The following is a 66,731-nucleotide window of genomic DNA, read 5'->3' as shown; positions in this document are numbered from 1 at the left end:
AAGTATCCTCTCACATAAGCAGTGGTACAACTTGCTGTACGCAGACCACTGACTTCCCCGTTACCTACTTGCACCTGGAACCCATTCCTTCACTATAGACAGTGGTACAACTTGCTATACGCAGACCACTGACTTTCACTACCTCCTCTCTACTCCTGGACATTTCTCCTCACTATAGCAGTGGTACAACTTGCTGTACGCAGACCACTGACTCTCCTCACGTTTACTTGACCATCTGGTTCCTCGTGTTCATACATCTAAGTCATTACCAGTTGCTGCTAGTAATAGACTTTCCTTGAGCATTCTCTCACCATCTGCTGATTCTCCTGTTCCGTTGTCACCCTGCTACCAGCGGACCATAGTACCAGCTATATTACTCTGGTAAGAACATCATCTGGTGATATCCTGGGCAAAGACTCCTAGTGCCCGTGACACCGCCATCCTAGTGGTAAACAGTCGTTCACAGAGCTGACACTCTACACGCTTCTGCTCTGTTTCTGCATAACCTGCTGGCTATACCCTGCAACATACCATCGCTATTCATCGCTATTCGTGAGTAACCTGCTGACTGCTGAATTGTATTCCTGCTGCCATTCTAGTGGTAAACAGTCATCCGCAGAGCTGACACTCTACAGCGCTTCTTCTCTGTTTCTGCATAACCTGCTGGCTATACCCTGCAACTTATCATCACTACTATTCGTGAGTAACCTACTTACTTTTGTGGCTTGTCTTTCTATTATCTCGACTGGTCGCTTCCAGTAAGGGCCGCAACCTGCAAGGAGGTGCAGCTAAGTCCAAACTGCCTTGCGGCTGGTCCCTGGTGAATACCTCCTCCTTGTTAGACTCCGCGCCTTACTGAGAGTTGTATTAGTTTCAGGCTGGTTCCCGTTCCTTACCATTCCTGCTGCAGAATTGTGACGCGGACCCGTGACAATAAGTTATATGAATTGGCTGGATGTAATGTTGAGTTTTGCCACCTGTTATTTAGAGACCAGGTCTGAGGTGCACATGAATGTCCTCAACTGCATTTATCTGATTCAAGAGAGGTATATGAGGTCCCAGGGTGTTATGTGGAGGAAGTATGATGAAGCCTTTCATAAAAAATAGGATCGGTTGCATGTGAAGGCGTTTGGCTGTAAGGATGTTGAGGTGTAGTTGAAGGTTACACAGCCGACAGCTGGTGTGCCAGAGAGTGGGGCTTCCAGGTATAGACAAAGGCAAGAGAGGCCTGGCACATCATTTGCCTCCAGAGCACAGTGCTTTGCCTTTAACAGCAAACATTGTGATAGTGGCTCTGCCTGTTGCTTCAGGCATTCCTGTTTTGGGTGCGGAGGTGGTCACTCACGGAGGGATTTTTCAAGGCATAAGAGTCAGCCAGCCACTGAGTCCTCGCTGAATCTTTTTCTCCTGTGGTTTTAGGGGAGGTATCTAACTTGTTGGGCTGGTATCCATATTAACGTGCACAAGGGATTTTTGAGGGTTTCTGGCTTCATGGAAATGTTTGGTGAGTCTCTACCCATAATTTAAGGTCGGCTGGGAGATGCCAGAGGGGGTTAAGGACAAAGTGGCTGACAAAGTGTGGTTGGGTAGAATGTTTGGTCCATTCCCGTCACATCCTATACCTGGTTTGATCCTGTCCCTGGTGGGGTGGTGCCCAAAAACTAGCTGGGTAATTTCCATTTGATTTAACTTTTGTCTCGCCCTCTTGGATAATCTGTGAATGATGCAATTGATGGGGATGTCTGCAGGGTTGTGTATCAGTCTTTTGAGGAGGCTTTGGACTTGGTTAAGGCATATGGGTCAAGTGCTTTGATGGCCAAGCTGGATGGGAATTAGCCTTTTATTTCCTCCCCTTGCACCCCAATTCCTTTACATATATAGGCTTTAGGTTTGATGAAAGGTTTTATGTGGATAAATGCTTACCCATTGGATGTGCGGCGATGTGTGCATTATTTGGATGATTTTTTGTTGGTCCAGGAGGTTCCAATAGTTGTAGTTGTTTGTGGAGCAGGCCTTGTTTACAATGCCGAGTGTGCCAGTTGCAGTAGAGAAAATTGAAGGTTCGAAGGTCAAGCTGTTTTATTTGGGTGTTGAAGTTGACACGCAGGTTGGTTGTTGCTGGTTGCAAGCGGACAAGGCGGCTAAGTTGTGGGACAGGCTGGATTGGTTTGTTGAGGTTAGCAGAGTCACACTAAAACAAGTTCAGTCTCTCTTGGGGGCTGCTGAATTTTACATGTCTAGTGATCCCGATGGGGATGATATTTTGACGGTAGCTTGAGAGGGCCGTGGTGGGTTTTGTCAATATCGGTCACTTTATTAGGCTGTCCGGAGAGATTAGGGAGGATATGTCGATGTGGCATGGACATTTAGCTGTTTACTGATGCTGCTGAGTCTGCGAGCTTTGTGGCTTACCTTGATGACAAGTGGTGCGGAGCACCCTGGCCCCTTGATTGGCATGAGGAGAGGCTCACAAAGTATCTGCTTCTTTTAGAATTATTCTTGATTATAGTAAGAGTGGATTTATGGGAGGATGGTTTATGAGACAAGAGCATAGTGTACTGGTAAAATATTTTGGGGTGGTACTGGCAGTTAATCAGAGAGCTTCTTCCTTTCCAGCTATTAGACTGCTTAGGCACTTGGTCCTCAAATGCTTATGCTTCAATATTGATTTTAAAAATAGGCATGTTCCAGGGGCTTTTAATACTATGAAGCGTTCTCATGCTTTGACTGGGTTAAATTTAGAGCTGTAATGCCTACTGCTAATGATGTAGGAGTTTCATTCCCCGATTATGTTTGGCAGACTATTAAGCTGGAATAGAATGTCTTGTCGGGAATGCATTGATCATGAAGAAAGATAGGGAGGTGTGCACAGAATGGGATTGTATCAGTAACGCAAGTTACTCAGGTGGTAGAGGATAGGAGGCGGTCTGTTGATGGGAATCTTTTTGTGAAACTTATTTGTTATTTGGCCGTACAAGGTTGTGACATACAAATGGGTCTTTGTTGTCTAAATACCAGTTCAGAGCGTTACTTCAGCGATGCTTGTGTAGTCTGGGCTTAAATTTGGCTGAATACGCCACTCATTCTTTTAGGATTAGTGCTGTCACGGTTGCAGCTGAGGAAGGTTGTTCCTTTAAAACCATTATGGTCATTGTGACAGGATGGACCGCCTATGCCATCCTGTCTGTTGTTGCTGGGAACTGGCTGGGCTTACTTTTCCACTGTCCCCTTTCGTTATTCCAAATACACCCCTCCTGCCACAGTAGGAGGAGCCTGCTGCCACCATTGGGCTCCTTTATGGCGCCCACAACCATGTTCCTTCTTGGTAACTGTCACTGCTAGTGTACTCACGTGCTGGTACACTTGAGCTAGTACCCCTGGCTGCTTACTATGGATCAGGGTGCTGTGGAAGGATCCCCCTGGGATATCACACTGGCCATCTGCTGGGTAGCAGCAGAGCGGTGGTACTGGAGAGCTGAGTCCAACCTCAGAAACAGCCAGAGAACAGATAAGATTTAGGGTCTAATCTGCAGATCACAGGATTACAGCAATATTGAAGAAGTTGTCAAGCAGGGTCTTGAAGCAAAGAGTGATGTTTTATTTCGTTCAGGTGCCCTGACAATGACAGTTCCACTGAATAAAGGTATCAGTGGTTAGGTCAGATGGAATATCAGAATGATACATTTCAGTGTACAAGACAGTGCTTTTTATACTGATTTGGACACAGGCTATTTTTAGAATCAGGATGTAATGTGTTTACACAAACATGGATTTACATGCATTGCAAAGCTAACAATATTTACGCTTATCTGTTATATCTTAAAACCTTGCTGTGATATCCTGCATCTTACAGTGGACAGCAAGTCTAATTACATCTTCCTATGACCCTCATACATCAAATGGTCTAATTAGCATGAGATTAGCATAAGTCCTTTCTTCCAACAGTTGCAGAATACATATTTCCTCCAAAGAAAAGAATTCCCCAGGAAAAGTTGTAAACCCCAAACAAGACATTTCCTTACACCAATATATACAAAAGGCTTTCAAAACAAAGGCTTATTGTATCAGATATATCCATCAGAAATAAGGCATTTCCTCTAGAAAGGTTAAAACAGAAAAAAACGAATATTCTCCCCTTGGTCTCAGAAATTAAAGATTTCCCTTACCAAAATATACACAATATCAAAAATAAGTGCATGTGCAATTATATAAATAAGCGCCCTGCGCTATTTCCTTTAAATAAATTTATACCATGTTACTTATAAGTGATCCAGTCACAGTCATGGCTGAATCTTTCCTACTTTTTTTAAGGACATGACTTTTTTTTTAGGTCAAGCTACTACATCGAGGAATATCATTTTATGGACATGGCTTTTTCTTTTAGGTTCAAGATGCTAGATCGAGGGATTTAATTTTATGAATATGGACATGGACAAGCATGTATTTATGATGGTGATGGTGATTCTGGATGATGGTGAGTATTACAGCGGTGGGTGTTTTTTTATTTATTTCAAATAAAAATATTTTTTAAAAATAGGTGTGTGGTTTATTATATATTTACATTTTGTCTTGCAGCACTACATGTCCCAGCAGGCACTGAGTGCCAGGCAGTGTGTGTTGTTTTTTTTATTAAATGTATTAACTATTTTGTGCCGGTAGGTGCTGTTACTGCCATTTGATTGTCGACATTGTGACGATGCGACCTGTCGACTGTCACAATGTTGCCATTTTAACCATGTCAGCACACTGAAACTGTGGACGGTTAGACTGTCAGACTGTCGCCATTTTGGTGTCACCGGTATGACTGTCAACAGATTAAAAGTCGCCAGAATGGATACAACCCATTGTTATAGTTGGCCATCCATTCAGTAAGGGTATTGGGGTAGTGCCTTAGCTGGGGAAATTTTATAAGTGTAGGTATAGGTTGGTTTCATTCTCTTGCCACAGGAAATTTCCCTGCCTACCCGGTGTCTTATTTTGATGTTCTTGTTGCCTTGTGGTTTAATCGCTTTTACTTCTAGAAGAGTCTTGGTGGCAAAAAAGCATGTCAATCTGCAGCCTTAAATGACATATTTGGGAGGTAGTGGAGTACTCTCCCTTTAAAGAGGGGTTCATTCTTAGTGACACTCCCCTCTCGGGGAGTTATGCGGCAGCGCCTTTCCGGGCAGTTCCCAGCTGCTGAGCCAAGCAGGGGATAGTGGGGCTACTGCTTCCTAAAAGTGTCTGAGTACATCTTGGCTGCCACAATTTCGGTGTTGGAATGGCTGATAGCTGATTGGCCATGCATTTTATTTGCCCCCACTTTAATTTCTTTTCAATAAAATCTTATGACCTTTCTACACCAAACAAGTGTCAAGTGTCTTTATTTATTAGGTAAGATAAGTCTTGATAAGGGAATTTAGGTAAAAATTAATGTATAAATCAACTGCTAGGCGACTTAAATAATTTGCTAGGGAACCGACACACAAGGAAGCAATTCTAGATTTAGATCTCAGAAATGGACGTGTAGTATCAGTTGTGTCTTTAGGAGAGAACTAAGGTGGGATGTAGTGACCATCAGTGTGTTAATATACAGGAAACAGTAAAACAGAACAGCACCAAACCAAAGCTTTTAGATTTTAGAAAGGCTGACTTTAGTTAAATAAGAATTCATTTATGTGAAATTCTGACAGTGTGGAACTTGATAAATGGAGTGCTGAAACAATGGAATAAACTAAAATATGCAGTATTAAATGCAACAAAGTTTTGTGTCATGTACATGGAAATGGCAGTTGTTTTAAGTGCTGAGAAAGCTGCATTTAATAACATACCTGTCAGATAATTCAGAGAAGGTTAAAAAAGCGTTTAAAGCTAGTTTAAAAAAGAGCAGTGTCTGGGTTAAGTTCAAGCTCAAGCCCTGGCAGGATTCTATGATGTGATTTTTGAATCGCCTTATCCCTTTCTCTGGTTCGGAATCAGCAATCACATTCACTATGGTGTACAACCTACTAAGCAGTGTCTTACACGTGTTACATTTAATGCATTTATAATTTTGGATCTATAAGTAAAGGCATTCCCTTTTGTAAACGATACAAATATTTCTAACAGAGATAGTTTCCAGAAGGTGTAAATCAAGTGCATAGTAATTCAGAAGAATGGACTTATGTATGGAATCTTCTATGTAATAATTCAGTGCCATGAATTTCAGTATTTTATAGTAGGGGAGGGGCTATGGTGACAAATCCCCCCCCCCCCCTCCCAACAAGGATCCAGGAGTTTGCCTACTCTTCTGGGAGTCTGGGGGGCTCCCCGAAATTCTGGAGCCTCCCGGAAATTCTGGAAGGGTAGGTAAGTTTAAAATAAGCAATATAGTAAATCAATGTGAAAAGTCAGTATAATATCTGGTTGTATATGAAGAGGTGTAAGGCCTCTTCCTGAAAACTGTGTGCAGTTCTGAAGGCCCTATTCCCGTGAAGACAATAATAAAACTCTTTCTGTAACTAGCAAATTCATATTTTTTGACTTGGAAACATGTTTTGATGCTGTTATTTATTTCTTTAATAATTTTCTTTAAAATTTAAATATCGATTATACATTTATCAAAACAATATAAAAACAGTTGAAGTATAATAGCGCATTTTATTACCACCACCTTCATTTTTACTGTGTTTTTCTACCATTGTTTTGATCTTTGTTCACAATCTGGAATATTTTCAAAAGTACAGTAGACCACATATAATCATAGATTAAATAACCCAAAGCTAGAAAAGACAAACTTACAAGGAGTCCACCACAATTTCTTTAGAGGAAGTACTTGCTGGTGGCATACAAACAGATATATATTTGAAAAGATTTAACTCCATATTTTTGGAGTATTTTACATTATTTTAAAATCAGTTTCATTATGGCGTGGGAGTATTTCTAAACCATTTCTTCTGTACTTCACTTTTTTAGAATTGTAAATGTTTTTGTCCTGCACTGAGCTCCCATTTGTTGAATCATGAGATATTCTGTGTACTTTGAAGGCATATTCAAGAGACATAATCAAATGTTACATTGTAAGGGGTTTTGTGCAGATAGATATATAATCTTTATGATTCAGTGTTTTCATGTATACTAAACAATTAAATGTTTTTTGCTGTTTTGTAAAAAACGAAACCATCATTCACATTCCACAGTAAGGGGGGATTCAATTGGCCACGTTCATTTTAAAAGTAACGCGGCCTGCGCATTATTATGGTTATTACGTTAATAGTGCGCATAATTACCTTTATTATGGTAGTTTTAACGCTGACCTTCTGCTCGCAGCTCAGGGAGCTGCGAGCAGAAAGCCGGGTTAATATTACCGTAATAACGGTAATATCTTTAATGCGGCGATACTTCGATGGGAATTGAATTCCCCCTAAGAGTTTTCCGTGTAATGAAAAACAATTTAAAATTTGTGATATAAAAAAACCTGTGTCACTGTAACTCAGTGTTTTTCAAGCTGTAGCAAGTATCCACTCAAACAAGCTGTCAGGTGTTCAGAGACATTGCTACATTCTCAAGGGCTGGCCCCACAGCAAATTTACCACACTCATAATCCTTCCTACCATACACACAGGGCCTGATTCATTAAGGAATGCAAAGTGAAAGTAAATTGCATTTTTTGTTAAACAGACAGAAATTGCACGCACATACACCCATATTCAAGTACAAGTGAATCTGAAGAAGTGTTTCCAGTTGAATACAGATCTAAGTACGATCTGCCTATACGCCACTTGCCATATGCAGACAGACACAACACTCTGCAGGTTACGCACAATGCAATAGTCTCATCAGAACGCACAGAAAAAACCCCATTAAATACATTCACACCTGTTAATAATATAGTCATTAATAAAAATACATTGCGAAAAATGGTTTGTGTTTTTTTTCATTATTTGTTACATGAAATACATTTATCAGAATTTTATGAATATATGTTCTAGCATGTATACGTGACAGTCATCGCTGTCGGTGAGCACTTACACCTGTCCTGTAGCTGGTGCAAAAGATATGGTTAACAAACACAAACCTGAGAGTTGCCCAGAACTTGAATCGGATGAATGTGCGTGTGCTTGATCTCGGCACGCCTTTACTGTACATTGACTATGTGTATATGCCCCTTTCAGCCCTTCAAATCGGATGCTTTCAGAAGTGTAATTTGCATCTGCAGATGAATTGCATGCACTTGTGTTCACGGGCATATAATCCGTTTAGTCTGGTTTTTGAGCATGCACAGAGCAATTTTATGCAAAATGCAGAATGTTGCGGGACTTATGTTCCTTAATGAATCAGGCCCACAAAGTATAACGTTATGATTGACACTAAATACAGAGAACATTGTTGTTTATTATAACTATATTGTTGTTGGAGTGGTGCAACAATTTAAATATATAAAATACATTGTTATAAATCATTGTAAAAAGTATAAATAAAGGATAGGTCCATCTTTGTGGATTTGCTTATTTTGGGGTTAAAAGTGCAAAATGGTCCCAGAGGGTTTACTTTGCAAATATAACCCTTATACTATATCTAAGTGAAGTAGAGGAGTGTCACTATCATATTTGTTGCAGCCCAGGGCCTGGGTATATGCAGCCTTCTGTCTATGTCTGGCCTCCACCGACACAGCAGCAGAATGAACTGGGTAGTGTGAAATCAATTTAACATTTTGCTGATGCTTTGGTTATATTGACTGCTGGGCATAGAGAGAGAGAGTGTATTTTATGACCCCCTGCATTTTTAAAAGCTGCATGACAATGATATATTAGGTGACTGTACCAACAGTAAGATGTAGGATAGGGGTGATGTATGCAAAATAGAAAAGTTCACAAAGGTGGAATTATCTTTTAAAATAATTTTCAAAATGTGCCGGGTCACTGAGTCGCAAGACTGGGATCTTGGTGCCAGGGCCTAGCAATGCCCCTCCATGTGCAGAATTAGTTCAATGTGGTGTATTTCTCTAGGATCTAGTTGTTTTTTTTTACATGTTAAGATTGCTTTATTTAGTGGTGAAGTAAGTAAGAGTACAGATTTAAATTTTCCACTCATGCTTCATCATAACGACAAAGTAAGCATCACTGTCTATGGAAGCGCTGACCCCACTGTAATAATTCAGGAATTCTTCTGCTGTCACCTGCATAAAAAAGACAATATGTGATTAGAACTCACAAACTTGCTGGAGGCACAAACATGTTGTCCTCTCAGTTGCTTGAAGAAGGTGAGCAACACTTTGAATCATAAGCCACCAAATAAGAAATATCTATCGTATGACTGGAAGGCAAGATTAGAGTATTATAAGTAGTCGTCAGCTTACAAATTTAATATATATGAGTGTGTGTGTGTGTGTGTGTTTTTTGATCATACCTGTCCATCCTTGTTGTTCGGTGAATCAAAGTTGTCCAGGAAATGTTGGAACACTTGTCTCTCATTCCACTCTCCATTCTGGTACTTCTGGTGAAATTTTGGGTTGTAAACACCCTTGAGGTCTTCAATAGTAATCAGTCCATCACCTGTCTTGTCCATTTTATGAAAAGCCTCTAGTATGACTTGTCTGCGAGCATTAGACATTGGAGGCTGTGAAGACAGAATATACACTCATTGATATTACAGTTCTCTTGTTTAGAAAATACCCACATGTAGCAATTAGTGGGTATACCTCCCCTGTACTACCACTTTTACCTTATAATCACCACCAGGGGAGGAACTTTACTCAAATTACTACATGAAGTTTCTGGTGAATACTACTAAACAGGATATTTCCTAAAGTGGATATTATGAGAAATGTCATTTTTTCATCTTTTAAAATAAAAACTACAGAATAAATAGTGTACCAACGTCTCCTATATATCTTGATAGCCTTTTGTTCCAGAAATGTTTACTTAAGCATTCATATTTTTCTGTGTCTACCAGCTCTCTGGTGTCTGCATGTCCTCCTCTATGTCAGGGATATTCAAATAAAATAGGAGGAAGAAAACATGATGGGAGTAACTTTGGGAAGTGGATTGGAAAGATTATCACAAAAATGCCATTCTGTATTAAGATGTGTTTGACTAGGCTCAAAGCATATTTATGTTATCATTCCTCATCTGTGTAGGTTGTTATAAAGTGGACGGGGATAACTGTATCTAATCATTGTAATGTTCACAGCAGAACAGAATATTTCAGGTGATCAGTGTGCTGAGGTACTAACCTGACCACTTGTGTGATTGTTAGGTACGATACAGTTGCGTGTGACTGAGACGATATGATGATGCGCATAAGGGAATGCAAGACACAGACACTAGTTAGCTATTGAAAGCAGCAGGTTATCCCAGCAGAGCAGAATGGTGATATGAGACTCTTTTCAAACTGATGTGAGAAATTTGGTGTATCGAATGCACATCTATATGAAACACGGTAAACAGGGACCAGGGGCTGTCACCTGTGGTGAGGTGAGTCTGCAGAGTTTCCATGTGGCCAGAACATATATATATGTATATACAATCTGTTGATGCCAGTACCTATTATTTGTGAGCTGGAAAGGATTATAGTAAGGTGCTATATCCTTCTGATCAGGTAAGAGCCTGTTGCAAGGAGTCTGTGTAATAAGGATGGAGATTTCTACAAAAGGGTTATGGGTAGGTTAATTGTGGACAAGGGCCTGGGCAATGTGACTGTTACTATGTGTAATGTGTGATGGGGCTGATGGGATGTGCAGTGTATCTAAAGTCCTACCATCTTAATCCAACTTTCAGCTTGAGTACCTATTATGTTTGGGTTTTTTTTGTCCATATATAAATGACTTTGCAATGAGTGGAACTATAAAGTCACTGTAGCAAATCAAACATAGAAATATATAATTTGACGGCAGATAAGAACCGCTTGGCCTATCTAGTCTGCCCATTTTTTTTATTAACCTATGGTACCTTAAACCATATTTGATAATTTATTCTTTATAAGGCTATTCTTATGTCTATCCCAAGCATGTTTAAATTGCTCTACTGTATTAGCCTCTACCACATCTGATGGGAGGCTATTCCACTTATTCACTGCCTTTTCTGTGAAGCAGTTTTTCCTTAAATTTCCTCTGAACCCTTTTCCCTCCAGTTTCAGTGCATGTCCTCATGTTCTAGTACTTCTCTTCCTTTGGAGAATGTTTCCCTCCTGTACCTTGTTCAAACCTTTGATATATTTTAAAGTTTCTATCGTGTCCCCCTTTCCCTTCTCTGCTCCAAACTGTATTTATATCGTTCTGGAGATATGGCCTCCAGAATTGAACACAGTTTTCAAGATGAGGCCATACCAATGACCTATACAGTGTCATTATTACTTCTTTCTTTCTGCTATTGATTCCTCTCCCTATACAACCAAGCACCTGACTTGCCTTACTCATTGCTTTGTTACATTGCTTACCTGCCTTTAAGTCACCTGAAATAGTGACTCCTAGATCCCTTTCCTCTTCAGTAGTTTCCATTATTATGCCATTAATACTATATTTAGCCTTTGGATTTTTGAGACCCAAGTGCATGATTTTGCATTTTTTGGCATTAAACTGTAGTTGCCACTCTCTTGACCATTCCTCTAGTCTACCTAGATCACCAATCATTTGTTTTACCCCTCCTGGTGTGTCTACCCTGTTGCATATCTTTGTTTCATCTGCAAAAAGGCATACTTTCCCTTCAATACCATTTGCAATGTCTCCAATAAAAATATTAAAAATCACTGGTCCAAGTACAGATCCTTGGGGTACTCCACTAGTAACCTGTGAATGTACTCCAATTGCTCCAATTACTATAACGCTCTGTTTTCTATCCTGCAACCAAGATCTTATCCATTCAACCATTTTAGAATCCAATCCCAAGCTTTCAAGTTTATTTAACAGTCTGTGATGTAGGACAGTGTCAAAAGCTTTACTAAAATCTGTTAGGGCTGACAGCAAATATCATAACCTTGTAGAACAGGCAGGAGAGGTCTTCACCTATAGCAGCCGCCTTTCCCATAGAGCTGGACGCAGTTTATAATATTACTGCAGCGCAGGCGAGGGCCTGATAGTAGATAGTATCGGAGTCCAGAAACAGGCCGAGGTCAGAGGGGCAACAGCAGGCAGCAGAGTGAAGTCAAGGCCGGCAGAAAGCAACGTATCCGGAAAACAGGCAGAGGTCAGGGTCACAGGCAATCCAACAAAGTCCAGTAAGCAAGCCAGTGGCCGTACAACAAAGAACTATCCAGAATAACGCAGGAGAATGGAGCATGTGTAAGTCCTCACTGCCTTAAGTAGTGATGTGGACCGATCACCTGCAGAATGCACAGCTGAACCATTCCCCAATCAGCCATAGGCTGCACGAACACACTAGGGCGGCCAGCCGTTGAGCCGCAGCTTGTGACAAAATCTAGATAAGCTACATCTACATTGATTTATCCACTTTCAGTTTTGAGGGCTCTGTTAGGTCCTTCTCCTTTGTAAATGTACTTGTATCTAGCTCATGAGTATACTTGCAACTTCACTGTGGCCCCTTCCATGCTCTTTCTGTAGTGAACACTGAGCAAAAATAATGATTAAGATGATCTGCTATTACCTTGTCTCTCTCAACAAGACCCTCACTCTCTGTATTTAGTCTTATTATTCCTCCTTTTGTTCTCTCCTTTCACTTCTATACCTAAAAAAAAGTTTTGCCCCCTTTACCTACTGACTGGCCCATTTTCTCTTCAGATTGTGCCTTTGCACATCTGATTACCTTCTTAGCCTCCTTCTGTCTAGCAAGATACCCCTCTTTGTCTTCATTATTCTGAGTCTGCTTATATTCCTTAAAGGCCATCTTTTTTTTCTTTCACAATACTTGCTACTTCTTTTGCAAACCACACTGGCTTCCTTGTTCTTGTACTTTTCTTAACCCTTTTGATACAAAGGTCTGTTGCTTTGAGTATTGCACTTTTGAATTTTTTCCCACCTCTCCTGCACTTCTTTCAAGTTTTTCCACTCTACACTCTGCCACACATTTTCCCATCTCTACAAAATCAGCCTTCCTAAAATCTAACACCTTTGCTTTTGTGTGGTATGAGTTGGTCTCAGTCCTTCTCGCTTCTCGGCCTTTTGGCTAAGATCAAGTGAGTACCTGTCTGAGTAAGGCCTCGCCCACCTGAAAAGACCATGGGAAAACTTGGTCTGGCCAGAAGGCCGGTAGCTGGAACGCCTGAGTTCAAAAAGTGCCCCTGGAGTGGTGACCCAGGGGTGCCGGAAATCACTTGAGGTTTTGTCACCCTCACTTGACACGATGGCACAGCGCACAATCTCACTTCCAGCTACCACCACCTTTTCTTGCTCTGGCCTTTTGGCTGGGCAGGAACAATTTTTAACATCTCGGCCGAAAGGCTGGGGCCGTTATACACGGCACTATTTATTTTCTACACCGTTTTGTCACTTTGGCTTATATTTATGTTTTTTGCTCACTTGGATTGGATGGGTTTGCGGCATCCCTTATCGGTCCGATCCCCTGATGATCTAGGGGAGGTGGTGTGGTCCCAGTGGCTCCCATCTCCCTTAACCCCTCTGAGGTCTCCCCTTCCAGGGGGAGGCAGAAGAACTGGTGCCAAGGGGTAAAACCCTTGGCAAAAGGGACCCCCTAGCCTTGCGGCGAAGGGGGTCTGAAGACCCTTGCCCCTTAAGGGTCCTTATGGATCCGGGGGTCGGGGATCAAGGGACCCGCAACCTTGTGCACGTTTTTTATTTGGGTTTTCTCACTTATTTTTTCGAGCACTAGGACACGAAAGCACGCTTAAGGCTTTCAATAAAAAAAAATAAAAAATGAGTTGGTCTCAGTTTTTATACTAAACCATACTGCTTGATGATTTCTGGATCCTAGGTTCTCGCCCACATTTACATCAGATATTCTTTCAGCATTTGTAAGAAATAAGTATAATCAGTGCATAAGAAATAGTCCCAGAGCTACAGCAACCAGTACCCAATTGATACAATAATATATTCACAGGCTAACCAGCCTCTGTTTAAACAGTCTAACTCAATGATTCTTTTAAAATTATAAGTACATTTGAACACATCACAGCGCACTGCCGGGTCCAGAGGGGGGCGATCGGGGCAATCACCCCCCCCCCCCCCCTAGCAGCAATCTTCATCCCATTAAATTGTGGTGGAGAGGTCTGATCATCTGGGAAAAGGGGTAGGACCAACCGGGACTAACTAATCCGAGTAAATGAGGAGCGTGGCTATGCAAAATTGCCTCGCCTAAAAAAAAGTCAAGGTCTTCCCATGTAACAGGGCTAGCCCAACCAATAGTTAATCATGGTATTAAAAGCAAATCAGAGCATTGCTATATTTACAGGGTTAATCAAGCCTATAGCCAATTAGTTAGAATATCTTGGATTGGAATATCAGGGATTGGAAAAGTATAACCAGTCTAAACATAAACATGATCTTAGGGTTGGCGATGGTACATTTCTCTGGGAATTCCTTGCTGCACAGGTGCACAGCCATATCCACTCTGTAAATATCTTAAATGTTTAGCCAGCTCCCAGCTGGTAGAGAAGAGGTCTCATACTATACTTATAATGGGACACATGTTGCACTTTCAACTTGTACTTTCTTGGTTTCCAATTTTATTAAAAAACACACAAATGTGCCACATGTAATATAGGCAGTACTGATATTCCATAACTCCCATTTAATCCATTAATTAGGCTAAACTGAACAGTAGAAAAATTTAAACTATTTTTTAAAACTTTTTATTTTCAGACCGTACCATAGATGCATGACAACATGGAATCCCAGTGAGAGAAAGGTGAGAATATATAACATTGTCCGCAATGTACTTGGTTCAGTGACATAAACAACAGGTAAACATTGCATGGAGCACAGGGTGATCATGTAGTGCCCCGTGGTCATGACTGCTATACTTGTACTAAAGACCTGTAGCAACACTGGTGGGTGCTGTAGTCTACACGGGGAAAGGTGTGGTGTGGTTTTATTTTTATAGATGATAGAGGGGGCAATGTTCATTACTAATCAGGCAATACCAGAAACAGAAGATTGATGAAGGTTAAACCAGAGGATGCAAACATTTTTCTGATTAAAATGGGTGAGTCTAAACTTTTTTTCCTATTCACTGCAAATCTATACTAGGCTGCACTTGGTAAAGCAGGTCCACAGTAGGGGATACTTGATGAAACTTTACAGACATAAGAGGGTACAATATAATAAAGGTTTGAGAATCTCAGATCTAATTAGTGTAGCAAATTTCACTAATACCTATAGTTCTCAGTTCTTACCCTGATAGAGTTGAGGAATTCATCAAAGTTGATGGTCCCGTTTCCATTTGTGTCAAATTGCTGGAAAATTTCTTGCACTTCTTCTGGCTGCAGGAGCACTCCATAGTTCTGGAGCCCTTTGGAGAATTCTTCTAGATCCAAAGAATTACTGTAGTTATCATCCATGATACGAAAAGCCCTGTATTTTGATACAGAGGAAAAGGAATGACTAGGAAAAGGAGCAGTTACTCTTAACTGAGTTTTCCAGTTGCAAAGAATATGATTATCAGATACAATACAGGATATATATCCTGTATATCCCATTGGAGCTTACAGTCTAAATTCCCTAACATACACACACACACACACACAAATAGAGAGAGGGACTAAGGTCAATTTGATAGCAGCCAATTAACCTACTAGTATGTTTTTGGAGTGTGGGAGGAAACTGGAGCACCCGGAGGAAACCCACGCAAACACGGGGAGAACATACAAACTCCACACAGATAAGACCATGGTGGGGTTTTTTCTAGAAAAAATGTACCCAAGTGACCTTATGCAACATGGTGGCTAAGAACAGCAGTGAAAACGCCAGCTCCACAGTAACCATAACCATTGGGAGTGGCCATTCACCCCCAGTGCCCAAGACCCTGGGGATCCTACCCACCTTACCCTGGCTTTGCACAGGGTGGTGGTGTGCACTTCAGCTGCAACTTAAAGGAGGTGTTTCCATGACTTGGATATCCAACAGCATTGTGACCCTATCTTTCCCTAAATTACTTTTTAGGCACCTTTGACACTCTCTTCCCCTAGACGCAGCCCCTACTCCCATGCACCATTGCTAGCCCACTCACTCAGGACAACAATCCAACAAGAACCCCACAGAGCACGATATCATAGTCTGGTGAAGGGAGTGTTTTCCATAAGGCATCCTGTTATTGGCTGAGAGGCTCAAGGGCTCGGATCAGTCAGATGCAGAAAACTACATCTTGGCAACTCTGCCCAAACCAGTTCACTGTTGGCTACTCTCCTGAGTAGTACAGACAATAACTGAGCATTGATAGCAGGGAATAAGTGCCAGAAGGGTGACCCATCGAATTGCTGGTCCACTTCTCCTCAGCCGCAGGCCTTATTGCAGCTGCAAGCCCTCCTACTATGGTAGTTCCGCCACTGATAGTTACTCTATTCCCCTAAATAATATAACTGAGATAAAAAAAAGTAAACAGGCCTAAGAGATAAAGAAAAAAAATGTTATATATATATATATATATATATATATATATATATATATATATATATATAAAAACTAAGTTTAGTACTTTCTAGCAACCAATCAGCGATTATTTTTGATCAATCTACTAGACAATGAAACAAGACATCTGATTGCTTGCTATGTTTTTCCTACTATTTTAGGGAATAACCAAAAGATAAAACTTAAAACAAAGATAAAGTGACTATAAAAAGGCATAATTTAGTATTATCACAGATTGCCTTTGTCAATTTACCTTCCCAGACCTTTAATTCCAGATGCCCCTCTTGCAAGACACTGCAGTCTCAACTTCTCCACAGGGTCCTGGCACTTTGGAATCTGGCGCTGAGCCTTTGTCATCATTTCTCGCTCCAGTTGGGATATTGCAGCCATGAGTTTTCTGGCAAAATCAACAGACATCATTAATGGTTACTGGGTATATAGAACTTATGAGGCTCATTTTGAGATGGGCACAAGTCCCTTTTATTTAGCAGATTATACGCATTTCACCTCTGCGCCTGTGTACCACAAATATGTATGCCTGCGCCTGTATCAAGATTTTTATCTCTGACTTGTTCCACATTACACCTGGAGAGGAGGAACATTGAAGGAAAGGGGAGTGCAAGAGAGGCAGAATACAGTAATGGCGGGTACACACAATAGTGAGTTTATCAGAGTTCAAAGAAGATAAAGATATGTCTGACAGGAGGCAAATCTCTTGTGGCTGCTTGACCCCTGTAACAAAAGTCTGTGCTGCTAATGATAACCATCAAAAATGGCATGTCCCTCCTCTAATTTTAGGCATCACTGCTCATAGCCTGGGCTGACTGCGGCAATAACATGAGGACGAACAGTGTGGTGTCCCCCTGCAAAGGCAGCAACCAGCACCAGGCTATGACAAACTGGACAGGTTATACAATAACAGAGAATCCCACAGGATGGGGTCTCCTTGTCATAATGTGACACAGCCCCAGCCTGTTCATCACGGGGCTGAATTTCCTGGGGGAATAGGGTCCTCCCCCTCTAAAAAAACAGCCTGTTGCTAATAGCAATAGGACTGGATGAAGTTTTGGATGGAATAATCCTTTTAGAAAATATACTTTTTATTGTTTTTTTCAATTCTCCTGAGACAGAATAATATTCAATTTTTTTACCAAACAAGTAAAATTCCCTAATTAAGTAAAAAATGTATGTACAAATGGCGGTATAAGCTTATGGAATAAGGAGTACAATGACTAATGTAACAACAAGTTAAGGCAAAAAATGTATTTTTCTTTGTATTTATATCTCACCTGAACTAAATTTACTGAAGATTAAGTTATAATGTTGTGTGCTACCAGTTTAATTATGTGTGATGCTGAGATTGCATCCCATTATGTTTTATTTGTTTGAACTTAAAAAATAATAACATTTGATTTAAATAATAATGTTTTTTTCTCATTAATGTGTAAAGAGTATGTGCTATAAATCATGTAAATTAGTTAAAAATGTATAAGATAAATGAATTGACTAAACTAAATGAGTTAATTCAATCAGACCTGTTGCCAGAGGTGTATAAAATCAAGCATCTAGCCATGTAGTCTCCATTTGCAAGTATTTGTGATGCAAAATGGGTCATTCTAAGGAGCTCAGTGATTTCAAGCATGGTACTGTGATAGAATGCCACCTTCGCAATAAGACGATTCGTGAAATTTCATCCCTGCTGGATATTAGATGGTCAACTGTAAGTGATATTATTAGAAAGTGGAAGCATTTAGGAACAACAGCAACTCAGCCATACGGCGGAAGACCAAGTAAAATCACAAAGCGGGGTCAAGGCTCATGGTGCGTGAAAGACGACAACGCTCTGCTGATTCCATAGCTGAAGAGCTCCGAACTTTCACTGGCATTAATGTAAGCACAAAAACTGTGAGGCGGGAGCTTAATCGAATAGGTTTCCACGGCAAAGCAGCTGCATGCAAGCCTCACATGACCAAGACAATTGCCAAGCATCAGATGGAGTGGTGTAAAGCACACTGACACTGGACTGTGGAGCAGTGGAAAAGACGAATCACCCTTCTCTGTTTGGCAGTCAGATGGGGGAGTCTAGGTTTGGCGGATGCTGGGATAACGTTACCTGCCTGACTGCTTTATGCAAAATGTGAAATTTGGGGAAAGAGGGATAATGTATGGGGCTGTTTTTCAGGGTTTGTGATAGACCCATTATCTCAAGTGAAGGGCAACCTTAATGCTTGAGTATACCAAGTCAATTTGGACTATACTTCCAACTTTGTGGCATCAGTTTTGGGAAGGCCCTTTTCTATTCCAACATGACCGTGCCCTAGGCCACAAAGCAAGTACTACAAAGACATGGTTTGATGAGTTCGGTGTGGAAGAACTTGACTGGCCCGCACAGAGCCCTGACCTCAACCTCATTGAACACCTTTGAAATGAACTGAAAGGAGATTGCGAACCAGGCCTTCTCATCCAACATCAGTGCCTGACCTCATGAATGCTCTACAGAATGAATGTGCCCAAATTCCCACAGAAACAATCCAACGTCTTGTGGGAAGACTTCCAAGAAGAGTATAAGCTGTGTAAGCTGCAACAGGGGGACCAACTCCATTTTAAAGTATATGTATTTGAAAACAATGGCATTACAGTCCCTGTTGCTGTATTGGTGAAGCGTCCGAATAATTTTGTCCATATAGTGTGTGTGCGTGTGTGTGTGTGTATGTATATATATATATCTATATATATATATATATTGTTACGACTATATTTTGTATGTAGCAGCAGTACCTCAAATCCACCAGAAGTGCTGCTGTTCTGCCGCTGAACTGTACACCATGCCTGAAGGAGTTAATCTCCTTGCCTAATTAGAACTGTACCTGTCTCACAGCTTCAAATACCTGCCTCAGTCTTTGCTCTGTGCAGTTAATCGTTAATCCCTGGCTGCTGCTTGTTTCTCCCTGTTCCAGTTTTTGTTCTACTGCTGTTGATCTCCCGTTGTGACCTCGGCCTGATTACCGGTTTATCGCTATTCACTTGTGACCCTGAACTCTGCCTGGATACTGCTTGAACTCTCGTTGCCCTGATCTTGGCCTGATTACCAGTTTATGCCTATTTGCTTGTGACCTTGAACTCTGCCTGGACACTGGTTTCTGCTTGAACTTTTGTTGCCCAGACCTCTGCCTGGTCACTGGACTCAACTACTCTGTTTGCTTCCCTGGACAGACTCGTGCATCCTGGCAATAGGGTAACTCTATATTTATTCCTGTATTTTAACTATATTTGTCATTTGCTTGGAACCTGTTGCTCTGTGGATTTTCCTGTCATTCATCACACCTGTTCACATTTATGTTTTGGAGTTATATCTGTATATGCCGCTACCTGAAAATCTGCATATTCCATGAACTGAATCCTTGTTCATATATTTTGCCAGAATAAAGACATTTGGTTTTTATACTTCTGTTGCCGCTTCCTGAGTTCACTTGGAATCCTGACATATATACAGGTAGATAGATATACAGATATATATATATATATATATATATATATATATATATAGGAACCAGAGGAGCTTGGGACAAGTGTCACTAGTAGAAAGATGGTAGCAGGTGCTCAAGGTGTAGGTAGCTAGTGATAACATGGATTAGGGTGCTTACTGTGGGTATCACAGCTGGGAGTATATATCGACTGTTTGTGGTGAGCAACATAGACTGGAAGGAAGTACTCAATATATAAACAAGATACAAAGAAATGTAATTTATATTACTAGTCCTACTATTCTGTTTTAGGGAAGGGCAAGTACAGAAGTACCATCTATGTAGACCATGTATTTTTTTTATTCTAATCAAATGTATTTGGCTTTTTGTTTTTTTATTTTTAAAACTGTACCCCTTCTCCAATGCAATGGGGGGCACTTTCACATACTGCTTATCTTAATTATCAACCCATGTTACTGCTGATACTTGAGGTCCCAAAATATTTTTTTCCATATCAGACTTTCCGCTGCTTGTGTTATATGAAAATTGTTATCTAGATGTATGTTTATGAGCTTGGACTCAAACACCCCAGAGGCATTTCTATCTCTCAGGGAAACTGAGCTCACTGTGCTCTGAGTGTAGCAGTCTGTCTTCAAAGAAAATATTTTTTGTTTTCCTCAAATATAGTTCTTACAGTTAAGATCAGAGTTTAAATTATGGTTTTGAAAGAATTAAAATAGCCCTGAATCCACCCGAAACAAAACTCTCTGATTAGTAAAAAAAAACCAACAAATTAACAAATAACAAATTCCTGTAACGAGAAACAGCTTGTGATAGCATAGGAGCAGTTCAACGCCTTCCACGTTATGGTGCTCAATACTAGTTATTGGGGTCCCCCAGTCTGTAGGGATCAAGGTAAGCAAAATCATTTCCCATGTTTGGTGTACGATTCTTCAGCCTAGAAGCTAATTAAAGAGGCTTGTCATAATGTGGGAGTGACTGTGCTGTTCCAACACAGATATGCGCAGCTTCCAGCAGTAATTGGTTAGACTAAACTTCATGAGTGAGGTAACCGAAAGGTTCTCCAAAGCATGGAGTAACCTAGTTTCCTGGTGAATAGCAACATGCAATGGCCGGGGTTAAGCGTATGTTGACCTGTTGCCATGCCCCCTCCCAACTTGTCACTTGGCCTCCCCACCAGGATCTCCCAGAGGTGAAAGTCAAGAAGTTGGCAAATATGACTGAACCATGGAACCAATCAGCAATTCGCTTGTATTTGTCTGGTGCAAGTTAGACTATTAAAACATGTCTGATTTATTGCTGTGGAAAAATTTTGCACTTAATTGCAATGTTAATAAATGAGCCTAAATGTTTTCTTATACTAAAATTTCTGAACAATAGAATGTAGTAGCAACAGCAGATTAGGGAAGGTAAGAATAAGAACTGAGGGATGAAAATAAGCCTGAAGGCAATTTAAAAGCTGAGGCTTTATCTTCAAACTGGATTATTCTTTGGAGTTTAATAGTTAACTATTTGAGTATACCCATCTGGGGGTAAATGTATCAAGCTGAGAGTTTTCCGGCGGGTTTGAAAAAACAATCAGATTCTAGCTATCATTTATTTAGTGTATTCTGCAAAATGCTACCTAGAATCTGACTGGTTGCTATAGGCAACATCCCCACTTTTCAAACCCGCCAGAAAACTCTCAGCTTGATACATTTACCCCCTGGTGTCATAGAGGAGAGGGAGACATGGGCTATAGGTGGGATGGGCAGAAAATTAATCAGTCTCTGCAGTTCTGGACGTTGCTGGATGAGTATATGTCCCCTGCCTGTACTCTGCTGCATTTTTCATTGTATTTACCATCCTGTGGCTTTATCCTTTTGTTCTTTCCCTTTCCTTATTCTATACCTCTCCTGTCTTTTACTGGTTTTTCCTCTCTGTTTAGTTCCACATAACTGTACTTTGTAAACCTCCTTTCAATTCAGCCCTTCCCTCCCTTAGAGTTTTCACACTAGCATTGAACTTTTCCTATTGAGTTCAGCATGTGGGCTGCAGGAGGCGCAGAGCTAAGTGTACCATTATGTCTGTTCTAGTTATGATAGCTATTATATATTTCAAGAGGGTTTTGCTTGCAGCTAATCTTGATAGCACCTATTCTAGTCTTCATCATTTTCCTCTGTGCCTTTTCACTTCCCCCTGCCAGCCATTCAATGGTATGTGGGTCAGTGGTTATAGAATACATGTCATACTTGCCAACTCTCCCGGAATGTCAGAGAGACTCCCACATTTCACGAGAGTCTCACGGACTCCCGGGAGAGTGTTGCAATCTCCCGCATCTGCCCACTTCCTAGTGAGTGGGCAGAATTAGGTTCAAAACTTTTGGATTCGCCCCCTGCTGTAAAATGACGCGTTTGCGTCATTACGTCCCGGGGGCGGGTCAAAATGATATGAATTTTGGAGCCCCATCCCCATCACGCTCACCTCCCCCGGCAGGCTCCCAGAAGCCAGCCTGCTTGCCGGATACCTACCAACTTTCAAAAGTTGGTAGGTATGATACATGTGTTGTAATTATCAGGTTAATTAAGATTTTATGTGATATCAGTCTTTGCACTCATCATGCAGCAAGGATCCTTCCCCCCACCAGCTTTTCTTTAGCCACTTAGGAACATGTAGGTCACAGACATATGCAGTGTACACAGAAGTTTCTGTTGCACATGTGCTGGTTTTTACTATTTGCCACATCTTATTTGTCCATCCAGGCTGACACATAGCTCATGACAATAAGGGGTCATGAGAACCGTCTTATGTAGTTATTTCGAATGTCAATTTAATAAAAAAAAGGGGGGGGGGGTTATTTTGACATGTGCATTTAAAGTTCTGCCTTATAGCTTGCATACATTCAGGCCCGGTGCTCCCATTAGGCAAGGTTAGGCAGTTGCCTAGGGCGCCGGGCTCTGGAGGGCGCAACAGAATAAAAATTACTTTAAAACTGTGCGGCGACCGCTGACCATACCATCCACAGCCGCCGCACAGCTTCCGATAAATCCACGGGGAGGGGGAAGGGGCTATGGATCACCACGCCGCCTCTCTGCTCCATCTCCTCCCCTCCACTCACTGACTGTCAAGCGTGACATCATCATCACGGCCCGACAGTGTCAGTGAGTGGAGGGGAGGAAACGGAGCAGAGAGGAGCAGCTTTATGGCGGCAAGTAAAGGTAAGGAAAGACGTGGGGAGGGGGGGGGGGTGCGGATTGTGAAAGTGTGCCTGGGGGGGGGGGGGGGCGCGGATGTGAAAGTGTGCCTGGGGGGGGGCGCGGATGTGAAAGTGTGCCTAGGGCGCCAAGGACCTTAGCACCGGCCCTGCATACATTGCAATGCTCCTTACATGCTGCCCCTCCTATTATATTTAAATGGGGATACTGGTTTGCAAATACTTAATAAGGTTGTTCCCCCCCACTCACTGGCAACAATGCCAACGGTTATAAGTTGCAGTTTTTCTGCCAACAGTCCCCCCTTCCGCAGGTGTAAATGTCTTATGGCGCTACACCTCTGCTTGGTGCCTGCAGTGTCAGGGCCCCTGATGTGTAACCTCTGATATTCTCATTACCATATATCAATTTACATGAGCCAATTGCTTATATAACATGTAGGGATGTGCCCATTAGGGATTGTATCAATAGACTGCTAATTAATGCCTTTGTGACAGGATTTGCGAGTTGTGTAGCAGAATCCCTGCTTAACTTATATAGAATTTTATGTGATGGCTAAAGGTTTGACTGTCCATAATATAATTGTGATGTATTTTTTTGTACTGTCACATGTCCATATGCGGTAAGGATATCAGTATATGTATGCATGTTTTCTTTCACTTTCATTTTGTCATGGTAACAGATGCAGTTCATACAGATGGGTTCTGTTATGGAAGAGCTGCTGGCTGTGTGACATAGCTTACAGGTTTGGAGTGGGCTGTGTCCTTAGCAAGGTGCGTTCAGACTTATTAGGTACACAGGCTTTAGGAGTATACTTCTTTGTGGGTATAGCAGTTTTCGCATGATAATTTTTACCTATAGCATTCAGTTGATGGAGGGTAGCGCCACCTAGGGCTCATCCTGGTTCACTTATTAGGCATATGTGGGATTGTTCTTGCACGTGCGTAGTTAGTATACTATTCTGTATTACTCTACCAGCAGGGACCATACAGGTTTATTGTGCCAACCAGGGCCATTGTCATTTTCAGGGACATTTTGCGGGCGATCAGGTATCCATCTGTTATGGCTATAGATCTACACTATGTTACTCTCAGGAGGTTCTGTTTAAGGGAGTGACCAATGAAATGATTTTACACACTGAGAGCCAATTACTGGAGCGATACTCCAATGAACTGGAGAAAGACAGGACCAGTTTCTGTCATCTGTGTTAATAAAGGATGAAGATAATCTTTGTAATACATTCCCTAATAGTAATTCTCAGTGGGATTTTCTATATTTGCTAGGTGTTCTATGGTCCACGGGGTATCAGATTATCCTTTATTAAAGATAGTGCCATTCGATATTTCACCTAAGGCGCCACGGTGCTATCCGCCCAATCTAATTTTTTTCTTCAGCTACACTGGCCGAATACTCTCAGTATGTGTCAAGGACGCTATGGCATATTAACTTTATTTGTGTGCAGGCCTGTGCATGCTGATTACACTACTAACACAATGGAACAAACCTGTTTTAGCTGCAATGTGAAAGGGCAGCATCATTCAGCTTTATATTACACTAAGTCTGTATCTACTGTTCTATCTGAATCTGTGGGGATAGGTTTTTTATTTAATTTTCTATATTTCTGTTAAGTGAATATTTTGGCGTTGTTAAATATAGGTACAGATATATATGCAGAGACATGATACGGATTCAGATATGATGATTGGATACAGATACATGAAGGGTATGATGATACAGATACACGTGTGGTATGCCTGGCACCGCTGGGTGCATGTGATCAAGCAGTGCTCCTCGTATGAAGCTGCTGGATTTATAGAGTGTCCAAGACAGAGCTTGTTGAATTTTAGACTTAATTTACAAAGGCACAGGACATTTGGATATAGTACATGCAGAGAACTATTGGCTATCAGCGAAAGTACTAGTTAAAAATAAGGGGGCTGTACTTTCAGAGTATTTCCTACGTATGGTAATATGCGTTCCTGGGACAGGCGGTAAGGATGAACTCTTTAATTTTGAATTGGGCCCATGAGCTGACGATATTTTGGAAGCGTTCTTCTCTGTTAACTACTCTGTCGCCTTTCCCCTCCTACAGGAGTAGGTCGTCAAGGGGGCCTCTGACCTGGTGTCGCAGCCCTACTTCTTCCCTGTTTACTTCCCCATGCTACACAGTAAAGTATGTTTTCTGGGGAGGGTTACGTAGACCCATTTTTTCATTAATATCTCCAATACAAATTTACCCATCTGCAGTACTGAACAGGGATAGGCCGAGTGAATGAGTGAGGCTGATACAGTTTCTCTCATGCCCTGTGGGGCAGAGAAGATGCCTTGCAGCATGGAGGACCTTCCTTCTCCTGGTTATGGATCTGGGTTTGGACCCTAGATATATGGATGGGAAGTGGTATTTTGGAGCTGGACGTTTCTTGTATATATAAATATGCACATTCCCAGGTCAGCTGTACAGTGAGAAGGTTCAACTCAGACCATCTGGGTAAGGTACACTAGATTACGCTAACGCCCGGGGTTGGTTTCTCTGTATAACCGGTTGCAACAATTGGCAGTGAAATTGCCAGCCTTTGGCCGCGGTCCCATGGCGGGGAGGAGTGGAGATGGTTCTCCTCTCACCAGGTACCCTTTCTTGATGGTTTTTTCAGGCAGATATGGATTGCACTAGGCTTGGATAGTTGTTCAATTCCGCACCCATAGAAAAGAACAAAGGAGGGTTGTGCTGCCGAGATGCTGATTTTTAAATATACAATATTAAAAAACCAAATATATATCCAGAGAATCTCCCAATGAAAGAGAAAAGACACTGAAAAATAAGAGTTAATATTTATTAAATCAACCATATAAGGAATATGCATAAAAACCATAAAATATCCACTACTGATGGTGGCTGTTTGCAATCCACCACGGGTCTGCAGCAGCTGAGAAGCTTGATTATTTTTCTCCTTTATTCCCTTATTTTTATACGAGTAATTTGGTGGGTTTTCTGTCAATTCCGCACCCATTCCTTCTAGACTGGGGCCGCCACATCTGCAGAGGTTCCTGGCGCTTGTATCTAGTATGTTAAGGCACTAGGCAGATGGAATACTAATGTTGCCAAAAGTTATGTGCGGCTGTCACTTCCTACTTTTCTCCTTGCCTTACTCTCGCTGCTGCGATGACACAGGGTTATGGCTGCTTGTTGCCTTTGGAGGTAGGGCGCGAAGGAATTTGTCCATTTTTTCCTCTAAAATGTGGGCCTGATTGGAACTTGGCACCACAAGGTTTTATGGTTTTATCCTCGCTTGTGTCTTCCACTCACCCTTTTGTTTCCTCTTTAACCACATAAGCGTGTACACCTCTGGTATGGTGAGCTGCTGGTGTTGCTGGGTGTGTGAGTTTCCCCACTGGTATCTCTATTCTTTCTTTTTCGATTTCCTTTTCCCTACTTTGTCTGTTTTTAATTTGCCGCTGCTTAGGTATGCTAACATTTTAGTTTCTTTCCTGTCTTGCAGACCACCGGACCCCGCTGCAGATTTGGGTGATGGTACACTTTGATGTCCAATGGGCTATATTGCACAGGGCAACTGGGGACACCTTTCTGTTTCCAGGGTTAGTAATGGTCTATGGGAGAGGTTAAAGGGGTTTACGATGGCCCGGGAGTAGAGTTCTCCTGGAGGACATAGCTAGTCATGGGATGCCCCATATCTTGGTGATACATTTGGAGAAATGATTTGGGCCGATGTAAATCTATGGACCTGATACTATTGCTGCAATCCGTCATAGCTTGGGTCCATGCCTTCTGGCCTGCCCTTCTCCTATGCTGGTCCGATGTACTGCCTAGGAGGGTCTGGCGTTTCTTCCCTTAAGGGCGCAGGGCAGTTGTGATCCGGAATGATAGTTTGTCTTGTGTTGTCTCGGTTTATGTGCCCTTTAAGTGGCTGGCAGATGAAGCACCCGCGAATTGGATTCCCGTGCCCGTTCCTCTATAGGCCGGTTGGAATTCGCTAGAGTGATGAGGGCACTGGCTTTGTTGTAGGAGACAGGTAGGAGTGTAGCATAGGTAGGTGTAGGTATGGTGGCCAGCCACGGCTTTTAGAGATCCTGACGTAGCTGGAAAACGCAGTACAGTTGACGGCCAGTGGTTTGGGCACACATTACGGTAGTGGGCACGCTGAACCCACCTCTCCAAGTGAATCAGCTATACTCTTGGTACAGGTACCGCCCCTGTGGGTTGCCCTGTGGTTGCTTTCCGTCTAGCCCAGAGAATGGGTGGGTTCTTTAAGTCCAGGACACGGTGTCCCGTTAAGGTAGATATGTGCGCCCAGGGTGTAATTGTTTGTCCCCCCTCTTGAACCCAGGTGTATGATTGGTTGTCCCCCAGTTGATGAGGTCCCAATGGTTAATGCTGGGACAGTTGGGTTTTGCCTGGTAGACGTCAGACTGACTGATCTCTTCTCCACCACTATATTTAAATAAATCATTTAAATTTGCCACACTCAGGTCTCGTGTCAGTTATTTAAGGTTATTGTTAAATAAGGGTAAGAAGGTAAAGAAAGTCATGTTATCAGCCATTAAGCCTTTTAAAGGGCTTACAATCATATCTTTTGTTGAAATCATTAGTTTGGTATGTCTATTTGCACTCAGCATCATAATATGCGTAAGATGGCAGTTTTTTCTGACCTTAATATATTTTTTACTAATAAATTAAAATGCCACTGCATGTTTACTGACGTGCAGTACATTTGCTGACAGTTAGCAACTATCATACTGCGTTCTGCACTGCTTAATGACTTCAAAAAATGTTTGTTTAGTTTTTTACAAACAACTACATTAAGCACATTTCTGAAAGGAATGGATAAAATGTCTCAAAAGTTTCTGTCATTAACTTCTAGCTAACAGAAGCCATGTTGAGTTGTAAACACAAATGAACATCTGAGTCAAAGGTACAGGCAAAAATAAGAAAAAAACACCCCACAAGGTGACGCTAAACATAAGGCTAAGATCTGTAACATCTTCCTTTCTTTTGAATAATATAACATAGCTGAAAGTTTACTGTATTTTATTTATTTTTAACTATAAATTCAGTTTTTAAGGTGGTCATGACTGACGTGCGCTCTGGGAACAAACAGGATTCTGCTGGGTCTCTTTATCACTAGTAGGTGATAATGAGCCATAGTGAGTTTCCAGAATGTCCACCGTATTCCTGCATAGTTGCCCATTCTTCTACTCGTAGATCCACACAATTGTGTCTGTAAAGAGTACCGTCTACATCCACAAGATCTGAGTGTGGTGCTACATTTCTCACACTAGAGCTTAGTCTCCTGAGGCATGTGAGATCTCCAGTAAGGTGCTTCACTTGGAATGGCTCCCTGTTGTTGAGCTCAGGCAGCTTCTAGGCTGAAGAATCGTACTGCAATTTAAAAATGTGCTTCCTCTGCTGTAGTTTCTATGGTATGCCTAGTACCACACTGGACTAAATTAATGTTTTGCCAACTGACAAGGATATCTTGAGTCTTCTTGACATCAGGCGTGATGCTGGAATACAGCCATTGCCCTCTGTTGGCCAATGTATTATGGACTTTCAAGGGTCTGTGTTGTCACTGTAGTGGTCAACCTGCCGTGGACATGTCAAATATCATATGACATCATGGTTTCTTTCTGTTGTACATGTGCTTGATCTTTATTATGTATGTTGGCTCAGTATAATTTATATTTTGCTTGTCTATAACATGCACTGTCCTCAATGTGGCTTGAATTTATGCATGTTAGTCTCTTTGGTCTTAAAGACGTTGGTATTTTGACCCTTGCCCCTTATACAGAATACCTTTCTGTATGCTGATTTCATCTCTAAATGACCAGTAGTTCCTCACTGTAAGTGGTTTTTCCTCTTTTAAATCTGGCCATCTTGCCAGTACAATGGTCTTCATATCCTGCAGACTCTCAGCATTGATTGTATGCTGTAGGACCTGATGTAGCCATTGACCTGTGCAATTTTGGTCTGCACTTAGAAACAGTGTGGTACCCATCATCTGCTCTGGATACCCTATCCACAGCTGTTGCTCTGCTGAGAATTTCACTGATTGGGTCTCAGTGCCCAATTTGTATATGATATGGAAGTTTTAATGCTGTACTGCAAGCAATATGCTCTGAAGATGCTTGGTTGAACATTGGAGAGGATTCTTTAAGATGTCAATTAGCAGCTAGTGATGAAAACAGTGGCAAGCAAACACAATGCTCAGGCACTTTTCAATCTGTGCATAGTTATACTCAGTTGGGGTCAATGCCCTAGAAGCAAATGCAACTGGCTGAACTACTTTCATCAGGCAAAATCCCAGTCCAGGTTTGCTTGAATCATGACTGGCTTGATGAAAGCGTAATAATTCAACACAGGTGTGACTGAGACCAAATGTTTTATTTCCTGCACCGCATTGTTATGGTTTGGAAGCCAGTGTCAGACTGCCTCCTTTCCAGGAGTCTTTGCAGGTTCTCACACAACTCCGACAGGCAAGCCATTAATTTGGCCAGACATGCCACATTCCCAACAAACATTGAAACTACTTTAAATCTGTGAGCTTTGGCTACTCCAAGACGCTCTGTTCTTTCCTGGGTCAACTTTCAAACTGTCACAGCACAATGCTCAAGAGGATCCTTTTTTCTGAATATGTTTAGTTTAGTGCCACTCACTGGAAGGCGCGGAGTCTAGCGACACAAAAGGTGTTCACCAGTGACCCCCACAAGGGAATATGGACTTAGCCGCTCTCGTGTCGCAGATTGCGGTTCTCCCAGTTGGTGATAAGCGAGATCTAGTGGAGAGACAACAGAAGTGGAGATAAAGACAGGGTGTAATAGTCTGCAACTGGTTGTTGCTGAGGTTCGGAAGTGCTGTCAGCAGGGAAACTAGATCAGAGTGTAGCAATGGCAGCAGCAGTTTACAAGAAGGTTCTTGGTAGTGCTTGGAAGCACTGTAACGGAATCAACAGGGTGCAATAATCTGCGGCTGATAGGTGCTGAGGTCCAGAGGTGCTGACGGCAGAGGAATTGGATCAGGATATAGCAATGGCAGTGGCACTTTACGCGAGAGTTCTAGTAGTGCTTGGAAGCACAGTAACAGGAATATCAGGGTGCGATGGCCTGCGGCTAGTTATTGCTGAGATCCAGAAGCTCTGTCAGCAGAAGGACTGGATGAGATAATAGCAACAGGTAACACAGGGAGTCAGGAGAATCCCATCTGCACAGGTAGAGAGACACAAAAGAACTGACAATCCAATAATATCATCTGCTATTGGCTCAATACCACTTAGCCCAGTCAAAATCTCAAGTTGCAACAGAAACTCCAATTGGAAGTTTAAGCCTTTTCCTGACCCATGGGGGTCAAAAGGTGATCATATAACTTCTTTCTTCATCCAGCTTGCATTGCAGGAATGCATGCCATGCACCAACCAGCATGAAAACTTGTACTTTTGTCAGTTTGTATAAGACATCCTCCAATGTTGGCATGATATACCGAGATCTCTGCAGTGCTTCGTTTAGAAATTTCAGATCAATGCAGGCTTCACCGCAGTGACCATTTTGCTTATCCAGTCAGTTGGTTTTCTTGCAGTTGCAATATGGCCATCTGATTCAGATTGATCAAGTAGAGTCTCCATTCTTGGTTTGTAGGCTATGGGCATGTTGTCCAGGGCACACGGAAATGATGGGACACCTGGGTCAAGTTCAAAGTGTACCATTACTGGGACCGACTCAACTGGTCCCTTGAACACATCATAATTGGCCTAATTCGCTACTCTTTTGTCAGTAGGTTGGACGGATGATATTTCATCTTGTGTAGTGGAGCTGGAATTGTGAATTGCGTCATACCCAGGTGGCATAGTGCACCAGTCCCAGTAATGGTTTTTTAATGTGCTTCCACAATCTCAAAGGTGAACATGTGTGTACATCCACAAACAAAGCATCCTGTTCGGAACCGTCCCAAAGATTTAATCAGCTCTCCTGAATACGACTTCTGTTTGGTATTGTCACATGCATGACTTTCCCATACGCTTACCGGATTTCAGCGTGCAACTCTGTGTCCTCACATCAGGGAGCCTGTTCAGCAAAGGCTTTGGCACTCCGTTCCAGTATCAGGTACCATCTTGGATCACGAGTGAGCATACATGCGGGCGGGCGCCTACATGCACACGCCCACCTTTTATAAACTTCCATAATGCAGCATTGCCTGCTAGCCTCCTGCTCCTTATGCCTCCAGACAATTTAAACTCGCTTGTCTGGTAAAATGGAGCCAGATCTTCATGTCTAGTGTGCTTCCTGCTACTTTGCCATTTTAGCTCATTCAACTCCAGCCTATTCCTGGTATCTTGATATTTTCAACTCAAGCATATTCTTGGTATCTGCAACTCCAGTGCATTCCTGGTATCTTCAACTCCAGCATATTTGTGGTATCTTCAACTCCAGCATATTTGTGGTATGTTTATATTCAGTGTATACCTGGTATCTGTTCCAGCATCCTTTCCTGGTATCTGTTCCAGCATCCTTTCTGGTATCTGTTCCAGCATCCTTTCCTGGTATCTGTTCCAGCATCTGCTACTGATATCTGTTCCTGCAATTCCTGTAGTAATTTCAGCATTCCTGTTATTTGTTCCAGCATTACTCTCAGTATCAGCATCAACGTTCCTTTTAACTTTTTCTACCCTACCTGACATTCTTGCCTGGTACCTGCAGGGTGGGCCGTGATCTGCGTTGTCTTAGCAACAAAGTCCATACCTCCTTGCGGGGGTTACTGGCGAAGCCCTACACCACGTTAGTTTCCATGGCTCCATTGTAGTTAGCGTTAAGCCAGGCTGATTGCTTTGAATCCAGAAGTTCCAGTGCTTTCCCTGACAGGTTGTCACTTGTCTGTTGTGGGATTCTTGGTGCTAGCTTCATCTTGTCTCTTAGACTCATCACATTACATGTTGCTCTTAAGTCTAACTGGCAGAGTTGCCTCTTATTATTCAAGTTAATAGGTGTAGACCATTTTTGGCCTACTGATCTTATAGTACAAATGCATTCTTCTGAGTAAATCAGCTCACGACTCTGAAGGTCTGCACCAGCTGCTGTTTTTTCTTCTAAAGTGTGTACTTTCCCTGATGAATTCCATGTATTGCTTGAGAAGCACACTTTAGAAAAATGATTTGTAATACCACAAGATGTACATGTTATTCCAAACACTGGGCACAAGTCTTTCCCTCGTCTATTCATTTTGCCATTTGCATGTTGTATGATTGCTGGTTTGGCTGCTGGTGAGCTCTTTCGCTGGTTCTTATGCTATTGTCTGATAATGTATTTTATATGAAATGTAGGGTACCTTTAAGAATGCTTCACATTTTAATATGCTCAGTGATATATGTATATATTTTAGTAATCGTAAGAAGTTTTGCAGAGGATGTTAGTAACAGAAGTAAATATGGCATCTGCAGAAGTAGCTGATTATAAATAACGTACTACCTTAAGGCTTCTTGGAAAATTGCACCATAACGCTAGAACAAGTACAACCGCAGGCTTGTCAGGAAACTGATCTTGTGATTCATCAACTGTTTTAGCCCATCAACAAGTTCCTCTGTACTATAAATGTATAACCTGGTATGCATTAAAACAGAGCAGAGTCTATACAGAAGAGCTGGTGTTGTGTATATTCTGTTCTCCGATCGATCATAATGCATGCATGCAGGAAGATTTCCTTTGATTGTTTATAAGCTCGGCATCAATCCACGGATAGCATACGTTGGATTTGACAGTCTTTTGACCAAGTGACAAATGTTGTGCTGTTTTCATTTTGCAGAATCGAGATTGTCAATCTCCTGACTCTCCATTGCTCTGATTCTCTGGTCAGTGAGCTTTGCTTTGCCACACAGCTCTCTAGCCGCTGGCAAGTGTACGTTCCATTCTCATTAGGGACAGCTGTGTGTGTTCTCACATTTATGTCCAATACTAATTTGTACCATATATGTTTATATTTTAATGTGCCATTCTCACAAGTTGCTGCCTTCTTTCTCAGTCATATAAAAAATGTATTTACCTTCCATTGCGGGCACGAAAAATTGACTGTTCATAGATCCCATTTTTTTGCAGGTTTAAGTACATTTACATTCACACTGGCTATCTAAATCTCCTCTGGCTTATCGTCAAGGCCTGTAGCTAAAGCAAAATCTTCTAAATCAACCCTGAAGTTCTCCCAGTCACTAATAAAATTGTCACTCATCTGCATTCCATCTGAAGAAGGAATATTATTAGTAGTTGCCATAATTATGTGTTCCTTCTTCAGACTAGCTTTAAACTTAATCACAATGGGAGGGTGTCTGTAATTTCAATCCAATTCATATACATGCATTCCTTGTCCTTATTTTGTTGTTACAAAGCTTACCACAATGTTGAAATGTTGTGCATCCTTTAAGCTGCATCATTTGTGTGCAGGATAACATCTGGCACCATGTTTCAGATACATTTCATAATCACAGACGCATAATGCTAGTTGACAGAAGCCATGTTGAATAGAAACACAAAACAACATCCGGGTCAAAGGTACAGGCAAATATAAGAACAATAATATAAGTGTAACACACCCTAGTGGCGTTTTAGTAAACCCTGCACCCCAGTGAATACAGGAAGGGTCATCTAGAGGGCCAGTTAGGTGTTTGTGAAAGTGACACAAGCTGGTTGCTATGGTGACAACCCAGCCCAGCCTGGAGAGACTGAGTAAGAGGAAGGAGGGGCTGTCAGCAAGGGGGGAAAGAGACACAGGAAGAGACAGAGATAGAGATAGGACCAGTAGAGCTGATGTGAAAGCTGGGGACCTTGGACAGTGAAGGTGGGTGTTCCAGGGTCCTCCGGCATTGCCCAGGTGTGGTTGAGTGGTGGCTGCTGCCTAGAGACAAATACTACTGTCCCCTAAGCATGAGTGGGGGAGCCCATAAGGAGAAGGACCCCAAAAGAGAAAAGAGGATTGCTGCATACAGTATTGTGGTTGCATATACAGAGGGGAGAAGTCCCTAATCCCAGAAAGGGGGAGAACCCCAGATCACTAAAGAGAATCCCACGAGAGAGAGGGGAACACTTTCCATGGAAGAGACCCTGAAGTGGGGGGTTGCTGCAAGAGGCATGGTAGCTGAAGTGTCAGAGCCAGGGGTTGTGAGTACACAGAGAGAAGTGTCAGAGCCCAAAGGAGACATCATCCCCGCAGAGGAGGGGTGAGCTGCAGTTGAGAGCTACACAGTGTGTGCCAGAACTGCATGCTTTGAAAAGAAGCTGCCTGCCAGTTAGCATCCATGTGTATGCCCCTGCAGAGAAGGGCTGTACTGCAGTGAAGTATGGAGTGTAAGAGACATGTGAACTATGTTATATAACATCTAGATAACATTAAGAACTGTGCATGAGGAGACAGGAAATATATTTGCAACCATATTCATATTTCTCATTAAGAGCTGTGGTGGAGAGAGTAAGGGGCTGTATATATATTTCTGTATTGCTGCAACCATTATGATTATTGTGCTGGAGGTAGAGGAGTGTGAATAAAGAGTTCAGTTTGTGATAGATAGAGATGGTCTAGCGCCCAAATTATTCTGACATTTATTGCACTGCACCACAAAGTGACATTACCTGTGTCCCACTACTTACAAGGAAACACCTGCATGTGCAGGGACCCCAGGTCATTTACACCCATACCCATCAGCTAGCCAGGGCTTGAGAAAGAGGTGCACTGTGTACCCTTTGCACACCACAACACATACAGTGACGGGGTTACATAAGGCTAACGTGTAACAGCTCCCATAGCGGCTGCACCCTTGCTAATATGGTAGTTACAGACCTCATTATCACATACATTGCATACACGCCATTTGTTTATCTTTCACGGACTTCTTATTTTTAATGAAGACTATAGACTTATTTTTCCTTCTTTTATATTACCACCTCCTAATCCTGACACCTTTCTCTAGCTCCAACTATACCACACTTCCCAGTATTTCAAAATAAAAAACCATTATTTTTTGACCATCGGAAATGAACTATTAAAAACAGGGAAACTGGATGGTGGCAGATGTGTAACCTCTTTAATATATATATATATATATATATATATATATATATATATATATATATATATATATCTCTATATATATATCTCTATATATATATATATATATATAAAAAAATAATAGCAGGGGAAGGATAATGTTTGGTATTAATATATTCAAGCTATGACCCTGTCTCCAAAGGCCCCTTCACAGCTGTGTTGGGAGACAGACCTTTCGTTTTCCATTTCCCCACAACAATGGGAGAAAACATAGCTAAGTTCTGTATGTCTAAATGTATCAATCACACAGAAATACAGGTTAAACTCCTATATAGATTATTTCTCACCCCTGCTAGATAACATCATTTGGCCTTCCCATTCGAAATTCTCTTGGTGCCAGTGTACCCACGTGGCTGACAAAATGCATATTTTTTGGACTTGTCCATTTATTCAATTGCTTTGGGGAGAAGTTTTTGGCCTAATATCTACTGTGCTCGGAGAGGCCATTGCTCCGGACCCTATCTTGGTACTTCTCCATACTTGCCCAGTGTCCATCCCGAAACATGATAAATATTCTTTGGACACATTTTGATAGCAACTAGAGCCGCAATAGCTCAAAATTGGAAGAATCCCTCTCCTCCCACCTTGTCCAAAGTTATTTAAAAAAAACAATTTAGTTATGCTATGGAGACAAACAATATGTCCTATTCCTATTCTGCCTCAACCCCCATTATGAAATGGTTTAAATGGCATGTGTATATTACAGATGGCATAGGACTGGGTCAAGGAGCCTCTGGCTCTACTCCCGTTTTCTCATCCTTTGACTTAATTAAATCCCCTCAACATTAATAGTTTGTCACCCATCAAAACCCGACCAAGCGTATAGGATTTGTTAAGATGTGTGTTTTTATCATTCTCTTCTCTGAGTATAACTTTCCTCTTGATATTTGGATTGTACTTTCCCAGTTGTGTAATTTACCATCACTACCTTTGCAATCTCCTGTTATGTCCCCACCCTTAATGTTCCTCTTTCTTTTTTTCTGTACCCAGTTTTATTTCAATAAAAATTATTGATGATAAAAAAAATTAAACAAAAACTATTTATAAGATAGGATTCCCAGAAAGACAGCTGCTTATAACTCTTCAATTAGTACATCTACAAGCACCATCACTGTAAAGTGTAGAGAGCCAAATCCCATGTATTAATGTTTCCCAGTGCAGAAAATGAAATTAACAATTCTTTTCACTACCACGAGTCAGATAGGAATTTATTTAGATCTTGGAACCATGTGTTCCATAGACCAATGGGACCCATAGCAATTGCATGTGTTGCTATGTCATATGCAGATATATAACATTCTAGTAAAAATAAAGTATTAGAAATTATTCTTGTATTGATGAGATATTTTATTTTTTACTCCCCTTATATGTATATTGCAATGTCTGCCTCTCTTTCATCCTCATCCTAATGACCTGGGGGTAGATGTATCAAGCTGCGATTTTTTTGGGCAATTTAAAATTGGAGCAAATCGCTGGAGAAAACCAGCGATTTGTAGTGCAAAATTGCCATTATGCATTAACCAGGGATTTTGACTTTCCTAAATCCAATCTGGCAATTTGTGTCTATTTTATAAACCCCTATCTCTCCCATGGTAAATGCAAACTCGCAGGAGATTAAAAACAAACTCGCCCGAGTTTGAATTCAAAATCACCAGATACAACACGCTGCTTTCTATAGGCGAAATTGGCAAACACATCACTGTTACACTGCAGGGCAATGTTAATATAACAGGAGGCATAATGGAAGTTTAAATAAACCATCTTTTTTGTTGTAGAGGGGCAAAAATTATTATGAATCTTCTTATGGGGAACAATTTTTTTTAATAATAAATTAGTGGCCCAAATGTAATTACAAAATAAATGTAAGTGTTTTGTTTTTTTTAATAACAGTGGCTGATGAAATAGTCACATGCCTACCTTTGCGCAAATGCACCTGTTTTTACAGAAAGTCGCATGGATTTAGCACCAATATTGCAACATCTGTGCAGATGCAAATATTTGCACTTTTTATACTTTTTTTATGTCTTCAAGTTTGTGTTTTTAACCTTTTACTAAGATTTATTTAAAACATTCTACTCTATTCTACATCATCTGTTCACTTTTATTTTATATATTTTTCCTCTAAAATGTAATTTTCTTTTGTTTTTGTGGTTATATAAAATGCCCAAAAACATATTTTAACATGTATTTATATGGGCAGGAGCACTTCAGTAAGAAGAACTTACTGAAGCATCTCTCTAGCATGTTCCCATGCTTTACGCAGCAGGGAGAACCATACCAAATGGCATAATGGCTGCTCCATAAAAGTGGTTTGCTTTTTTGTTGGTTATATAAATAATTTTCTACACGGTGAACCAAACATAACAATGTGAACAAATCCCATAGGGATCAATGAGGCCTATTACAGATAGATGTACAGAGTAGTGTATAATTATAGCACAAGCTTTTTTGATGTCACTCACATGGTTTTACTCTTGTTTTCGCTCGTTTTCGCTTGAATGATAGGGAGATCTGATTGGTGTGGGCTATGGCCTATAGAAATTAAGGTAACCACCAGCATGCATGTGTTTAATGATTTTTTAAAATTAGATTTTGTTTTATGAACAGATTATTAAATGAGTTACATATTTATAGACGTTCCCAAATGTACAGACCGGTTCAGGCCTTTGTTTTTTACAGTATGGGGCATATTAAGTGAACTCCAGAGATCACGTTTAAGCTCTGTAAATCTGCGTTGTTGTGGTACCGTATTACCTTATGTAATGTGCAGCTGCCACGTAACCACGATCTACGGAGCTAATTAAATATACCCCTATGTGGTAAAACAAAGTAAATGATATGTATATAAATGCTCTCTGCCTTCAGCCTCCTACAAACCATCTGGAAGGGAATAGGGAAAATAAATATAGAATAAAAAAAAACATTTTGCATGATGTTACCTCTGGCTAATTGCCTTATTCTTGGTGGTTGTGAAGATGGCAGCAAACATAAAAAGGATTTTGTACATCCTAATATTGTGGTATCGTACAATTTTCTTCCATTATGTAAGTTTAAAATAAATATGATTCATTTAAAAAATTAAATAAACATTGTTTACTAAATTCAGCTATAACACACTATTGAAATCGCTTTGATATTCTTTTTTACCTGTTGAGGGACTCCATCCTACACTCTTGCCATGGAACCAGTCACCTCTAACAATTGCCCTCAAACACAGATAGGTAAATAGGTAATAATAAGATATAAAAGTGATTGGTAGTGGAATGACTCAGCTTCTAAAGGTTTCTTGGTTTCTGTTGCTATTGACTCTCTGATGATTAATCTTTTCTGGTGTACAAATTCCCTTGTGGATACTGCGTGTTTACATCTAGGAATGTACAGAAGAAAAGCCATGAATAGCAAGCACCATTAACCTTTTTAATTATCAAGGAGATACTGCATTAGCATCATCTAATATACACAGAGCTAATACATTCCATTCTGTTGTAAATTGTCTTCTGTTGTAAATTACTTTCTTCTCAGAAGATACAAATGGTGTAAAAGCAGGTGTGTGGGATCATAAACAATTTGTACTGTAATTTTGCCCTATACAGTACATCTGTAACAGACACCCATTGATGCCTATATGTTTGTTTACATAGTCATCTGCAGAAAAGTATATGTCAATATGACCACTCAAAAATCAAACATCTTTGTGGAGAAGCCATTAAGCCACAAATGTTTTCTATTAGTCTCCTTGCTGCGTAAAACAGGGGACTCTGCTTGAGAGATGCTTTGTTCAGTAAATTCTCTCCATCAAGTGGCCACGGATGGCATTGTCTTGCTCTTGTCTCTAGATGAAAACTTCTGCCCATATAAATACATGTTAATATACGTTTTTCTGTACATTATAAGTTAACTTCAGAAAGAAAATATACTTTATTTTAAATGTCTTTAGTTAATAAATGGCGTATTTGTGTACATCATGTGAAAGCCTTATAAAAATGATGGTGTGCACAACTACACTGAAACGTTGAATACAGCAAACAATACCACAAATGCTGTTTTTGTCCAGCTTCTCACTGAAAAGGGGGGGTTACTTGGAACTGTGCAGTGAGGTCCTAATTGGAGTAATTAAAGAGTGTAATTTGAAGGTCATCCCTACTTGCCAAATAAGTCATACCTTTCTTTCAACTTAAAATTATTTCTACCAACTTCCAAACTTTACACATAATCCAAGTAAATTAAATAAAGGGGGTAGTCCAACAGTGGAAATGGGCAGGTGAAATGTCTCATACACCAGACATTACAGCAGAAGCTGTGTGTGTTACAAATCTTGTTTGTGTCCCATCTTACAGTTATAGTTCACTAATAGGTACAAATTTAGGAGTAACAGAATAGGGTATGATGCTCAAATTTGCTAAATCCGGACAAAGGTATGTATATTGGACTTAGGAGCAAACACAGCTAAGCCTTATTGGACAAACCATTTGTGATGTAAGGGGTGGAAGTGCAAATACTCCTTGCTTTTGCATGCAGCACCCAATTACTGGAGAGATTTATTTTTACACTGTGATTTAGAGATGAGGAAAGACAAGACCCCTCTCTAGAACTATCCACATATTTTAAATACCTATCCCCACCCCCAGCGCGGCAACACGATATAACTATTATTTGCAATTAGCACACATTTGTTAGCAAAGTACGCATATTGGTTTGCTTCACAGTTATTGAAGCAAAAAAAACAATTTGGTGTAAATCTGTCAATACAGATTTTCTAGAAACATATAATTATGAACATCAGTATGCTTTATTTTAATGTGCCAAGCTGTACAGAAGATGTGTATTTGCAACACATTAGAATTATGGTATGGCCTCTTTTCATTTAAGTTTACTAAGTATATTTTCTCTGTCCACCATTTATCTGAATCTTAGGGGTCTATTTAAGAATTGGTGGAGCCACAATGCCGGCATAGCAGTTTCTCCATTCGCCGGTAGCGTTAGGCTACCAGTGAAGACCTTGATGAAGAGGGGAGTTTACACTTCTACATTGGGGCTCCCAGAGCAGCAGCAGGAATAATACATTGCAGTGGTACATCATTATTAGAGCTACAGCGCTGGGGTCATAAATAGACCCCTTAAGTAAGCATCAATACTTCTCTTACTCTATGTCCTGGATACAGTTTGAAGTGAGTGTTTTCTTATGTATGCTGTGTAAAATAAAATTGTGTCATGTCATGTTTTAGTGTGTAGTGCAACCTCAGGTGGCAATTATGGGTGCCCTAATCAATCTGTGCACAAACTAACATAATTACTTCCCTAATGTATTGTAAGCTGTAAGAGCAAAATATTGTCAGTTAATTCAGTGTTTTATACACTACTAATTTACACAATTAGGGTAATTTATAAAAGCACAAAAATGCAGCCCAAATGTATTTTTGTGATGTCACATGCCTTTGTACAAATTTCCCAGTTTTTAAGGAAATTCCATAGATTTAGGTCCACTATGGGAGCATCTGGTGGGGTATTTTGCTAAATGCGGATTAGGCTTACCAATGCATCAGGTTTTTGTTAGTATGAAATGACATGACGTGAAGGGAGAAGGCACGTTTGTGTGTTTATTGGGTGGAAGCACAGCCTTTTTGCTAGATAGGTACCAGTTGCACTTTTGTGTAAATGCACATTCTTAGGCACACTTCAAACAATGTTATAAAAAACATTCAAATACTCAAAGGTATAATTAATAGAGTCTCAATGTCACATGACTCATGATAAATTTAAGACATATCAAACAATAATAAAGAAAGACAATCTAAGCAGATTTTTTAGGAGAAAAACAGAAAATGTAAAATCAATAAAGAGGTTAGTCCTAAAGTGGAAGCAGGCTGGAATTTGTAATGTTTCTATTATCTATATCATGACCATATTCTAGAGCAGGGGCCAGCAAACTTTTTCTAATCAGTGCGCCTGCAAAAATCTCTTCAAACTTAGGTGTGCCAATTGTATAAGTATATATTATTTTATATATATATATATATATATATATATATATATATATATATATATACACACATACTTATTTCTTATTTTATCATGCTACTATCATTATAGCATTAATAGCAATAGAACCAACAAATAAACATTCATGTAATGCCTCACAGTTGTGCCCCCGGTACATGTAATTCAGGCCTGGCCAACCTGTGGTTTTCCAGGTGTTGTGAACCTACATGTCCCAGCATGCTCTGCCAGCTATCAGCAGGTTATCCACTGGCAAAGCATGCTAGGACTTGTAGTGTCACAACACCTGGAGAGCCACAAGATGGCCTGACCTGATGCAATCCCTCATAGTTGTGCTCCCAGTTATCCCTCATAGTTGTGCTCCCAGTTATCCCTCATAGTTGTGCTCCCATTACATGTTATCCTTCATACTTCACTGGAGTCAGCATCTTTCGTTCCACAACAGAACCTGGGAGCTGCATCACTAAAACAGCTGAAGAAGAATGAAACTGAGCTGCTGCCCGTTTCGGCCATCTTCAGCTTCTTTAGTGAAGCAGCTGCGGATCTCCGGCGAGCTCCAGATTGCCAGACAGAAGTGGTCTGCGTGCCAGGGGTTGACGACCCCTGTTCTAGAGGATCACACAAATGTAGTTGCAGACAAAGACTGGGAACTGAACGTGAATCTTAAAATGCTCTTGGTGGACAATTAAGTAAACTTGCAGCAATAAAGAAGCCATGAGAGTCCACTTTTTAATGTTTTCAGATAACTATCAATGGCAATAAAATATTGTCTAAAATAGAGTTTTGCTGCACAATACATTTTGACTGCCAGAAAAAACTGAATCAGTCTCACACATTATAGGCACATTTGATTGGTCATTTGTCCACTCCCTAATATTGTAAAAAAATCATGAATTATTAGGCACAGTAAAGAGTATTCTCAGGTATGGATGAATTTCTGAAACTGGCTTTTTTTTGTCTTGTAAAACGACTTTAGTTTGTGGACACTGGATGACACCCTTGAAAATCCATACTACTATTATTGTGTGCAGCAGATGACTGCAGAGATGAGAGAAGCCCAAATATATAACGTGGAGTTAAATGCCAAAGAAGAAATCAGGGAATGGTTTTATAAAATTCTTACCTCTTCCTGGGTAACCCTCACAGCACACCTTGAGAATTTCTGAGCTAGGAAACTTATTGAACCCACAGTAGCGTCCGCTCAGCACTTGCAGTTCAGTGTGGTTGCAGCTGTGGAGATGTTGATTATATCCTGTATCCGTAGTAACATCAGCATCTCTCTGCGTCATACCAGTTCACTGCAGAACTCCTAGCACGACCCTGCCCTCTGTTGAAGGCTATTGAAAAGGAACTAGGGAAATCACTTTGACTATGCAGTAAGACTGATTTGAGAGATCTTATCTAATCCAAAAGAAATGTAACTTGATGTCAAAAACATACACAAATACTCCTATTAATACTGTTCTTTTATTAATAGTTAGCAATTTTTGCTAATATATATGTATGTATGTGTGTGTGTGTGTGTGTATATATATATATATATATATATATATATATATAAGAAATTCACAGGAAATATGTTTACTATTATATTATAGTGGGAAACTGATTCAAAACGATCACTGATTTCTTAATCTTCATAAGTTTATAAACAAAATAAATTAGCACTGACGACGTGTTTATTTAACCCTTCTACCACAGATATACTATGTAAAAAATATAACAAAAGCATATTTAAAGAAGGAGGAAATGGTTCCAGAGGAGAGAGATAGGTTGAGAAGGTGGACAAGGTGGGATCAGGAAAGAGGGAGTGGAGGAGGTGGGAGGGGATGGGTTCATGTGGACACATGGAGGGGGGTGAGGAGGACAGAAGGTTGCGGAACGGTGCAGACTTCATCTGCAGATAATGGAGTGAAGGAAGAGAAGTAGGGTCGGTCCAGGGCCGTCTCTTCCATTGGACATGATAGGCAGGTGCCCGGGGTCCCTGCGGGCCAGGTGGCCCGTCTGAGGCAACGCTGAAAGAAAAAAAATCCTGCAAAAAAAAAAGAAAATACTTACCTTGCGGTCAGCTGGCGATCCGGCTTCTTCCCTGGTCTTCTCCTCCGTGCGGTGCTCGCAGTGCATGTCGGGTGTGACGTCATCTCGGAGGGCAGCACGGAGGAGTCCCCCACGCAGAAACAACTATAATCAGCAGGCAGCAACAGTGACTCGGAAGAAAAGTGAAGAGGATCGCATCGGAGAATAAGCCGATTTAAAGGTAAGTTAAGTTTTTTTTTTTATTATTTCAAGGGACGCAGACGGCTGACCAGTGCATAAAACATGTGATATATACACACACATTATATATATATATATATATGGTGTTAGGAACCCCTCTAGCCGATACAGCACAACCCGGAGTCTGCTCCGCCAGTCAGGTGTTCACTGGAGCCCCTAGTGGTGGGAACAGACTTGGCTGCAGACTGACAGAGGGTCGTGAAGTGTGTACCGACTAGGGAGAACCCAGGCAAGCGAAGTGGAGTCCAAGCAAGGGTCAAGGGCTGGCAGCAGACAGCAGATCCAGTAAACAGGCCGAGGTCAAGAGCAAACAAGAAGGTCGGTAAACACGCCAGAGATCGGGGTCACAAGAAACACAGGCAGGGTCCAAATCCAGGCAAGGGGTCATACACAGGCAATCAGTCCAACAGGATTCACTAATACAATGCAGGAGCAGGAGCAGGTTAGGCTGACAGGCAAACTGGACGCTATAACCGGCAGTGAGGCCCAGATCTCACTGCCTTAAATAGTCCTAAGAGCCAATCAGGACAGAGGAGGATAGGGCTGACAATCAGCCTCAGGAGGCAGCTAATTAATTACTAGCTAGAAGTAGCATAGGTAATAACATAACCAGGAAGCATGTATAAAAATAATAGTGAACCAGTTTAAATCATATGGAGCTCCCCCTGGTGTTTGAGGATGTCCCTACACCCTCTAACATCTATGCCACAAGAATAAAAACAGAGCACAGAAACTAAAGTACACGCCCGGCTGCTAGTTCACGCAGCTCGTGACAGTACCCCCCCCCCCCCCCCTTGAGGAGGGGTCAAGGCACCCAGACACCCTGGTTTAGTGGGAAATTTCTTAAAGAATTCCTTTATGAGTCTCTCAGCATGGAGACGTTTCTGTGGTATCCATGTTCGCTCTTCTGGGCCGTAACCCTTCCAATGGACTAAGAACTGGACCTGCCCTTGAACTTTCCTTGAGTCCAGAATTTTTTCAACGATAAACTCACGCTCTCCATTCACAAAAAGAGGCCGAGGCCTATTTGAAGAAGGCCGACTGAACGTGCTAGGAGAGACAGCTTTTTTCAGAAGAGAGCAATGGAATGTGCAGGGTATTTTTAAAGAAGGTGGTAGTTTAAGCCTGAACGCCACTGGGTTTATCCTTTTCTCAATTGAAAATTGTCCAATGTATCGGGGCCCTAGTTTCCTGCAGGGTTGCCTCAATTTGATGTTCCGTGTGGACAACCAGACTTGATCCCCCACTTTCAATGTACACGGACCACGGTGACGATCAGCGAAGGTTTTGGATCTGAGGGAGGCTTGACATAGTGCGTGAATGTACCCTCTTCCAGATGGACTTCAACCGGGGTATAATAGTAGGTGTCCCAGAATCACCAACGGTAACAGCAGAAGAAAAAGAGTTGGCTTTCGAGTGGAACCCGAGATTGCAGAAGAACGGGGAGGTACGTGTTGCAGAATGGCAAGAATTGTTGTAAGAAAACTCTGCCCAGGGTAAGAGAGAGGACCAGTTATCATGGAACTTGGAAACATAAATGTGCAGGAACTGTTCCAATGAATGATTGGTTCTTTCCATCTGACCATTTGACTGAGGGTGGTAAGCTGAGGACAAACTGATCTTGATTCCGAGGGAATTACAGAAAGACCTCCAAAACTGTGCAATGAACTGGGACCCTCGGTCCAAGACGATGTCCTCTGGGAGGCCGTGGAGACGGAAGACATGAGTGATGAACAAGGTGGCCAAACTTCTTGCATCTGGCAACTTGGGTAAGGGAACAAAGTGTGCCATCTTGCTGAATCGGTCAACGACTACCCAAATGGTGCTATGACCTGAGGACAATGGGAGGTCGACTATAAAGTCCATGGAAATATGGGTCCAAGGCCTGTTGGGAGTTGACAAGGGTAGCAGTTGACCAGGAGAACGGATTCTGGAGGATTTGTTCCTGGCGCATTCTGGACAGGCACGGACATACCTTTCCACATCGACAGACAAGGTGGGCCACCAAAGCCAGCGGGAAAGTAATTCTATGGTCCTATGGATTCCAGGATGACCTGCTGAGCGATTATCGTGGCATTCAATAAGGACAGACTTCCTCAGATGAACCGGAACAAACAATTTATTAGTAGGAGTCTGAGCTGGAGCAATCTTCTGGAAGTGGCGGAGTGTAGCCCGAAGATCCTGAGTTAGCCCAACATGAATGGAAGTCGAGGAGATTATAGGTTGCGGATCAGGAGGCTGAGGATGGGATGCCAAAAAACTCTGAGACAGGGAATCAGCCTTGATATTCTTTGATCCTGGACGGTAAGTGATTAGAAAGTTGAACCAGTTGAAAAACAAAGCCCAGCGGGCCTGTCGAGGATTTAGAGTTTTGGTGGTCTGAATATACTGAAGGTTTTTATGGTCAGTGAAGATGGTAATAGTGTGAGATGCTCCTTCTAACCAATGCCGCCATTCTTTGAGGGCCCACTTGATGGCCAATAACTCTCTATTCCCAACATCATAATTAATTTCAGCAGATGAGAATTTCCTGGACAGATATGCACATGGGTGCAATTTGTTGCTTTGAGGATCTCTTTGAGAGAGAATTGCGCCTCCTCCTACATCTGAGACGTCTACTTCTACAATGATCTGGGTGCCTGAGAACGGGTGCAGATGTGAAGGCGACTTTAAGGGCAGAAAAGCTTGCCAACGCCTCCGAAGACCAATTAGCTGGGTCTGCGCCCTTCCAGGTGAGGGCAGTAATAGGAGCCACCAAAGAAGAAAAAGAACGTATAAACCTCCGGTAATAGTTGGCGAAGCCAAGGAACCTTTGGATCGCTTTGAGGTTAGTAGGAAGAACCCAGTCCTGAATTGCTTGGACTTTACTGGGGTCAATGGAGAAACCAGAAGAAGAAATGATGTAGCCTAAGAAGGCCACCCTGGGGACTTCGAACTCGCACTTCTCCAATTTTGTGTAAAGATGGTGTTGACATAACTTCTCCAGAACTTCCCGAACGTGTTGGCGGTGCTGGGATAAGGACTGAGAATAAATTAAAATATCATCTAAATACACCACCACGGTCTTACCCAAGAATTCTCGTAAGATGTCATTGATTAGATCTTGGAAGACTGCTGGGGCGTTACACAATCCAGATGGCATCACCAAATATTCATAATGCCCAGAGAGGGTATTAAAGGCCGTCTTCCATTCATCTCCCTGTCTGATGCGGATGAGATTATAAGCGCCCCGCAGGTCAATCTTAGAGAAGATGGTGGCAGACTTGAGCTGGTCAAACAGAACAGAAATCAAGGGCAGCGGATAAGTATTTTTAGTTGTGATTTCATTCAGCCCACGGTAGTCGATGCAGGGTCTCAGACTGCAGTCCTTTTTGGCAACGAAGAAACATCCAGCACCTACAGGAGATTTGGAGGGGCGGATGAATCCTTTCTTTAGGTTCTCCTCCACATACTGTTCTATGGCTTGCGTTTCAGGGGCAGACAAAAAATACAGACGCCCTTTGGGCAATTTTGAACCCGGCACAAGCTCGATAGCGCAGTCATAGTCCCGGTGAGGAGGGAGAGAGTCAGCCTTCTGTTTACAGAACACATCACTGAAGTCTTGGTAGGGTGCAGGCAACAGTTCCGGACTAGGCTGCAGAGTTCTGAGAGGCAGGATCAAGCAAGAGGTAGAGCACTCTGGACTCCAACGGATGATCTCCCCTCTTTTCCAATCAATAAGGGGATTATGACTTTGCAGCCATGGATACCCCAGAATCAAAGGAGCGGAGGGACAAGTGATCAGGAAGAATGTAATTTCTTCAGTATGGAGAGCGCCTACAGATAAGCAGACCAATGGAGTCTTGGCAAGTATTCGTCCCCCAACCATGGGATTGCCATTCAAACCGCAGGCAGTGATGCTCGAATCCAATTTGACTTCAGGAATTCCAAGGGTTTGAGCCAACAGAATATCCAGAAAGTTACCTGCTGCACCGCTATCAAGGAAGGCCGACAAGTCAGTGGAACGATGTCCGAAGGCTAAGCGTGCAGGGACTAGCAGAGAGTTTTCCGAAGAGATTACGTAGAAACCCAAACGCACCTCTTCTCCAGCACTTGAGTCTAGGCGTTTTCCCGCCTTGCTAGGACAGGAACGCACTAGGTGACCTGATTGGCCACAATACAAGCAAAGGCCTAGTGAGCGTCTTCTGGAGCGTTCCTCCGGAGGCAGGCGACAAACACCCGGCAGCATGGGTTCAGGGGTCTCCAGCAAAGGAGAACCGGAACTGGGTGATGAGCCAGGAGGAATTGATGACTCACGTTCAGCTTTCCGCTCTCTAATTTGACGGTCAATTTTAATGACAAGCTGCATCAAATCTTCAAGTGAGGCGGTTACAGGATACTGAACAAGAGAGTCCTTAATTTGCTCGGTAAGGCCCAAACTGAATTGACTCCGCAGTGCCGGATCATTCCAGGCACAATCAGTAGACCAACGCCGGAATTCCGCACAATATTCCTCAGCGGAACGAAGTCCTTGCCTTAATGCCCGGAGATGAGATTCAGCTGAGGCCACTCTGTCTGGGTCGTCGTATAGCAACCCCAAGGCCTGGAAGAAGGCATCCACGGTTTGTAAGGCTGGACTTGTTGGTGAAAGGGAGAAAGTCCAAGACTGAGGGTCGCCCTGGAGTAGGGAGATAACAATTCCTACTTTTTGCTGTTCGGAACCAGAAGAGCGCGGTCTCAGGCGGAAATATAACTTGCAACCCTCTTTAAAGTTGAGAAAAACGGACCTGTTTCCTGAGAACCTATCAGGCAAATTTAACTTCGGCTCTGGAGATATGCCAGAGGAGGCTTCCTGAGGTTGCGGGTCTCTGGAGGCCTCTTCTTGAGCTGACAAACGCTGGGCCAATCGCTAGATCATTTAATACACGGTGTCAACATGGCCAGCCAGAACTTGAAATGGAGACGATTTGCTTCCGCTTTCCTCCATTGAATTTGTCTCCGGAATTTCTGTTTTGGCTGGTTATAATGTTAGGAACCCTAGTCAGGTGTTCACTGGAGCCCCTAGTGGTGGGAACAGACTTAGCTGCAGAGGGTCGTGAAGTGTGTACCGACTAGGGAGAACCCAGGCAAGCGAAGTGGAGTCCAAGCAAGGGTCAAGGGCTGGCAGCAGACAGCAGATCCAGTAAACAGGCCGAGGTCAAGGGTCACGAGCAAACAAGAAGGTCGGTAAACACCCAAGAGATCGGGGTCACAAGAAACACAGGCAGGGTCTAAATCCAGGCAATCAGTCCAACAGGATTCACTAATACAATGCAGGAGCAGGAGCAGGTTAGGCTGACAGGCAAACTGGACGCTATAACCGGCAGTGAGGCCCAGATCTCACTGCCTTAAATAGTCCTAAGAGCCAATCAGGACAGAGGAGGATAGGGCTGACAATTAGCCTCAGGAGGCAGCTAATTAATTACTAGCTAGAACTAGCATAGGTAATAACATAACCAGGAAGCATGTATAAAAATATAAGTGAACCAGTTTAAATCATATGGAGCTACCCCTGGTGTTGGAAGATGTCCCTACACCCTCTAACATCTATGCCACAAGAATAAAAACAGAGCACAGAACCTAAAGTACACGCCCGGCTGCTAGTTCATGCAGCTCGTGACATATGGGAAAAAAAGTGATTTTATATATATATGTATATGTGTATATATATATATATATATATATATATATATATATATATATATATATATATGGGCCTCGGTGCACTGCTTTGCCCGGGGGTCCATAATGTTGTCAATGGCCCTGGGTGGGTTAGGAAGTGGGGAGGAGGGAGTGGGGATACCATAAATTCTAGATGTGTCTGGAATTTTACTGGAATGATACAACCATTCCTCCATAAGATATCCCATCAGCTGAGTTTTTTTCATGGTGGTGAAAAATGCTCTCAAGTGTCATTTCAGACTTTCTTGTGATTGTTCAATTAGATGGAGATCTGGTAAATGAGATGTTCATGGCATGGATGATTTACATCAAATTCATGCGCCTCAAACCATTCTGTGATTACTTGTGTTTAGTGTATGGCGTTGTCATTGTGGAATATTTCATTGCAATCACTACATAGTAGGATTAGAGTGATTTGTATATATTGACATTCACTTTACCCTCTAAGGATGATGAACCTGACAAGAAAATGCACCATACACCAACTAGCACTAGCAGAAGTTGCTGGCCCATTTTTATTTACACTTGAAATAGGTTGTTTCGAGTGCCCAAGACCTCACTTTCTGTAGATGGAGAGGTTTTTCCCTTGGTCTTCCATGGTAACATTGCCTCAATACTTCTCAAGTACGTGAAATATCAACAAGTTGATTTGTCTTCACCACTGTGTCTCCTGCCAAATCACCAAGTGCCCCTGTGTCAATGCCTCCCTGTCACGGATGGCTATACTGGAAATAGATCCCCAGGTTCTGCTGAACATAGCTAGGCCCACCCACGGGTGTGGAGTCTAACAGGTAGGTGGTTTTCACCAGGAACCCCCGCGAGGAAGTATGGTCTTAGCTGCACCAAACCTGCAGGTTGCAGTCCCGTGAGTGAGTGAACAGCAGAACGATGTGGAGGAGCCAGGTGATACAGGAAGTAACGATGGAACCCACAGGTAAGTGGTAGAGAAAAGACAATAGCAATATATGCTGAAGATCAGCAGCTGATGAGTTACTGGAGTAGTAGGCGCTCTGCAAGGTAGTGGTGAGAGAACCGAAGCTGTCACAATGGTGTACTCAGGAGTTGGTAATAGAGGTACTGGAGCGGCGATAGTTCAATACAGGCCACAAGCTGAGAGCAGACTGAAGTATCGGAGGTAACTCGGGGTAACAGCTGATGAGTCACAGATGTAGTAGCGGCTCTGAGTGGTAGCGATGAGAGAACCGAGGCTGTCACGATGAAGTACTCTGGAGATGATAAAAGAGGTACGGGAGCAGTGATAGTTCAATACAATGCTTGAAGAACAGGCATCAGGCAGATGAATCCAGGAGGTTTAAATAGTGCTCCAATAACAATTAGCCAATGAAAAAGAGGGAGGATGCCCTGAAGTGCAACAGACCTTGCACCTGCGCAGATCTAACAGTAGCTGAATGATTGAATTGAGCCTGACGCTATAACATGCCAGTTTCCAGATCAATGAGGTGCAGGTAACGAGACAGGTACCCGTTTATGGGACCGGAGTGTTACACTCCCAGACAATTTATCTTGCTAAGGTAGATAAAATACAGTCATGGCCAAAAATTTGGAGAATGACACAAATATTATTTTTCACAAAGTCTGCTGCCTCAGTTTTTATGATGCCAATTTGCATATTCCAGAATGCCATAATATAATTTGCACACTCCAGAATATCATGAAGAGTGATCAGATGAATTGCAATTTAATTTATTTTTAATAAGTCCCTCTTTACCATAACAATGAACCTTATTCCAAAAACAACATTTCCACTGTATTTCAGCCCTGCCACAAAAGGACCAGCTGACATCAGGTCAGTGATTCTCTTGCTAACACAGGTGAGAGTGTTGATGAGGACAAGGCTGGAGATCACTCTGTCATGCTGATTGGGTTACAATAACAGACTGGAAGCCTTAAAAGGAGGGTGGTGCTTGAAATCATTGTTCTCCTCTGTTAACCATGGTTAACTGCAAGGAAACAGTCATCATTGCTTTGCACAAAAAGGGCTTCAAAGGCAAGGATATTGCTGCTAGTAAGATAACACCTAAATCAACCCCATTTATCGGATCATCAAGAACTTCAAGGAGAGAGGTTCAATAGTTGTGAAGAAGGCTTCAGGGCGCCCAAGAACGTTCAGCATGCACCAGGCCCGTCTCCTAAAGTTGATTCAGCTGTGGGATCGGAGCACCACTAGTGCAGAACTTGCTCAGGAATGGCAGCAGGCAGGTGTGAGTGCATCTGCACGCACAGTGAGGCGAACACTTTTGGAGGATGGCCTGATGTCAAGAAGGCCAGCAAAGAAAGCACTTCTCTCCATGAAAAACATCAGGGACACACTGAAATTCTGCAAAAGGTACAGGGATTGGACTGCTGAGGACTGGGGTAAAGTCATTTTCTCTGATGAGTCCCCTTTCAGATTGTTTTCAGCATCTGTAAAAATGCTTGCCCGGAGAAGGAAAGGTGAGCGCTACCATCAGTCCTGTGTCATGCCAACAGTAAAACATCCGGAGACCATTCATGTGTGCTTCTCAGTCAAGGGAGTAGCCTCACTCCCAATTTTGCCTAAGAACACAGCCATAAATAAAGAATGGTACCAAAACATCCTTCAAGAGCAACTTCTCCTAACCATCCAAGAACAATGCCTTTTCCAGCATGAGAGCATGGAGCACCTTGCCATAAGGCAAAAGTGATAACTAAGTGGCTCAGGGATCAAAACATCAAAATTTTGGGTCCATGGCCAGGAAGCTCCCCAGACCTTAATCCCTTTGAGAACTTGTGGTCAATCCTCAAGAGGCGGGTGGACAAACAAAAACCCACAAATTCTGGCCCATTTCAAGCATTGATTAGGCAAGAATGAGTGGCCATCAGTCAGTATGTGGCTCAGAATTTGATTGAGAGCGAATTGCAGTGGTCTTCAAAAAGAAGGGTCAACACTGCAAATATTGACTCTTTGCATAAACTTAATGTAATTGTCAATAAAAGCCTTTGAAACTTATGAAATGTCTGTAATTTTATTTCAGTATACCATAGCAACATCTGACAAAAAGGTCTAAAAACACTGAAGCAGCAAACTTTGTGAAAACCAATACGTGTCTCATTCTCAAAACTTTTGGACATGACTGTACTACATATACTGTATGCAGCCCAGTAGGCTATATATTATTATTTGTCGGTTAGTCAAACATTTTGTTTATTTTGGTAGTTACCTATGTCACTATCTAGTTCTCTTGGATGTCCCAGTTGGCACTGCTGGTTCATTTATCAGAAAGTGGAAACCACATGTAACCACCCAGATGCTGTATAGAAAAGGTTGGCCTTCAAAACTCTATGCACAAACAACAAGAAGGCTGAGAGAAGACACAGAGAGGCCAACAATCACTGAAGTATCTACAGAGCTCAGTAGATAACCTGGAGTAAAGGTGTACCAATCAACCATATCATAACACCAGCCTGTATGGAAGGGTGGCACAAAAAAAACCATTAATAAAAATGAACCATGAAAAGAACATCTGGAGTTTGCCAAAAAAGCAAACCAACATGAAAGTGACCCAGTGGGGAAGGGTTTTGTGGTAAGAAGAGACCAAACTAGAGCTGTTTGGCACAGGGCCCTCTTAAGAACATCTTGGGCCCCCGGGCACAGCAGTGCACCGGGGCCCCTATATATACAAAAAAAATTAAAAATGATTATATATATGGGCCCTGCAGCCCAGGGGGGCTCATCGGAGGCAGCAAAAAAAAAAAACCTGGAAAAAAAAAGAAGAAAATACTTACCTTGCGGTCAGCTGGCGATCTCCCTCCATGGTCTCCTCCTCTGTCACGCTCCGCAATGGATGTCGGGCGGGCGTGATGATGTCACGCCCGACATGCGCTGCGAGCACGATGGAGGAGGAGACCAGGGAGGGAGCCGGATCACCAGCTGACCGCAAGGTAAGTATTTTCTTCTTTTTTTTCCAGGTTTTTATTTTTTTGCTGCCTCCGATGGGCCCCCCTGGGCTGCAGGGCCCCCGGGCACCTGCCCATTGTGCCCAATGGGAAAGACGGCCCTGGTTTGGCAGAATGTTCAAACCAATATGTGTGGTGCAAATCTAACACTGCATCACCTCAAAAAACAGGTTTGCTACAATATGGCGACTGTGAATATGGCGACACTTATACTGATGACATCAAAATATCATACTGTCGACATGTTTAAAATGGTGACATTGTGACTGTCGACAATAGTAATGTCGACAGTCACAATGTTGACATTCAAAGGGCTATGCCAGCGGCAGCCGCTGAACTTGGTTCTGGCACAAAATAGTTAATAATAACAAAAAAAACCTCACAAACATTTAGCCTAAACCTCCCAATGAACCCCCCATCCCCCAAACACTTTAACCTTATTGCTAGGTCTATTTATAACCTGGGACTTCCCCTCTGAAATCATGGGAAAGTCACAGGTTATAAATAGACCTAGCGACTGTCATTTTTCCATTATGGGCTGGGTCCTCCAGTCAGGAGCTAATGTGCCTCATCTGTCCAGGGTTTTTTCATTTTGCCAAGCATTTTCCAGAGGCCTTTGACACTGAGGATCACCATATCCTACTCCACACCCTTCGCGCCATTACTGTGATTTCTCCCCTTCCCTCCTCTCAGGTGTCCAGTTGCCTCTCCGTTATCTTCTTCTGGAGTCCTTACACTTTATCAAACTTATCATGGCCAAAACTGAATTCATTGTCTTCAATTCATCAAGAATCTACTCTCCTCCTGACCTCTCTGTCAATGTTGATAACACCACTATATCTTATGTTCCCCAACTCCACTGTCTGGGTGTCATTCTTGACGCCTCCCTCCCCTTCACCAGTCACATTCAATCTCTGCCTAATACTGTTGCTTCCACCTCCGCAACATCGTCTGTATCAGACTCTTCCTCTCCCAGGATGCCACCAAAACTCTTATCCACTCACTGATCATTTCTCGTCTTGACTACTGTCACCTTCGCCTAACTGGCCTATCTCACTCCTCTTCGATCTATACTTAATGCTGCAGCTAGACTTATCTTCATCTCTCAATACTCCACATCTGCCTCCCCTTCCCCTTGTCACAAGCTGCGGCGGTACGTCGCTTCCTGGCGTAAGATAGCAGCCGAGCACGTGCATTAGTTACAATGCACTGTTATGTTTGTGGCATAGAGTAGGAGGGTGTAGGGACATCCTCCAACTCCAGGGGGAGCTCTCGCATGATTCTAATCTGTCATTTATATTTTCATACATGTTCCTGGTTTGTGATATGACCTATGCTAGTTCTAAGCTAGTAGTTAATTAGCAGTTTCCTGAGGCTGATTGTCAGCCCTGTCCTCCTCCTTTCTGATTTGTCCATCAAAGTATTTAAGGCAGTGAGGACTGGGCCTTACTGCCGGTTATAGTCCCTGCTCCCAAGCATACTTCTCCTGGTGTTGCATTCCTGTTGTTTTCTGTATCACTGTTGCTGACCCCTGGCCTGGATTTTGACATTGCTGGTTTGCCTGTGACCCTGATTTCTCGCTTGAATTCTGACACCGCTGAATTGCCTGTGACCCTGAAACCTTTGCCTGGATACTTGACACTGTTATTTCATCAGTAACCCAGGTCCTTTGCCTGTATTCAGACTCGGATCTCCCGTGTGTTCAGTCCATCAAGCCTGGGCCTTGTAGTGCTGTGAGACTGTACTACCTTCCGCCAGAGGTTCCTCCTCTTTGTAATCACCTGCGCTACAATCTCAGGTTATCAGCTCCTACTACTATAGAACAAAACCTGGGGGTATCCGAGTACCTGTGAACAAGTTCAGCTCTACGGCAAAGGCGGCTGCTATAGGCGAAGACCTCTGAAGCGGTTTTAGGAGTTGATACCTGGGGCGTGAGCCATAACACCTCTACAGAATCCTCTTCAAACTCCTCACCCTCATGTACAAGGGCCTCTCCAACTCCATGGCTCCCTAAATCTCCAACCTCATCTCCATACATACTCCCCCCTGCCCTTTCCAGTCGGCCAATGACCGTCGCCTTTCCTACCCTGTGGCAACAACATCCAAGATCTCTCTTGTGTTGACCCCCCACCCCCACTGGAACAAACATCATTCTATCAAACCATCCCCTAGCCTCTATAGCTTCAAATGTTCATTGAAAACCACCTGTTTATAAAAGCCTACCAGTCCTCCATTTAACCATTTCTCCATGTAGTATACCTCACCCTATTTCATCCTCCATCTCTACCACTCTTGCTTCTTGCCCTCAGAGTCCCTTACAGACTCACCCTCATGTGTCAACTATTTGCCTGTTCTCCCTCTTTCCTCCTGTGCTCGTTACCTATAACTTTTGCTTACCGGCTATACTGCACACCTCATCCATGGGCTCTCTGCCCATTGATTCCATTCCTCCATTGTCTTCGCACCTCTTTCAGTGGCTCTAAACCTGTTAGTTGTGCCCACGCTAATGGGCACAGGTTTCAGCTTTTGCGGAATATACCTCTTGCACCCAGGGCTGCCAAGAGGAATTCAGGATCTCGGTACAACAACTTCATGGGGGCCCCCCTTATAGTTGAGCATGTAAAATGTTTGAGTGTGTTTGTGTGTGTGTTCATACAATTGGTGGCGTAGCTATGCATCATTGGGGCATGGCTAGCAGGTGAAAAGCGCTAGGCCACCCTCCCACAGAAAAAAAACCTGCATTGTTGTGTACACCATTGGCACAAGGATGTAGTGCCCGCTCGCCGGAGCGTGACATATGTCCCAGCACTCCTGACTTTCAGGACTTCTAGCACCATTATTAATTATTATTAATATTTATTTATAAGGCGCTACAAGGCATCCGCAGCGCCGTACAGAGATAAACAAAATCACAATACAATGGGAGACAGCACAGTACAGTAAACAGTAAGCACAGCAACTCAGTAAGCTCAATGCACAGCTAGAGAGGGCGGGGAAGGGGGAGGGAGGATCCGCAAATGACGGGGCCCAAGAAGGAGGGCGCGGAAGACAGGGAGACCCCCAGGGGGGAGGAGGGAGCGAAAGTGGACGTGGGGTGGAGGACCTTTGAGGAGGAGGGCTAAGTAGCTGGAGAGCAGAGTTAGAAGTGGTGGAAACAGGAGGAGAGATGGCCCTGCTCAGAGGAGCGTACAATCTAAGGGGAGGGGCGGACAGACAGAGAGACGCAGGGGAGAGAGGGAGAGTAGGGGGACAGAGGCAGAAGATAAGGTAGGAAGTTAAGTGGGAGACAGAAAGGCTTTAAGAAAAAGGTGGGTTTTTAGGGCCCGTTTGAAGCTGGACAGATTAGGGGAAGTTCTGATGGAGGGAGGGAGCTTGTTCCAGTGGAGGGGGGCAGCGCGGGCGAAGTCTTGGATACGCGCATGGGAGGAGGTTATAAGGGGGGAAGAGAGGCGACGGTCAGAGGCAGAACGGAGAAGGCGGGATGGAGCATGAATAGAGAGGAGGGTGGAGATGTAGGGCGCAGTGGAGTTAGCGAGGGCCTTGTAGGCGAGTGTGAGGAGCTTAAAGAGGATTCTGAAGGGGAATGGGAGCCAGTGAAGGGCTAGGTAGAGGGGGGAGACAAAAGAGGAGCGGCGAGAGAGGAAAATAAGCCTAGCTGCAGCGTTAAGGACGGATCGAAGGGGATCGAGATGACAGTGGGGGAGGCCAGTGAGGAGGAGGTTGCAGTAGTCCAGGCGGGAGATGATCAGAGAGTGGATAAGGCATTTGGTGGCATCTTGGGAGAGGAAGGGCCGGATGCGAGCGATGTTGCGCAGCTGGAAGCGGCAGGATTTAGCAAGAGAGAGGATGTGGGGGCCAAAGGAGAGAGAGGAGTCGAGGATGACACCAAGGCAGCGAAGTTGGGGGACAGGGGAGATAGAGGTGTTGTCGACAGTGATGGAGAGGTCAGAAGGGGATGGGGTATGAGAGGGAGGAAAAACTATGAGCTCAGTTTTGGCAAGGTTAAGTTTGAGGAATCGAGAGGACATCCAGGAGGAGATGGCAGAGAGGCAGGCGGACACCCTAGAGAGGAGGGAGGGAGAGAGATCAGGAGAGAAGAGGTATAGTTGAGTGTCGTCAGCGTAAAGGTGGTAACTGAAGCCGAAGGAACTGATGAGTTCACCCAGGGAGGAGGTGTATAGAGAGAAGAGTAAGGGTCCCAGAACAGAGCCCTGAGGGACCCCGACTGGAAGGGTGGATGGGGGGGAGAGAGACCCAGAGGTGGTGACAGAGAAGGAACAGTGAGTAAGGTAAGAGGTGAACCAGGACAGGACTGGGCCGGAGAGGCCGAAAGACTGGAGGGTGTGAAGGAGGAGGGGGTGGTCAACGGTGTCAAAGGCTGCAGAGAGGTCAAGGAGAATGAGAAGGGAGAAGTGGCCCCTGGCTTTTGCAGAGAGGAGGTCATTGGTGACTTTAGCCAGGGCAGTTTCAGTGGAGTGGAGGAGGCGGAAACCAGACTGAAGAGGATCAAGGAGGGAGTATTCAGAAAGGTAGGAGGTGAGACGGTTGCAGACGAGCCTCTCAAGAATTTTGGAGGCAAAAGGGAGAAGAGATATGGGGCGATAGTTCGAGAGAGAAGTGGGGTCGAGATTAGGTTTCTTAAGAATGGGGGATACGAGAGCATGTTTGAAGGAGGAGGGGAAGATGCCAGTGGAGAGGGAGAGATTAAAGAGGTGAGCGAGGTGGGAGCAGGTGGTGGGGGAAAGGGAGCGAAGAAGGTGGGAGGGGATGGGATCCAGGGGGCAGGTAGTGGGGGGGGAGGATAAAATGAGAGAGTGGACTTCCTCGCCAGTGGTGGGACGGAAGGAGTGGAGGAGAAGGTGGTTGGGGGGGGGAGGACAGAAGAGTGGGAGGGGTGGAAGAGAGAGTGGAGGAGGAGATTTCAAGTCGGATGGCCTCGATTTTAGAGGAGAAGAAGGAGGCGAAATCAGAGGCAGTCAGGGAGGAGGTGGTGGGGGAAGGGGAGGGGGCCAGGAGAGTGCTGAAGGTGGCAAAGAGGCGGCGGGGGTTAGAGGACTGGGAAGAGATGAGGGATTTAAAGAAAGATTGTTTAGCGAGTGAGAGGGCAGAGCTGTAGGATGAAAGGATGAATTTAAAGTGGAGGAAGTCAGCCAGGGAGCGGGATTTTCTCCAGTGACGTTCGGCGGAACGGGAGCATTTTTGGAGGAAGCGGGTAAATTTGGAGTGCCAGGGTTGGGGTTTGGAGCAGCGGGGGTGGACGGAGTGGGCAGGGGCGACCGCGTCCAGAGCGGAGGTGAGGGTGTGGTTGTAGAGGGAGACCGCCTGGTTGGGGCAGGCCTGGGAGGAAAGGGGAGAAAGGAGGGTATCGAGAGAGGAGGACAGAGAGGCAGGGTCAAGAGCATCGAGGTTGCGTATGGACAGAGTAGGTTTGGGCAGGGGGAGGGGAGCAGGAGAAGAGGAGAGAGAGAAGGAGAGGAGATGGTGGTCGGATAGAGGAAAGGGAGAGATGGAGAAGTCGGAGAGATTACATAGGTAGGAGAAGACAAGATCAAGGGAGTGACCAAGGCAGTGGGTAGAGGAGGAGGTCCATTGGGTGAGACCAAGGGAGGAAGAGAGGGTGAGCAGTTTGCTGGAAGCAGGGTAGGTGGGGTTGTCGATGGGGATATTAAAGTCACCGAGAATGATCGAGGGGAGATCGGAGGAGAGGTAGTGAGGAAGCCAGCTAGCAAAGTTGTCAAGGAAGAGGGAGGTGGGGCCAGGGGGGCGGTAGATGACAGTGACGCGGAGATGGATGGGGTAGAAGAGGCGGATGGAGTGAGCTTCAAAAGAGGAGAAGGAGAGGGAGGGTTCAGGGGGAATGACACGAAAAGTACAGGTGGAGGAGAGGAGGAGGCCAACTCCACCGCTAGGGCGGGCACCAGGCCTGGCGGAGTGGGTGAAGGAGAGGCCACCATAGGAGAGGGCAGCGGGGGAAGTAGTATCAGAATCGGAGAGCCAGGTTTCAGTAACGGCAAGAAGGTTAAAGGAGTTGGATAGAAAGAGGTCGTGGATAGCAGTCAGCTTGTTGCGGACGGATCTGGCATTCCAGAGGGCACAGAAGAAAGGGGGAGAGGAGAGGGGGGAAATGGGGATGAGGTTAGCAAGATGAGCAGCGTGCGGGGGATGGCGGGGAGGAACGGGAGAGGTAGGGCGGGGGGAGAGTATGGGTATGGAGTGAGAGCGGGGAGGCATAGTAGGGAGAGAGAGTAACAGAACAGTGAGATAGTGGGGACAGTGAAAAACAGGTAAGAACAAAGGCAGGAAGACAATGAAAAGGTGGAAGATAATAACGAATTAGGGCGTGGAGGGCATGGAACAACAGTACAGTGAGATAATAAGGACAATGAAGACAGGTAAGAATGATAGCAGAACAGTAAGATAATAAGGACAGCGGATAACAGGTAAGAATAAGCAGGGACACAATAGCAAGATGGAGGACAATAACCAATTAGGGCGTGGAAGGCAAAGAATAATAGAAGGAGAGGTAATAAGGACAATGGAAATAGGCAAGAATAATAACAGGTAAAACTAGTTGCTGGTAAATATAAAATCAGGAAAAACAAGATAAAGGCATATAAATAGTAGAATAATAAAAGGTAAAAAGTAGAAACTTGTAAATGTACAATCAGGAAAAACAAAATAATGGCATATAAAATAATGTTTTATATGCAGTTGATGCAGTTAAGCCAGGGATTCAGCAGGAGAAGGGTTAACTGACAAGCCGGGTCGGTACACAGTAGATCAGTTGCTGCAGATAAGCCAGGGATTTAGCAGGAGAAGGGTTAATTGACAAGCCGGGTCGGTACACAGTAGATCAGTTGGTGCAGATAAGCCAGGGATTCAGCAGGAGAAGGGTTAACTGACAAGCCGGGTCGGTACACAGTAGATCAGTTGATGCAGATAAGCCAGGGATTCAGCAGGAGAAGGGCCAATTGACAAGCCGGGTCGGTACACAGTAGATCAGTTGATGCAGATAAGCCAGGGATTCAGCAGGAGAAGGGTTAATTGACAAGCCGGGTCGGTACACAGTAGATCAGTTGGTGCAGATAAGCCAGGGATTCAGCAGGAGAAGGGTTAATTGACAAGCCGGGTCGGTACACAGTAGATCAGTTGGTGCAGATAAGCCAGGGATTCAGCAGGAGAAGGGTTAACTGACAAGCCGGGTCGGTACACAATAGATCAGTTGGTGCAGATAAGCCAGGGATTCAGCAGGAGAAGGGTTAATTGACAAGCCGGGTCGGTACACAGTAGATCAGTTGATACAGATAAGCCAGGGATTCAGCAGGAGAAGGGTTAACTGACAAGCCGGGTCGGTACACAGTAGATCAGTTGATGTAGATAAGCCAGGGATTCAGCAGGAGAAGGGTTAATTGACAAGCCGGGTCGGTACACAGTAGATCAGTTGATACAGATAAGCCAGGGATTCAGCAGGAGAAGGGTTAATTGACAAGCCGGGTCGGTACACAGTAGATCAGTTGATGTAGATAAGCCAGGGATTCAGCAGGAGAAGGGTTAACTGACAAGCCGGGTCGGTACACAATAGATCAGTTGGTGCAGATAAGCCAGGGATTCAGCAGGAGAAGGGTTAACTGACAAGCTGGGTCGGTACACAGTAGATCAGTTGGTGCAGATAAGCCAGGGATTCAGCAGGAGAAGGGTTAACTGACAAGCCGGGTCGGTACACAGTAGATCAGTTGATGCAGATAAGCCAGGGATTCAGCAGGAGAAGGGCCAATTGACAAGCCGGGTCGGTACACAGTAGATCAGTTGATGCAGATAAGCCAGGGATTCAGCAGGAGAAGGGTTAATTGACAAGCCGGGTCGGTACACAGTAGATCAGTTGGTGCAGATAAGCCAGGGATTCAGCAGGAGAAGGGTTAATTGACAAGCCGGGTCGGTACACAGTAGATCAGTTGGTGCAGATAAGCCAGGGATTCAGCAGAAGGGTTAACTGACAAGCCGGGTCGGTACACAATAGATCAGTTGGTGCAGATAAGCCAGGGATTCAGCAGGAGAAGGGTTAATTGACAAGCCGGGTCGGTACACAGTAGATCAGTTGATACAGATAAGCCAGGGATTCAGCAGGAGAAGGGTTAACTGACAAGCCGGGTCGGTACACAGTAGATCAGTTGATGTAGATAAGCCAGGGATTCAGCAGGAGAAGGGTTAATTGACAAGCCGGGTCGGTACACAGTAGATCAGTTGATACAGATAAGCCAGGGATTCAGCAGGAGAAGGGTTAATTGACAAGCCGGGTCGGTACACAGTAGATCAGTTGATGTAGATAAGCCAGGGATTCAGCAGGAGAAGGGTTAACTGACAAGCCGGGTCGGTACACAATAGATCAGTTGGTGCAGATAAGCCAGGGATTCAGCAGGAGAAGGGTTAACTGACAAGCTGGGTCGGTACACAGTAGATCAGTTGATACAGATAAGCCAGGGATTCAGCAGGAGAAGGGTTAATTGACAAGCCGGGTCGGTACACAGTAGATCAGTTGATGTAGATAAGCCAGGGATTCAGCAGGAGAAGGGTTAACTGACAAGCCGGGTCGGTACACAGTAGATCAGTTGATGTAGATAAGCCAGGGATTCAGAAGGAGAAGGGTTAACTGACAAGCCGGGTCGGTACACAGTAGATCAGTTGATACAGATAAGCCAGGGACTCAGCAGGAGAAGGGTTAATTGACAAGCCGGGTCGGTACACAGTAGATCAGTTGATGTAGATAAGCCAGGGATTCAGCAGGAGAAGGGTTAACTGAAAAGCCGGGTCGGTACACAGTAGATCAGTTGATGCAGATAAGCCAGGGATTCAGCTCAGCAGGAGAAGGGTTAACTGACAAGCCGGGTCGGTACACAGTAGATCAGTTGATGCAGATAAGCCAGGGATTCAGCAGGAGAAGGGTTAACTGACAAGCCGGGTCGGTACACAGTAGATCAGTTGATGCAGATAAGCCAGGGATTCAGCAGGAGAAGGGTTAACTGACAAGCCGGGTCGGTACACAGTAGATCAGTTGATGCAGATAAGCCAGGGATTCGGCAGGAGAAGGGTTAACTGACAAGCCAGGTCGGTACACAGTAGATCAGTTGATGCAGATAAGCCAGGGATTCGGCAGGAGAAGGGTTAATTGACAAGCCGGGTCGGTACACAGTAGATCAGTTGATGCAGATAAGCCAGGGATTCAGCAGGAGAAGGGTTAACTGACAAGCCGGGTCGGTACACAGTAGATCAGTTGATGCAGATAAGCCAGGGATTCAGCAGGAGAAGGGTTAACTGACAAGCCGGGTCGGTACACAGTAGATCAGTTGATGCAGATAAGCCAGGGATTCAGCAGGAGAAGGGTTAACTGACAAGCCAGGTCGGTACACAGTAGATCAGTTGATGCAGATAAGCCAGGGATTCAGCAGGAGAAGGGTTAACTGACAAGCCGGGTCGGTACACAGTAGATCAGTTGATGCAGATAAGCCAGGGACTCAGCAGGAGAAGGGTTAATTGACAAGCCGGGTCGGTACACAGTAGGTCAGTTGATGCAGATAAGCCAGGGATAGATGGTATGGCCTTGTCTTTAGAGTGATGATGACACCCCTTTGTACCCCCACAATAATTTCCCACTGTCTTCACAAGTTTTTAGATGTTTTATAATTGTGGACAGATAATTGTGTGGGAGGAAAGACACAGAGCTGATCTAACGTGCAGCCTTCTCCAACTGCCGCCTGCATGCATACACCATAGTGTAGTATATAAAAAATGCAGTGTGTACATAAAGAGTTCACAGTCTTGGCCTTCCCCTTACAATGGGCAGAACAGTCACCAAAAATTGGGATTGTCCCACTAGAATCCCAACATTTCACAGACTGTGCTGCTCTCCTAGCTGTTCTTGTCACTTTCACCACCTGTGACTGCAGGTTAGTTTAGGTGTGGCTTTCCTGGATCCTGGAATGTTGGGGGCCCTATTTGGACAAAAAAAAATGGGTACATTTAGAAAATTCCAACCAGCCCAGGCGTTAAATCAATAGCGCCCATGATTAATCATTAGGCCTTCCTCCTGCCTCAACATTAAAATAATAGTATTTCCATTTAATAAATAAACATATTTCCCTTCCTCCAAACAGCCCAAGCAAGAAATGAATAGTATTCACATTTCAGAAATATACCTATTTCTTGCAACCATCACTCCCATTAAATAATTTATAGTCACATTTAATAAAGAAACCTCATTCTCCCCAAACTCAGCCCCACATTCAATAGCCCCCAAACCACCCCATCTTAAATTAATAGTCACCACTATTAAATTGCCCCACCATCACCCCACAAACAAAATTGCACCCACTAATTAACCACCACCTACCTCACACTACATTGCCACAAGTACCCTGTGCCATCACACACACACACTACACACACCCACTACCACAAGCCCCCCATGCCATCACACACACATACTACCACAAGCCCCCTGTGCCATCACACACACACACTACCACAAGCCCCCTGTGCCATCACACACACACAAGCCCCCTATACCATCACACACACACTACCACAAGCCTCCTGTGCCATCACACACACACACAACCAATCACAATCCCTTTTTGCCATCAAACACATATTACCACAAGCCCCTTGTGCCATCACACATACACACATTACTGTGCCCCTTCTTCATCACACTGCGCCATCCATGCCATGCTGCCATTCCCACTTTCATCTGGCCCCCCTTCATCACACTGTACCATACTTCTCCCCCCCCTTCATTACACTGTGTCATGCTGCTCCCCCCTTTATCACTCTGTGCCATGCTGCCCCACCCCTCCCCTTCATCACACTGTGCCATGCTGCTCCCCCCTTCATCACACTGTGCCATCCTGCACCCCCTCTCCTTCATCACTGTGCCATTCTGCTCTCCCCTTCATCACTCTGTTCTATGCTGCCCCCCTTCATCACTCTGTGCCATGCTACCCCCCTCCCCTTCACCACACTGTGCCATGCTGCCCTCCCTTCATCACACTGTGCCATCCAACCCCCCCTTTCCTTCATCACTATACCATGCTGCTCCCCCTTCATCACACTGTGCCATCCTGCCCCCATCACCTTCATCACTGTGTCATGCTGCCCCCCCTTCATCACATTGTGCCATCCTGCCCCCTTCCTCACTGTCCCATCCTGCTCCCCATCCTCTCTTTCATCACTCTGTGCCTTTCTGGTTTCCTCCCATTGCCTCCGTTCCTTTACTTACCTTTGTATTGGCTTCTTTCATCTCTTCTCTTCTCTCTTCTGTCTTTTGTCTTCTTGCTGGGTCCTCTCTGCACTGCTCCTCACTGAATGTCAGCGTGACATGATGACCACCCCCCTCCCGCAGAAAAAAAAAGACGAAATAAAAAAAAAAAGGATTAAAAAATAAAAACAAACAGTCGGCATGTCCGGGCCCGGGTAATTAGTAACCCCCCCTCTCGGTGGCCTGCTTGCACCCCACTAGCTATGTTGAGAGTTATAATGTTATTTGTCTACTGTATTCTACCGTTTTGTTGTTTGCCCTTTTGTACGGCGCTGCGCATGTGGCACCCTATGAATAATGGTTAGTAATAATAATAATAATAATAATAATAACCATTAATAGTATAATTATTAATATAGATATGGGTTTTTAAAGAATTTATTTTTTTATATTCAATACATAAATCAAGATGCTTTCAATGCATACTGTACATAGAATGTGTATTAAAGGGTTCTATAATATGTCATATAGTAGATTTAATGTAAATGGCTCCTTGTTTGAGAGTATTCCTCTTTTTTTAATATTTACTCTGCTAATCATATTTAATAAGGGATAGTTTTAAACAGGCAATTTTCTGCAGATCTCCAGAGATTAAAAAAATTGTAAATACTAGCAGATATCAAAAAGGACTTGGTGGAAATGGAAGTATGAAGAAACTATATATGCATCAATTGTTCTCTTATATGAAAGGTCAAAGCCCCCATCTGAAAGGAATGGAAATGACAATGTGTCAGCTGACCTGGATCTCAGTAGCTTAAATCATGGCACATAACATTAAAATTTGGAGTCTTCAGAGGTATTTTGCCATTTATGAGCCATAGCTCCAAAAGAAATTCAGCAAGTATTATTATTTATATCATGGTAATAAAAACAATGAACCATATCTCTGCATATTAGTAAATAGACCCTTAAATTATCTATCAAACAAGCAGACACACACACACACACTGGGGTCCATGTGACAGTAGCCAATTAACCTACCTGTATATTTTTGTATTGTGGGAGAAACCCCACGGAAATATGGGGTGAACTTACAAACTCTATTCAGTATAATAATCTTTTAGAAAACTTTCAAATGTATTCCTTTCTGCATTTCTTGCAATTTTTCATTACAGGGGTAGCCTGCTTTTTCTAGGAGACAGTACAACTAATTGAATTCAGTATAAATTACTTGCTCACTTCCTAAAATTTTTATCTCTCTAGCTGTAACATGTAGAGTTAGCAGTTAAAGCTGGGCAATATACAGTTAACCACCTCCCAGCTTATAACAAGCTGGTTCAGCATCAGTTTAGCCAATGAGCAGCCTGTGCCTGCCCCCTACTGTTCGCCCAATCACCTCCCAACATAGGACGCTTCCTGAATCGACAGCTGCTGAAAGTTAAATATTAAGTTTTTTGGCTATTTACATTAGTAATTGGCAACTAGGCTTCCGGTACAGTGACAGATTAAACCAATAGCTTTTGATCAGCAAACTAGCTTTGTATTGTGGTTATACTGCAGTTTTCTACTAGGGACTCGGTTGTGGATCTTTCCTTACATCAGAGTTAGAACTTGCACTTTAATGGCTTGATCTGTGCAATTGCTGAATTGGATTGAAACTCTGGTTTCATTTGTCTTGACCACATGGATTGTTATCTTCTAATAAGGAACCTCGAATTGGGTATGTGATTACCTCAATTGCCTGTGTTGCTCATTGATTAACCTTGGACAAGGCAGATTTTTGTTTTGCAAAGAAAGTGTGAGATTCTCCCTGTCACTCCAAGCATACGTCAAGCTTCACAGTCTGTAATATTAGCACCCAAGATAATTAACTTTGATTTGTGACATGTACTCCGAGTCAGATCTCTTTATTTTGGTTTAGTTGGCCTCATTCTTTATCAAAAGATCTGGCCTAATAAGCTTTGGAGTTAATGGTATTATGCAGCGGAAACTGCCTGGCGCTTCTTCTCCTGGCACACAAGTGGGCATCACACCTCTGAGCATTGTGGGCCTTTGACACATTCAGCCTGAGGACAAATTAACCAAGAAAAGTACGTTCAGTACTGCTGACATGTCTGCTTTAAGCACCCTTCAGATTAAAGAAGCAAATGCTCACTTGGCAGCATTACACCACCGTGTGGCAGAGCTGGAAGGTACAGTGAGGGAACAAGCTGAAAGTCTTATTCGTAAGGACGAGCAGTACCGAGCTTCTATAAGGGATATTGCGGATACCAAAGACAGGTCAGTTACAAATCCCTAACATATGTAGTAT

The 66,731-nt window shown here is 43.2% G+C and overlaps 2 protein-coding genes across 3 annotated transcripts in view; one reads left to right on the top strand and one right to left on the bottom strand.

Moving 5' to 3' along the window:
* Positions 1–6,513: 6,513 nt before the first annotated feature.
* Positions 6,514–42,568, bottom strand: CAPS (calcyphosine). 2 transcript variants are annotated; one of them, XM_075204654.1, is made up of 5 exons: positions 42,380–42,568; positions 16,746–16,889; positions 15,262–15,469; positions 9,367–9,576; positions 6,514–9,136 (listed from the first exon to the last, which is right to left on the bottom strand). In XM_075204654.1, exons 2-5 carry the CDS (start codon positions 16,880–16,882, stop codon positions 9,035–9,037), a joined length of 657 nt encoding a protein of 218 aa, XP_075060755.1. In that variant the 5' UTR covers positions 16,883–16,889; positions 42,380–42,568; the 3' UTR covers positions 6,514–9,034. The 2 variants fall into 2 exon arrangements, with proteins under 2 accessions (XP_075060755.1, XP_075060756.1); XM_075204655.1 differs by having other exon boundaries at positions 15,262–15,439; positions 42,380–42,565.
* A 23,248-nt stretch (positions 42,569–65,816) lies between these two features.
* The window catches only part of VMAC (vimentin type intermediate filament associated coiled-coil protein), a 4,324-nt gene continuing 3,409 nt past the window's right edge, over positions 65,817–66,731 (top strand). The window contains exon 1 of the mRNA XM_075204653.1: positions 65,817–66,700. Within this exon, the coding sequence (XP_075060754.1) occupies positions 66,531–66,700 (170 nt within the window). The 5' untranslated portion in view covers positions 65,817–66,530. The remainder of the gene's footprint in view (positions 66,701–66,731) is intronic.

The sequence above is a fragment of the Mixophyes fleayi genome, chromosome 1 (genome assembly GCF_038048845.1).
Source record: "Mixophyes fleayi isolate aMixFle1 chromosome 1, aMixFle1.hap1, whole genome shotgun sequence".
Taxonomy (NCBI): Eukaryota; Metazoa; Chordata; class Amphibia; order Anura; family Limnodynastidae; genus Mixophyes; species Mixophyes fleayi.
The sequence above is the reverse complement of the archived record's forward strand: the minus strand, read 5'-3'. Positions and strand labels throughout refer to the sequence as shown.

Excerpts from the sequence above, each read along its gene's own strand:
- CAPS (XM_075204654.1), bottom strand. The coding sequence starts at position 16,882 with ATGGCTGCAATATCCCAACTGGAGCGAGAAATGATGACAAAGGCTCAG. Across the intron at positions 15,470-16,745 it reads GGAATTAAAGGTCTGGGAAG|TCATTCCTTTTCCTCTGTAT; the intron begins GTAAATTGACAA and ends TCCTTTTCCTAG. Across the intron at positions 9,137-9,366 it reads CGAACAACAAGGATGGACAG|GTGACAGCAGAAGAATTCCT; the intron begins GTATGATCAAAA and ends TTTTTTATGCAG.